This window comes from Acinonyx jubatus, chromosome B4 (genome assembly GCF_027475565.1).
Source record: "Acinonyx jubatus isolate Ajub_Pintada_27869175 chromosome B4, VMU_Ajub_asm_v1.0, whole genome shotgun sequence".
NCBI classification, from domain to species: Eukaryota; Metazoa; Chordata; class Mammalia; order Carnivora; family Felidae; genus Acinonyx; species Acinonyx jubatus.
Window position 1 is genome coordinate 122,783,829 of NC_069387.1, and position 54,605 is coordinate 122,838,433.

At 43.3% G+C, this 54,605-nt stretch overlaps 1 protein-coding gene across 2 annotated transcripts; it reads left to right on the forward strand.

Moving 5' to 3' along the window:
- The first annotated feature begins 8,059 nt into the window (after positions 1–8,059).
- Positions 8,060–46,355, forward strand: CB4H12orf75 (chromosome B4 C12orf75 homolog). Of its 2 annotated transcripts, none has more exons than XM_053226681.1 (5): positions 8,060–8,704; positions 40,294–40,329; positions 41,380–41,459; positions 42,253–42,287; positions 46,141–46,355. In XM_053226681.1, the coding sequence occupies exons 1-4, from the start codon at positions 8,091–8,093 to the stop codon at positions 42,255–42,257; spliced, it is 735 nt and encodes a 244-aa protein (XP_053082656.1). In that variant the 5' UTR covers positions 8,060–8,090; the 3' UTR covers positions 42,258–42,287; positions 46,141–46,355. The 2 variants fall into 2 exon arrangements, with proteins under 2 accessions (XP_053082656.1, XP_026926745.1); XM_027070944.2 differs by having other exon boundaries at positions 8,076–8,704; positions 45,486–46,355.
- The last annotated feature ends 8,250 nt before the right edge of the window (positions 46,356–54,605 follow it).

Sequence of the window (54,605 nt, forward strand, 5' to 3'; positions counted from 1 at the left end):
ATTTAGCCCAAATGTGCTTTGGGGGCATCTTTTTGATTTGGGGATTTTTTTTTTTTTTTTTTTTTTTTTTTTTTTTTTTAGTTCTGTCTTCTTCTCTAGAAGGTCAGCTCCTCGGTGGCATGGATGAATGCTCATATATATTCCTGGGCCAACTTTGGTCCAAACACTGAAGGAGGTGCTAGAGAAGCAACAGTAAAGCCAAACCAGGCCTGGTCTCTGTGCTAACAAATAAAATCTAGTGAGAGTGACAGACATTAAGCCAAGAATCACATGGAAAGCTAACGCTGCAATTGTCACAACTGCTCAGAGGACCCAGAGTCTCTGTAACAGGGACGTTTAACCTCATCGGGGAGGTGAGGCAGGCTTCTCTGAAGAAGTAATTCTTGAGTCAAGCTTGAAGGCCAAGATGAATTAATCAGGCAAGGAGGAGAGAGACTATTCCAGGCAGCAAGAACAGCTAGTGCAAAGGCCCTGTGGTGGCAGGGACAGGAGAAGAACAAGAAAACAAAGAAGGTCGTGAAAAGAGGACAGAAGCAGGAGAGTGGTTAGAGATCAGACCAGGTGAGGCCCTGTAGGCCAGCTTTAGGACTTTTGTTTTTATCGTGAGAGTAGTGGCAAGTTCTTGAAGATTCTCAGGAAGATGGGAGGGGTTGACTTGATTAGACTTACATTCTGTAAAGGATTCTGGTGCAAGGAATGGAGAGGGAGGGGAAGCCAGCCTTGATGCCTGACTAAGGTCTGGCCTGCCCTTCCTTACTTAGCCCTGCAGTCCGAACAGAGAGGCAGGGGTGGAGCAGGCCTGGCCAATCAAATTTTTATACCCTCTTGTATACCTTCTATACCCTCTTGACTGGTTCATGGGTGACCATGGGATGGAAAGCTGGCTTGGTCAGAGTGACTATGGGGAATTCAGTAAGAATTACCACGTGCATTCTTTTTGGCCTTGAACCGAAGCACACACGAAGAGCTGCTATAGCTGTCTTTTCCACCACGATGTGAAGAGTCTGATGCTACCAAGGCCACCAAATGGGACCTGAGGATGGGGCCCAGCTGCAGGGGGGGTGCGAAGCGGAGTCCTGTTGGCTTTCGGTCTCTTGTCAAAGCTCAGTTGAACATGTCCTTGCTTATGTACTTTTCAGTTCCAGAAGCCAATGTCTCCCGTTTTGCTTTTGTCACAGTTCACCCAAAGCGTGAGAGGGCTGACGGCAGTTGGGGAGCATGGAACCCGTCTCCCTGGGGGCACGCCCATCTGCTGCTTTAGGACTGTGGGAGAGACAGGGACTCCTATTTCAACTAGTCCTGCTGAGCAGAAGGGGCATCAGAGTGGTGGGCGGGAGAGAAATGGTCCCATGGCCTGGGAAGATGCATTTTTGGGTGTCTGATAATCTAATCTAGTTAGGAAAGTTTGATGAACATTACCCTTCCCTATGCTGGAAAGGGTACTGTTGTCTGTAGGGATCCTAGTAAAGTTCCTTCAGGAAACTTGGGCGCTGATGGAAAGGGGGAAGGGAGGGAACCAGGGAACAAGAGAGGCCAGAAAGGCCTGGAAGCTGTGGGGTGCAGGAGGGGTGTGGCAGCCACTGAGGCCAATGAGCCTGTGGCCAGGCCCCAGGGAAATCCTTCTCTCCTACCCACGATGGGGAGGTCCCTGCTAAGTACCTCCCAGGGCTGCCTCCCCAGCCAGTAACTCACTGGGCTTCTCAGCCAATTCTCTAGGTTTTCAGAGCCAAAGCCACATCCCAAATCTGATGGTTATTTGAGACCCAAAGGTTAGCCTCCCTTAATCTCTCATTCTCCCAAAGGAAGAATAATATCGGCAAGGGAGGAAGATAGAGAGATGCCATCAGCTCGGTGGGCCTTTCAGGATAAAAGGGGCAGAATGAGTATCATTGAGAGAGTAGAGCAGGAAACAAGAAGGCATGGGTTCAAGTTCTTACTCTTAACTATTAGTTAATAGTGCAATGGTGGGCTAGACCTCTCTGCTAGCATTGGATTCAACGTTCTTAAATCAAATGGTAAGCATGGTATGTAGATTACTGCCTTTAAAAACTACTCAGGAGGGGCGCCTGGGTGGCTCAGTTGGTGGAGTGTCCGACTTCAGCTCAGGTCACGATCTCACGGTTCTTGAGTTCGAGCCCCACGTCGGGCCCTGCGCTGACAGCTCAGAACCTGGGCCCTGCTTCGAATTCTGTGTCTCCCTCTCTGCCCCTCCCCCGCTCGTGCTCTGTCTCTCTCTCTCTCTCTCTCTCTCTCAAAAATAAATACACGTTTAAAAAAAAAATTTAAAAACTACTCAGGAAATGAACTCTCTCTCAAGTTTGGCGAAATCACCTGCTGTGTTAGTCACGATGGGAAGCAGAGATTCCCCACTTCTCTCTCAGCTGGAGGGAGGACAGCTTCTTTCTATCTCTGACCCTACATGGCATTTGGCCATGGCCCGTAACTCAGTGAGGGTGGGGTTGGGTTTGTGACAGCAGCTGTGGTGGATCGAGGCAGTGGCAGCTGCAGTGGTGCTGATGGACAGGCACCGTGCACTGAGGCTATATTGTCCCCAGTGCCCAGAATCCAAGCTTCCTGACTGTTTCCCAGCCTTCGTATTAAGTCTGGGAACCATGCAACAGAACCAACGCCCGAGAGTTTTTATGAGGATTAAATGAGATAATTCATCAAAGTAGTCAGCATTGTGCCTGACTCATGGGAAGAGCTCAAAATGTTCATTATTATTGTTTTCAGAAAGATGATGCAAATTGTCTTGAAAAACCAGCCCTAGGATTAATAATGGCTGTTGGACAAAAAAATGTTTTTATGATTCTGTCCCTCACTTCTCTCCGTTTACACCCACACAAAAACATTTTTACCTGCTTTCATTGTGCAGTAAGGAAACACACTGTGGAGGACACCATCCCTGTCCTCAAGGAGCTAACAGTTTAATTAGAGAGATACAACTTACCTACATTCAGCGTTGTCTGCTAAAACACATCATTTGTGGGCTGAACGATAGCCTGTGCCAGAAGAAAATGTGTTGAAACATGTTCAAATGTTAAGCATGGAGAATGGCGGGGGAAGTCCCTATATTTCAGACCATCACTTTCCACAGCCAGTAACTCTCTCCAAGACCATGGGTACATTTTAAAACTAAATTCATTTGGTAACAAAAGAGTTCTCAATGACTCAAGCATTAATAGATAATGGAAGTTACAAAGTATTTATAACTGAACAACAATGAAATTAATGAAATATGAAAACTTTTGGATGCAACATAAACCATATTGAGGAAAGGAAGGAAGGCAGGAAGGCAGGAAGGAAGGAAAGAAAGGAAGAAAGAAAGAAAGAAAGAAAGAAAGAAAGAAAGAAAGAAAGAAAGGAAGAAAAGAAGGAAGAAAGAAGGAAAGACTTAAATAAGTTTGGTGTTTAACTTAAGAAGTTATAAAAATAGGGGCACCTGGGTGGCTCAGTTGGTTGAGTGTCCAATTTAGGCTCAGGTCGTGATCTCACAGTTTGTGAGTTCGAGTCTCACATTGGGCTCACTGCTGTCAGCACAGAACCCCTTTTGTATCCTCTGTCCCCCTCTAGCTATGCCCCCTCCCCTGCTCATTCGCTTCCTTCCTTCCTTCCTTCCTTCCTTCCTTCCTTCCTTCCTTCCTTCCTTCCTTCCTTTCTTTCTCTTTCTCTCTTTCAAAAATAAACATTAAAAAAAGAAGTTATAAAAATAAGAGTATTCTCAAAGAATTTAGAAAAAAGAAAACAATAAGATAAGGGCTGGAAATAAATGGAAAACAAAACAAAAAGAGATGGCCAAAAAAACTAAAAGTGGACTCTGAAAACTCCAATAAAATGGACAAATGTACAGCTAAACTAGTCAAGAAAGAAAAAGTGCAAGGAACACTATTGGAAGGCAGAAGGGGGCACAACCACACACATAAAAGAGACAAAAAAATCACCGTGGGTAAATAATCAATCAATTTCGTGATCAGCTTCATGGCATTTAAAAGTGTCTAAGGAGCAGACACAGGTGCTACCTCATCTGCGTTACGATCCGTTATGAACCCTGTGCTCTGTTTTTATATGTTAATGGTTTGTCATGATAACACAACCCTAACATCTCAATGGCTTAAACACAATAAAAATTTCTTTCTTGCTCATTCTTTAGGTCCAGCACGAGTGTGGGTGGGGACCTGTTTGATGTAGTGACTTAGGGATCCAGGCTGATGCAGGATGCAACCCTTTCACACGAGCTGCCAGGGTCCTTGAAACTGGAGAATCTAGAACTCTCAGTCAAGAGTGTCTTCCTGTGTGGACGGCTTGGAGATGCACTGTTCAGATCGCCCTTCAAGAGAGAACTTGCTGTGAGGAGCCCCCAGCTTTTGGCACCTTCGGATCTGCTGCTGTGCCCCAGCTGAGGCCAAGCTCTCTCTGGGCAGCTCAAAGCCCAGCCCGGTCCCTAGGGCCTGGCCATCTCTGCCCAACAAGGGGGTCCCCCACAAACAATCTGCATTTGAAGTTCTCCCTGGCCTTGGTCAAGACTTTCTCAGAGCTGCATCGCAGTCTGGGGTTCTTCCTACCTAGTCCTCTTTAGTTATCCCTCTTTTTTTTTTTTTTTAAGTTTATTTATTTTGAGGGAGAGAACATGGGACAAGGGCAGAGAGAGAGAGAGAGAGAGAGAGAGAGAGAATCCCAAGCAGCCTCCGAATTGTCATTGCACAGCCTGACGCGGGGCTCGAACTCATGAATCTCGAGATCACGATCTGAGCCAAAGTCGTACACTTAACCAACTGAGCTGTCCAAGCGCCCCATATACATATCCCTCTTCTTATTTCCCCCATGGGTGTTAGACCCCCAATGCAGCCTGAAGGCTTTCCCTGCCTACTTCTGATCCTGCCCCCTGGATCTTTCAGGTAGTACCCATAACAAATCTCTTCTACACCTGTCTACTAACTCCCAACAGACCAGAAGTCACAGAGCCTCTGACTCATATGTCACTTTTGTTCACACTTTATTGGCCAAAGCTAGTCATATGTCCGTGCCCATCTCCAAGGGGGTAGGGAGCCTAATCTAGAAGAGAACTAATCTAGAAGAGAGAGATAGTACAAAGGGACACATATGTTCTATCTGTGACTACTACTGGTTAAGCAGCTACACTCTTACCCCCCTCCATGCCAGCAGAGCCCCAATTTTGTTCAGGTGTCTATCCTGCACTCCCTGTCATGACTCAGGGATAAATTGTAACTTAACCAGAGCCAATTACAGCCATCCTATTCACCTTCCCAGTGGTTGGATCAGGAAGAGTCATGTGATCCAAATCGTGGCCAAAGAAGTGGGAGAGGAAGCATTCCCAGTGCCTCTCAGCTTGGACTCAAAGGGGGAAAACAAAATCCCCCTTTTGTTGCTGAGTTCTGTTGTGTCCAGTGGCTGAGCTACCCAGAGCTGAGGCAGCTATCTTGCAGCGTGTCCACAGGGAAAAGGAGAGAAACAAAAATAAAATTCGGGTTGCCAAACTTCTTGGTGGGGAACTCTTTATGGAAGAAAAACCATGAAAACAGACTATTTAGCTCCACATTCTCCTGTGTCTTGCTTTCTTTCCCTGGCCAGATCAATTTCAGCCATGCACATCTTCTCTCCTCCTCATACCACGTCGGTTCTTGTCTGAAGAATGAAAACAGCTCAATGGTGTGATTTAACTGGCACAGAGAATGAAGCCAAAATTGACCAGTCAGGAAATGAGACATGTATTAATGCTTTTCTTTCGACTCATTGTTTTTGAAAACATCCAGATGCAATTAACTGTTATTTATAAAAAAATAAAATAAATTCCTAAAAAGGAAAAGGGAGACACTAGGCTTATTCTTTCACTCCACACTAGGCAGAGGATTGACATTTATGGGGCACTTACTATGTGCCTGACACTTTATCAGGAACTTTGCCTATATTGTCTCATCAAACGACTTCGCATCGCCCTTTGAACACAATTTTAACTCCTTACAAAGCCCATCATACCCAGCGTGATCTGGCTTACCTCCCCAACTACCCCTCTCTATCTCTGCTCTAGACCTGTCATGCTGGCCTTTTGTTCTATTTGTGAACCATATTCAGCATGTTCCTGTCTCAGGACTCTTGCACTGGCCATTTCCTCTGCCTGGGATACTCTTTCCTTGGTCTTTACAGGTTTGATTTCTTCTCTTCAATCACACCTCAGCTAAAATACCCCTTCTTTGGAGAGGTCTTCCTTGATGATCCTACCTAAAATAGTACCTCTCTTTCTACCCCCAGTCACCTATTTCAGTGCCCTGCTTTATTTTGTTTCCATCACACTTATAGTATCTGAAATTATCTTTTGTTTGATTCTAATCTGTCTCCTCCCACTGGCTTTTTCTTCTGTGCCTTGTTCACTGTTTCATCTCAAGCATTTAGAAAAGTGGTTAGCACAAAGGAAATACTCAATGGTGTTTGTTGAAAGAATGAATAGATAACACACTCTGTAACCTTATAAGGCAGAGTACATATCATTCACAAGGGTCAATGTCCTCCAACCTGAGACCACCAGGAACATGCTGGTAGTTAGGCAAGTTGGGTTTACTGCTATTGCAGTGAAAGAGAAGCCACACCATAGGCAACCATCTCACTAACAGAATGTTAGGAAAGAATCCCTAGGACTTGGGTTCAAGTTAAATGATTATGGTTGGGATTTGAGAAAGCAGGACTTTTTGGGGCACCCGGGTGGCTCAGTCGGTTGAGCATCTGACTCTTGATCTCAGCTCAGGTCATGATTTCACGGTTTGTGGGATCGAGCCCTCCCTCAGGCGCTGGTCTCACTTCCTCAGAGTTATAGAGTGTCCTGGTCTGATATTGGTGTTCTGTGTAACTGTGCTTAACAGAAGAACACAAAGGCCTGGTGGTGTCAGGCCACTTACTAGATGTCAGCATCTGTTTTTCTCTTTCTTGCAAGTGTCCTAGGGCTGGAGTCCAGTGTCAGCACAGAAATAAACAAGACTGTTTCCTTTGGCTGTTTGATAGTCCTCCCCTCCTCCTCTCCCCACCAATTTTGGGTTTGTATGGGGGTAGCCACTGAACAAAGATGGCGGAGGCCAAGGTAGAGAAACAGTGCTTCTAGAAGTCAGACAACTCAGAAACACCTTTATTTGCCGAAGAATTAGCTACCACCTCAGAAGGTGCCCAAATCTATTTAATTTTCAAATGAGGGATGGTGTATCCTGAATGAGATTACCCCATGTTTACCATTGCCTCAAAGGTCATGTTAATAGTCCACCAGGGTCTTGGTTCTAGTTCAAGGTTTTCTCTAAATACAACTGTATTGTTTTAGAAAAGTGTTTTAACCAGGATCCCAGCATCCTCTGGGCTCCCGTAGCACCCTCTCTATTCCTTTGCTAACATCCCTGCTTATATTGTAATTAATCTGTTTATAATCTGTCTGCCTGGTTAGACTGTCTCCTACATGTTTGTATCACTGGAACTTAATTTTAACTAAGGACTTGGCACAGGCTACGTTCTCTATAAATATTAAATGGATTTAAAATGGAGATTTAATTCCTGGCTTGAATTCATCTCACAAAACATTTATTGTGTCTGTACTACGAGCCAGGAGGACACTATGATAAAACTGATAGTCCTTACCTTCAGGGAATTAGTATTCGATTCTAATAGACTTAAGAACAAGAAGAGCTGGCCTTTATTTAGGATCGGGCACCGGGTTACGCGCCCGAGTGATTACTGCCATCTTAGAACAGCTGATACACTAATGGGTTAAGCAACTTTGATGAGGCCACACAATTATTAAGGGGGCAGAGCAGGGATTGTAAATCAGACAGTCTGACTCCTGTCACACTTGCCCAAATGTTAGGCTGAAAGGTGCCAAGTAAATTCAATTCTGTTATTAAATGAGTGGAGGTCCTTCAGGCTATCAACATTGCAGCAAATGCAATTAAAGTGGAGTAGGTTAGTAGCACCAAGCTAGAAGACTTTATGCTCTTTACCAAAGAGCTGCATTAGCTCTCTGTTTCAGCAGAAATGGATTTCGGTGTTGGCTTCAGATCTGAGTATCACTCAGTCAGTAACATTTATTGGGCGCCCACTGTATGCAAATAGCTGTTTCTGCCACTTCCTTTCCTACCCACATCCTGAAGCAGGGAGGGGAAGTGGGGAAGAAAAGGCAAAGAGGGCGTGGAGGTCGGCAGGTGGGCATCTCCGGTCGCCTCCAGCCTCACCCCACTGCCGGCGCCGGCCACGCCCCCAGCCTCGCCCTAGCCCCCCAAACCCACTTTAAACTCCCGCCCCCTCTTAACGACGACCAATGCCCGGCCGGGGAGCCCGAAGGAGACCGAGGATTGGCCGGCGCGGCGGTTGCCGAGGTGACGGGTGGGTCCGGTGGGGACCCCGACCGCGGCGGGGGCGAGGGGTGCGCGGCGGCTTCCGCCCCCGAGCCGCGCCGGCTCCTGTCGCGCACCCCCTCCCCCCGCGTCCCAGCCCTCACCGCTCGGCTGCGGAAGGGGGCGACCCGGCTCTGCCCCCCTCCCCCCGGCCCGGCGCGCCCCGCGCGCCCCCCGCCGGCCTCCGGCTTGGGGCGCACCGCCCTCCGCCTCCGTCTCCGCCCCCAGGACCCGCGGCCGCCCGCTCCCGAGCGCGGCTTCCCCGGCCAGCGGCGCGATGGGCTGCGGGAACTCCACCGCCACGAGCGCGGGCGCCGGCCGAGGTGAGCGGGGGCGCGGGCCGGGGACTCGGGGGCGGCGGGGAGGTCTGCGGGGCGGGCCGCCCGTGCGGGAGAGGCCGGGGTAGGGGTGGGGGGAGAGGCGGCGGGGCGGGGACCCCGCGAGGCAGGGCGCGCAGCCCCCCTCTCTCCCCGTCCCCATTTTCGGGCCGGGGGGCGCAGGCCGCCCGCTCTCGGAGGGACCCAAGGCAGGGCATTTCCCCACCCCGCGCGGGGGCGGTCTCGGCGGGACGCGTAGAGCTTGCGGGGCGGTCCTGCGGAGGGTGCGCGGGGAGGACGCGCGGCGGGGCTCCCCTGCAGCGGGTAGCCCGGCGCCCTCCGGGGGCAGAGGGCTCCTGCGCGCGGTCCGCAGCCGCTCCCTCCGCGCCCCGCCGCCTCGCGGTCCTCGCCCCCAGCCCCTCGGACCCCTGGCGCTGCGACAGGCAAGTGCGGCAGAGCAATTCAGGACTTTCTCGGTGGTGCTGGTGGCGGCGGGGTGCGAGTGGATCGGGCAGAGCCGCAGACGGGGCTCCGAAAATTCATCCGAGTCTGTCCTGACGCCTAAACCCGGCCGGGCTGCCCGAAGGATGTCTCCGAGAGGCTGCAGTTTCAAGGATGCTTTAAGACAAAGTGTGACAAAGCTTGCATATTCGCAGTGATCGCTTCATGTAGTTTTCACTGGAAAATCTATTGAAACTTCTTTTACTCCGCTTCATTTTGTGGATTGGCAGGCTACAGCTCCCTAGATTTCCCCCGTCAGCCAGGCTTTCTTGTCGAGTGACTTATTCTAAAGCTCAACTCTTCTTCGCATTTAGCCCAGCTAGCGTCTCCCAGTTAAAGAGTCAGGATCTGTTTGGAGAAATGTCTGCTGGCCTGTTTTGGTAGTTCTTCTGGTTAAAGAGCTTATAGTCTCCTCCAGTTGAGATCAGTCAGATGCCACATCCTATCCCCACCGGCAAGTGCAAGCAGCATTCCGATGCGGCAGTGTTTCCTAGCACGCTGGTGTGGGCGCCCTGTCAATAACTTGGTGACCTTGGGCCTGTCACTTCCCTTAACCCAGACCTCCGTGGAAGATGGAGTTTAAAATTCGAGCCCTGTTTGTTTATTTATTTTAAAGTTTATTTTGGCGTTTTGCTTAGTGGGATCAGATGTGGAACGCTGCCCTGTTAACTGGCCAAGTTTGTTTTCTCCTGTTTGTGAGTAATCTCACATGGAATATTCCATTTTCGGAGAAGGCGCTAAAATATGTGGGCTTCTAGTCTCAGAGCTGTGAATTAACCCGGGTGAAGGATTCACTGAAAAGTTGATCTGTTACAGGTGATCTTTATCATCTTGAATTAAATTCTTGTTCTTGGGATATGCAGAGAGCCACCAGGGACCAAATCTTTTCCATTCATGTAACAGTGAGACGGGTTAGTAAGCACCTTGTGCTAACGAGGACAAACAGGATTCTAACCTGAGAGTGGCCAGAATGCTCTGGTTGGAAACCTGGAACAGTGTCAAGGCCACATCCTGCACGATGCGTTGTGTCTCTCAATCCAACGTGCACCGGGACCCCATGCAGCCCACTGCAAGGTTAAGAACAGGGCATCTGGGTGGCCCTGTTGGTTAAGCGTCCGACTCCTGATTTCGGCTCTGGTCATGATCTCACGATTCTGGAGTGTGAGCCCCGCTTCTATCAGTGCAGAGCCTGCTTGGGATTCTCTCTGTCTTCCTCTCTCTCTGCCCTCCTCTCTCTCTGCCCCTCCCCTACTGGAGCATGCACTTTCTCTTTCTCAAAATAAGTAAGTAAACTTAAAAACTAAATAAAAATTAAAAAAAGGTCAACAATTATCCACATTAAAAAAATCATAGGAAGGATTTGTAACATTTTCTTTAAAGTGGAGCTATACAGTCGGTTAGTTCATTTGCGTTTTTATTTATTAATGAACTGCTTGTCAGATTTGGGGCCAGGAGGGAGGAATACTGTTGCTACATCAGAACAACCATAAGGTAATTTGGAAATGGTAATGTAAGAAAATGGGAAAACATGATTCTTTTTACAGATATTTGGTTGACCTTTTCTTTTTTTTCCCTAGGTGCACATCCCTTATTACATAAAAGGAGGTGTAGTTCTATTGAACAGTACGTGCAAAGTGCATGTCTTCTGGTTGGGTAGCTTCTCTTTTGTTTATGAAGAAGAGTTCATGTAAGAGCATGCTGTTCTCTCCTCTGGCTTGCTCTTTGCTAAAAATTACTTTTCGTTCAGGGAAGAACAAGATAGCGAGTGCAGACCGTAAAACATGACAGAGAAGACATGATGAGTAAGGACTTACTGCATCACTTCTTTGATGGATCTGCCCCGTCTTTCACAAGGTCCTCCCCCAAACATTTCCTTGCTAGAGTCCAGCTGGCCAGCTTTGGCATTTGGTCATTGTTATTTTGAAATTTTCTGTCAGCTGGTGGCAGGGCTTGAGTTTCAGAAAGGAAATGCATCAGGATGAACTATGTAAGGTTAAGAAAAATAAAACCACAGTGCAAAGGTATTCGGATATCTTTCAGTTGTGAACTTTGACATCAGCATCCAAAACGCTATTGGCCAAGTTGCAAAGTTGTGGTCCTGAACCCAAGTGGCATGAAATGCATTAAGTAGATGTTGTCCCTGCCCTCTAGGTACTTACCATGCACAACTTCTGAAATATCCTGGGGTCATACAGGTCAATAGCTATCCTTGAGCTTTTCAGCAATCCATCCATCCATCCATCCATCCATCCATCCATCCATCCATCCATCCCATCCACCCATCCATCCATATATACATAATATAAAAGTACAGACAGAAGGTGAGAAGGGTGCTGAACTTGGAGACTGGGGACTAGGGCTCAAGCTTGACTTTGGTTCTGTGCTGGTTGCATTGCTATGGGTATTTCATTTCACTTTTCTGAGTTACAGAGTGAAAGCACTATGTAAGCTGTAATTTATTATAGAGTAGTGGAATATTACCATGTTGAAGGTAAAATGGCTTTCCCTGAGCATTTTTCTACAAGAATGTGGCAAATCTACTTCCAAAGGGTACATTAACACCTAATAATAATACCCTTAAACCTAAAATCTTTATTATAAGCCCTGTTTTACTCTCTAAGTAATTCAGGTAAAACATGATAATTGTTTCTCCTCTCCCTGAGCTATCTGAACAACTGCCTTTCTTGGCTTTCGCCTGGAGAAATTGGTTAATGTGACAAATTGATATTTAGTAGTGTACTTGTGTAAATTTGATTCCGTATGTCCAGTATATGGAGAAACTGATATGCAGTAAAATGATCAAACAGCCGTAAGGAATCAGCCCCTAGATCACTCAGGCCCTATGTAATTTCTCCTAAGGGGATTTCTAACCATAAACTTCTGCACAGTCCACCTGTACGTGCAGAGCGCTGGACTTTACTAGGAGCTTTAAGGCAAAGGCTGAGCAACCAGCAAAGGGTGATTGAATGAAATCAAACTCACGCCCTTGAGAAGTTGATAGTCTAGGTAGGAAGATGAACCATTTGAGAACCTTTGCAAAGCAAAGTATGATAGAATGCACGTTGAACATCCAAGTGCCCAGGAGATGTTGAATAATACAGTTTAATCAGAGGAGGCTTCGGGGAGGAGTTGTGCTGTTGGTCCAAATGGGGTCATGAGAACCATTGCGATTGCACAAGAGCTCTCTCCATCGTAATGTTCTAGTAAGATCACTGTCTCAATGTAGGAGTTTGATTTTCCCCAACCTAGAACTGTGTTAGGTTTCTTGCATAGTCTAGAGTCTAGACCCTAAATGATAGAGCAACATTTGGATTAAATAATCCATTTTAAAAGTGCTGCATTTACTATAAAGCAGGGAGCTCTGATTGTTTCTCTTTGCTCCCCACCCCCACCTCTCTCTCTCAGCAATGAGATTCTCTGTCCTCTTGTTTTTCTTTGAGCATATATATATTTTTAAACTTAAGTGGAGAAAAGAGTAGCCCTGCATTTAGGCTAATGATCTAAACAGGTCAGCCATTCCCTTTTATATAATCATACATATAGATGGCTAAGCGAGTCAGTAATGTAAGCCAGACCGTCTCTTTTTAGGTAAACCAGAAAATCCTTAAATATTTGGATGGTTCCAAATATCTACAATAGTCTACTTCAGTGCAGGCTAAGGCTGTGGAAATTCTTTGCAGCAGAGGACTTATTTCAGATGTTTTCTGCTCATGGTAGTTGATTGAAATTTTTAGTTGTAGTTTTTCTACCAGATATATGTAATTGGTAAGTGTCTGATCATAACTTCGTGGCAGCTTAGTATCAGAAAGTTTCTGTAATGGTTCTTCTGCTCTTTATATAACATTAGTCTGAAGAGGAGGAGTTTAATAATTATTTGCTCTATTTTTATCAGTGTACCCAGGGAGTTAATACAATCCTTTTGAGTCCAGTTATTTAGATTAGTTTTTTCCTCATCCTCAATTAGCCAGATAATTGCATTCTCTTCTTTTGATGTAGCTGTGTGGTCCAGCTTTAGTGTATGTGTATCAGTGGTTCGGTAGTACTGAAATGCTGCCACTGTGCTTAGCGTTAGCGCAGGCCGTATGGGGGAATAACATAAAATTTTGTTGATAGCACCCAGGAAGTCACTTATGTCATAAGTGGCATTTTCTTTTAATGTTTATTTATGTGAGACAGAGTGCAAGCAGGGGAGGGGCGGAGAGAGATGGAGGCACAGAATCTGAAGCAGGCTCCAGGCTCTGAGCTGTCAGCACAGAGCCTGACGCAGGGCTTGAGCCCACAAGCCGTGAGATCATGACCTGAGATGAGGCCGGACGCTTAACCGAGTGAGCCACCCAGGTGCTGCGGGCCTGGCTGGCTTTAGTAGTTCACGTTGGTTATAGGGTGTTGGGAAGGAAGGAAGAGTGGGAAGGAAGGCAGGAAAGCCTTAGAGTTGAGGGGGGCCTCTGGTGCCACAGGGCCCCAGTTCAAATCCTGCTTTTGTCATTTATCAGCTGTGTGACCTTGGGCAACTCACTTAAACTGTACCTTAGTTTTCTCAACTATAAAATGTGGGAGTAATAATAGAACTTACTCAGGGTAAAATGAGTTAATGTAAGCAAAGTCCTTAGAACAGCATCTCGTATATTGTAAGCACTCCCTGCGCTGTTTATTATTAATATAGGGAAAGACTTTGGTAACTGGTGTAGAAGGAAAGAGCGGGCATACAGCAGGGGCATACTTTAAAGCTGCTGCCTGGAGTCAGGGGAGTGAGAAGGGCCTGGAGTGTTGGAGGCATTGATGTCAGAGACCCCTGGGACAGCCAGGCTGAGGATGGGCTGCATGGGACGGAGAAATAAAAATGAACCCAAAGAAATGCCTGGGTCACTGGAAGATTCTGTCGCCTCTAAAGGGAAGGTAGGAAGGTGCGGGTGACTGGTATTCTCCTGGAGGTTGCAGTGAGAAATGATGGTGAATGAGGAGAGATGTAGAAGTACTTCTGTCCAGGCATTTAACCACTCATGCGACAGAATCTGGACATCATCAGGACGTTCCCGCGTCCCGGCTCCCTGGAACTGATGTTGCTGTTGCGTGCAGGGTTTGCAAAGGTGACCTCAGCGAGTTACTCAGTTCTGCCATAAGCCACTTAGCGCTCGATATAGACATGGTTAAATTATGATATAGGAGCGAGATGCCAATCCCTTACCTTATGTCTGTACTTATGTGGCAGCCTTTATTTATTAATTTTTAGCTGCCTAACGTGGAGCTGCTCAACAAGGACAACCTGCAAACAGAGAGGTTTTGTAAGAGCCTCCATATTCATGCACGTAATTTTATATTTCTAGGACACATTGACCTGGATTTTTTTCTCCCTTATTGAAGAGATGACTTACGAATCTAGTTCTTTATTGGCTTCTTGAAAAAATAACATTGCTTTGGATGAACTATGAGCTGTTTTTCAACTTCTTTTGGCCAAACTGAGACTATGACATCGTTTTAGAACTATTATGGGTCAGAAGAGACATCACAAGCTGTCAAAATTAAAGAGAAGTTTGTTTAGTTTTTCTGTAGTTATGTTTATACAGTTCTCAGAGGGCCTTTTCTTTCCTTTTATAAAACAAATAAGGAGTAAGCCATTCCTGCCTATTTTTTATTATTTCCCATAAGAACCATAGTCGTTTATGTTTCTGGTCATTTATGCTGACAGAAGAGTGATTTGTAAATCTTTAGTGCGTTTTTAGAAATACTTCATGTACACAATTTTATTATTTGGCACGTGTGTTTAAATGATCACCACTCAGTTGGAAGAAGGAAGTATGATTTAATATGTAATTTAGCAATTTATTTACTTGTGAATATTTCGTCTGTAACATTTCTATACATAGAACATATTTATAACATAAATTCTATACGGTGCAATAGAACGGTGATGAAAAAAGGCATTGATAGGCTAGTTTGTCCTGGTGTCTGGGTTAGTCGGTTAAGCATCCGACTCTTGATCTCAGCTTAGGTCGTGATCTCCCAGTTCGTGAGATCCAGCTCCTGGATTGTGTGGGGCTCTGCGCTGACAGCATGGAGCCTGCTTGGGATTCTCGCCCTCTCTCTCTCTCTCTCTCTCTCTCTCGCTCTCTCTCTCTCTCTCTCTCTCTGCCCCTCCCCCGCTCACACTATCTCTCTCTCTCTCAAAATAGATGCACATGAAAGAAAAAAAGAAAGTAGAACCTTTCTCTAAAAATTAATTAATTAATTAAATAGGCCAGTTTTTGAAATGTAAAAATGTATGTAGCCTTTCTTTAAAAAAGATCGATCTTTTCTTTATATTAGCATTTGGCACATGGGAGGAAGCTTGTGACAATAACTGTATGAATCTGAACAATGTTGAGAACGTACCCGACTGTACAGCTCACTCTTCATTTGTAAGGCTGTTTAGATTGCGAAGGAACGTCTGTCTATAGGAACCAAGGTATGACATCCGTCTCCCTAAAACTGCTGAACCCATGTTGTGTCTTGTAGCTGGCTTGCTTTATCATTCACGAGGAGTAAGATTGTGTCTGTGTTTCTAGAATGTATGACTGTAACATTAAATTTAATCCCTCCCCCTGCAAACCTTAATTTTGCTATATATTTCTTTTCTTCAAAAAAAATTTTTTTTTAACGTTTATTTTTGAGACAGAGAGAGACAGAGCATGAACAGGGGAGGGGCAGAGAGAGAGGGGGAGACACAGAATCTGAAACAGGCTCCAGGCTCTGAGCTGTCAGCACAGAGCCCGACGCGGGGCTCGAACTCACGGACTGTGAGATCATGACCTGAGCTGAAGTCGGATGCTTAACCGACCAAGCCACCCAGGCGCCCCTATATATTTCTTTTCAAAAGAGAATTTTGGGTTTTAGAGGGAAGGAGGAGGACAGGGGTGAGAGGTGTAGTGGGAGGAATGGTGGCCTCTAAAAAGATATGGCTGTATCCTAATCCCTGGAATGTGTGAATTATCTTACTTGGAAAAAGGGTCTTCGCAAATGTAATTACGGTAAGGATTGTGAGATGAGGAGATCATCCTAGATGGTCTGGCTGGGCCCTAAATCCAGCGATAAGTGTCCTTATAAAAGAGACACAGTGATGTGGGGACGTGGGTGGAGTAGAGTGCACACGCTATGAGGTCACAGACCAAAGAATGCCAAGCAATGCTCACTGCCACCAGATGCTAAGAGGAACATGGAAGTTTGGACCTGTTGATGCCTTAATTTTATGCATCTGGACTCCAGAACTCCAAGAGCAGTATTTTTGTTGTTTTATGCCAGCCCGTCTTCGGTGATTTGTTAACAGCCATACAAAACTAATACAGAAAGTTTTTCTGCAGTTATTTGGGAATGGGATATAACTAGAAAAGAAGGAAATACAGTTTACAAACCATACCTTTTCCCTCCTGATGCAGTCCAGTTTCCCAGTTCTCTGACACCAAGTGGGAGCCCTCAGATGCAGTTCACTTCTGACACTGACCACCTGGAGTCTGTGTCCATCCCCACAGATTTAAGGGCAAGGTGCCGTAAGATGTTCTCAATTCTTTTTTTTTTTTTAAACTTTATTTATTTATTGTGCATGCACGTGTGCAAGGGCACATTGGGGAGGTTAGAGAGTCCCAAGCAGGCTCAGCGAAGAGCCTAATGCCAGGCTCGATCCTGTGAACTGTGGGATTGTGACCAGAGCCCAAATCAAGAGTCAGACGCTTAACTGACAGAGCCACCCAGGCACCCCCAAGATGTACTCACTTCTGACACCAGTCGCAAGTACTGGGTCCCCATTACTCCCACTTCTATCCAACTTGGCAGCAAATTTGGGTGTTCCCACAGCTCTCCTCCTCAGATTTGATAATTTGCTAGAATGGCTTAGAATCCAGGAAGGCACTTTACTCACGGGTTTAAATTTACCAGTTTATTATAAAGGACACAAACGAACAGCCAGATGGAGAGGTACATAGACTCATGTCTGGAAGGGTCCCGAGTATAGGAATCTCTGCCTCCATAGAGTTGGATTGTACCACCCCCCTAGCACATGGATGTGGTCGCCAAGTCAGAAGCTCTCGGAACCTTGTTGTTTAGGGGTTTTTAGAGAGGGTTCATTGCATAGGCCTGATCGATGGAATCATTGGCTATTGGTGATTAACTCAATCTCCAGCTCCTCTCCCCTCCCTGGGGAACAGGGATGAGACCAAAAGTTCCAAGCTTCTAACAAGGCTTGGCTTTCCTGGCGACCAGTCCCCATCTCGAAGCTATCTTGGGTCCTGCCAGGAGTCCCTTCATTAGTATGAAAGAGGCTCCTATTACCCTTATCACTCAGGAAATTCCAAAGGTTTTAGAAGTTTTGTGCCAGGAACAGGGGACAAAGCCCAAATATTTTTCTATGACCCCACAATATCAGATTAAATTTTTTAAGTGTTTGAATAAATTGGGTTTGCTATGCATTTTCAAGTGACTGAGGCTTTCGACTTTGAGACTCATGAATAAAATATTAGTCTTTTGAAGTGTGTAAAGTAAGGTATACACAGTCTTGGTGAAGCGAAGTGATGTTTGAAACAACCAACAATGTTTAATTAACTGTTTCCTACTTTTTTGTCTGTAGGGAAATGTTCTTCCCTATAGACCCAAACCATTTATAATAACTTTTTGTCACTGAAATTGCATATAGTACTTGTCTGAGAGCAAACCTTAGACCCTTTCTCTTTTTTAGGAAGGTACTTAAAATTATCATCCTTTATACAGTTTTGGAAAATAGTCATCAGATCTCTAGTGTATATATTTTGTGATGATTTCATGCCACAGGAAGAATTGTTACCTTTCCTCCGTCTCTGTTTCTTCTGAGGCCATTATATTAATGTGTCAAGGCTATGTTTAAACGGTAAAGAGTCATTTTGGCAGGAAATGAGGTGGTGCTAACAGGAATCAATGTTGTATCCCAGGGGCCAGGAAAGAATTAGGTACCATTATAAATATTTGTTTAGCAAATGATAAATCACATGGACCATAAACACAATTTAAAGCAAATGGGATTTTGCCACTATCTGAATTGTTCTAGGTAATTTTTTTTTTTTTTCTTTGTGGCATAAATTCTCTAGAGATCTCCCTCTGGTTAATTAAAATCAATATATAGGTGAAGTGTGATTACAGTGTTGTGGTGAGGGTAATGATTTTTCTTCTATTTAGTTTTACAGTTTTATACTTTTGCAGAACAAAGATATTTTACATTTTATGTACCTGCATATTCTGATAGTTTTGCCAAGGTTTGCAACAATAACACATTTTTTATTTTTTTTTTTTACTCTGAGAACTTGTGTGTTGGGGAGTCATGTTATACCTGTTCTGGTTCTATAAAATCATTACTACCATGTTCCCTTGCTTCTAAGATGCACATTTTCTTCCCTTAAAACAAAAAATGGAGCACATACTATGATCACGTGGATACCTGTAGTGTTTCTGACTTCTTTGCCCACCCCGCCACTGCACGTATTAAACAGATGGTGCCCTTTAAATGAGGGACATTTGCAAACAGGAAAAATGGTGGGCTGACTTCCTTTGGGAAGGTAATACCAGGCACCTGCATGGGGCCTGCAGCCATCAGGTGAGGTGAATGGAAGGTTCCCCGTGGCTGATTAAGTACTCGTTAGACAACATGTTGCTGTTTTGAAACTAGTTACGCACGCGTTGTGCTTTGTCTTCTCAGCTGCTTTTAATCTGCCCAGTATTAGCAATTGAAGCAGTGATTTAGTGACCTTGGACGGAATGATCAGAGCAAGGACTTTGCGTGGGTCTGTGCCTTCCCATTCCACACTGTTCTTTCCCTGCCGCCCTGGGGCCATCCCCGAGATGGAGTGAGGTGGCTTCTGTCCCCTCTGCTCTCTGTGTGGATTTATCAGAGGGCCCTTCATCTCTCTGCTGAGGACTCATGGTCCACACTATGATCTCTGTTTTCTTCTCTCTGGAAGACTTTGCAGAATCAAAGTTTCCCACCCCTCTGGCTCTCCTGACCACAATAAACCCTCAAAACATTCCCTGTGCTTTTCCATGAAAATGAAAATACGAAAATCAAGATATTATTTTCTCTCTAGACTTTCTTCCAAATTCTTATGCTCGTTTTGACTCTGAAATAAAACATTCATTTACACAGGTTTTTGGTGGCACTAATCCTTTGCTTATTTTTTCTATCAAAACATCCAATGTTCTTAGGTTAAGATGGTTTTTTTTTTAATTTTAGGAATTTTTTTTTTGGTTTTATGACTTCAGATTCCAAACCAACTTTTATTTCTATAATTTTAATGATACTTGTGACATAAAAATGTTACTCTTCTCTAAAGAAAGGAATGAAGTTTGTTACAAAGTTAGGGTTTGGTCAGAACCTGAAAAGAATTTGTTTGAGACACAGTCTTGATTATCTTTATGCTCTGCTTTGAATGTGTAGGATTACAGATCTTAAATTAATATCACCGGGGTACAGTTCGTGCAGTTTTGGCAATAACTTTTCCTGCAGGTTTATTGCTTACTTTGTAGCACATTTTTTATTTTCAAATCTCTATGACTTGGGCAGAAATTATTTTAATTCCCATTTCATAGGTATGGAAATTGAGATATTAATTTCTAATGAAATTGACTGCTAATAATAACACCTTAGCTATTTTTATGTAGCAGACTTTATTCTAGGTGTTGACATGCATCTTTAAAGAAAAATCTTGGGGTGCCTGGGTGACGCAGTCAGTTAAGTTGCCGACTTCGGCTCAGGTCATGATCTCGCAGTTCACGAGTTCGAGCCCTGCATCAGGCTCTGTTCTGACAGCTCAGAGCCTGGAGCCTGTTTCAGATTCTGTGTCTCCCTCTCTCTCTGCTCCTCCCCTGCTTGCACTCTGTCTCTCTGTCTCAATCTCAAAAATAAATAAACATTTAAAATATTAAAAAAAAAATCTCCACAGTAGTGTCAGATAATGAAAGATGAAACTGAAGCTGCAAAATAAAATATGGGCATCTATTTGGGGTCTTAGGGATTGCAATCTGGGAGACAGGAATTTGACCAAAGTTGAAAACATACTCTGAAAAGACAAAGGAGGTTAGAGTTTTTAGAGGAAAGAGAAGGTGTTCATAAATTGTTTTGAAGAAAAGGTGTTTGGTGCTGGCTTAAGTACAGTTAAAGTAATCTATGTGTGATTGGTTGCTAGTGTGAGAAAGCCCGTTTTGGTCCATTATAACATAAGTAGACGCCTTAGCTTTCAGCTGAGTTCAGCAAAAGGATTCTGAGAATTTGGAACAGAATATGTGCATGAGCTGGGCCTGCCTCCTCACTGTCCTCCCTGATCCATTTTTTTTTTTTTAAGTTTTAGTTCTTTATTTTGAGAGAGAGAGAGAGAGAGAGAGAGAGAGAGAGAGAGAGATTGAGAATCCCAAGCAAGCTCCACACTGTCAGCTTGGAGCCCGACACGTGGCTCCATCTCATCAAAGTGAGATCACGACCTGAGCCCAGATCAAGAGTCAGATGCCCGCTCAGCTGACTGAGCCACCCACGTGCCCCCCACCCTGTTCCATTTTAAATGGAACCATAGCTCTTAGCTGTGGTTATTCCATTTTATTCTCTGTTCTACATAAACTTTTGAGAAAGATACTCGTATTACCCTCATTTGACACAGGGAGGGAAGTGAGGTTTTAAGAGATTAAAAAACACTACCTAGTATAGTTGGAACCAAGTTCTGTGTCTCTCAGATGAGGATCCTGGGAGGAGGCAGTATGTAGATGGGGCTGGCCATGTTGGGGAGAGAATCTGTGCTGAATGATAGGAATGGGGTCTAGAAGAGAGGGGTTGTTTTTGGCATGTGGGTGGGAAGTCAAGATGGGACAGAGTTCAGTAGCAAATAGGAGCAGAGTTAGAAATGCATGTAACACCCTTGGGAGCTAGGCTGGTGTCCTTAAGACTCATAGTTTACTGAGGATGTCCCTCCAATTTGTCTTGTGCTTTACTTTGTGACTAGTGCATGGTGTGACTTAAAACAAGGCCATGTGGACACCAGCTTAGAACATGTGTGACTTAGAAATGAAAATATTTCTCAAATCTGTCAGCTTATCTGGAAAATGAAGGGATCGGATTAGGTGATCTGTAAAATCCTGTCTAGAACTGACACCTTAGAGTTTATAGAATTGTTAAAAGTGGGCAGAAGAAATTCAAATTTTAATATTTGAATATAATGATTTTCTTGCTCTCTTTTTTCTTTTTGAAGTGATCTTTTTAAAACATATTTTCAACTTGTCTCTTCTAGAACATCATTTTGGATGGGTATTGGGATTAATATTTTTGTAGCAATTCTATCACAGTAATGCAAACCTTTTTTTCCCCCCTAGGCCCTGCGGGAGCAGCTAAAGATGTGTAAGTAGTTAATATTATGATTTTCTAAACTCTTTTTGAGGAAGACACTGTTTTTCATGATCATGGCTTTTCAATGTATGTAGGTATGCCTGAAAAGACATGGGAATACTGGCTGTATTGTGTAAAAATCAAGAGTTTCATCTGGTGTATAACTAAACTGGTATTTGAAGAATGATACTGTGTTATTAATTACTCCGTTTTAGCCTTTCAGTTACCCTAGCACTGTAACTCAGAACTTCCAGGAAGGGAAACATTTAATTGTGCTTCCTTCCCAACTTACACCAAAATTTCTTCTAATTGAAAGCAAGTGGTTATGGGCGAATTAATTTAGCACATAGCTCCTATGACTATGCTGTAGAGTTAGCCAGTGGGGAGAGGCTGGAGCGAGCATTTATCAAATGCACACTGAATTTTAAAACTAAAATTGAAAATTTTCTTTAAGTTTATTCATTTTGAGAGAGAGAGAGAATGAGCAGGGAGAGGGGCAGAGAGAGAGAGGGAGAGAGAATCCCAAGCAGGCTCTGCACCATCAGCCCAGAGCCTGATGTGGGGCTCAAACTCACGAACTGTGAGATCATGACTTGAGCTGAAATCAAGAGCCAGATGCTTAACGGACTGAGCCACCGGGTGCCTCTGATAATTAGATATTGGAGTGAATGTATGTGACCATTCAACATAGTCAATATTGAGTTGATCCTTTACACCACAGGACATTGATAAAGGGGCGTGTATCTCCCTGGGAGAGGTTTCTGGAGCTCAGGAACCCTTCCAGTGTTTCCATCATGCCCCTTCTCTGCGTCTTAATACCTCTCATCTAGGACAGAAGGGACATTGCCGTAGTGAGTGTTTGTGGTTACTCCGTGGAGAGTGGGATGGACCCCACCCCCCAGCCAGTTTGGATGGTAATACTGATGGAACCACACACACACCAAGGAGGACAGGAAGATTTCTTCCTCTACACACATAATGAGGCTTTCTGGGGGAGAAGAGTAGGCACCCACCTGGCCCATCAGCTTGAGTGAAGGAAGAGGGTGGCGGTGAGTGGCTTTGGTTTTTATTGGGGTTGGGAGTGGGGCTGGTGGAAGGGCTCGTGTGCAGGGGGAGCCACCTGCCTGATTTTGTTGTCCTCACTGGCACTAAGGAAGTAACATCCCTGCTTTCTCATCCACTCGCACTGGTGTGAGGCGAAATGGGGAGTGGTCAGACTTGAAAGCTGTCAGTGGTCAGACATCAAAAATAGAGTCAGATTTTTTTCTGTTTAATTATAGGGAAGATTCAGAGAAGATTCGAATGGGATTGTTTTTCAAGAGGTTTTTCAAGAGTTAAATATGTATCTTATGTGGGACTTCAGGTACCCAAGAAGGAGTCTACATTGCTTCAAACTCCTGATTGCAGCGTTTGAGTTTATTCCCACAACTTTTAGCCACAACAGCTTCGGCATCCTGACCTTATTCCTGTCATTGCTTTATCTTGGTCTCCCTCAGCCCCTCCCTTCCGTTTCTATACATTGTTGCCAGATTCATTTCCTCAGGCACTCCCCTGCCCTTGTAGGACCTCCGCTCAAAAATTTGCAATTATTCTCCATTGCCTGCTGGATTGAGCCCAGAATCCTTTGGGAACAGGAAGGCCATTTATGTTTTAGCCTTTATTTGACAGACTCTGCATGAGGTGGAAGGAATCACTGCTGTTGGGGTGAGCAAGGCCAAGGATGGGAAGTGAGCTGAGTCCTGCTCTGTGAGGCCTCTGTCAGGGGCCCCCTGACCTCCTGTGTTCTGCCTCTGATCTTTGTGTTTTGCTGTTCCCTCTGCCTGGAATGGCATTTTTCTCAATTCTGTTATAAAAAAATGCTATCTCTTCTTCAGGGCTTATGTCTTGTTTGTGGGAAGAATTTCTTAGATCTCTCAACTGTATAGAGTGTCTTTTTCTTCTCAAATGTTATAGCATTTTGGACCTTTCTAATGACACATTGAATTGGGCTTATATTGTAGCTATTTATCTTGTCCTCCTCGGGCAGTGAGGGAAGTGAAATGTCTTACCCATCTGGAACGTCTCCCATAGTTATTAGTATTGTGTTTTGAAGGTGGTGTTCAGTGAACAGTTGCCGAATGAATGCCGTCATTTCTGTTCCAGGAGAGAGATTGACAGCTTGACTTTTTCTTTCTTTAAGAGGCATGGAAATTTCTAATAAAATTTAGTGATGCTTTTGTCAACAGAATTAACTATTCTAGGATATGAGATGGGTAATTTAATTACTTTTTGAAACCCTAACTTCTCCAGATCTAAAATTTCTGTGACTATATATATATATACTTCATTGTATGTCCTAGAAAGATGTAATTTTAGTTAATGATTGACTCTTTTAGAAATTAATGTAGCAAACTGGAAAAAGTTAACGACTATTATAGTATTACTTTTTCTCGCACAAAAGGTATATTTAAAAGTGTTCTTTTGTTTTTTTTTTAACTAGAAGGTAAATATTTATAAATCTTGACTATGAATGAACAAGGAGCTACGAAATAAAGACACTTAAAACTTTTTTTTTTTAAAGCATGGGGCTTGAACTCACAACCCTGAGATCAAGACCTGAACTGAGATTAAGAATCAGACTCCTAACCGACTGAGCCACCCAACAATTTAAACTTTTTAATATGAAGATTTAATTAAAAAAATTAATATTTATTTTTGAGAGAGAGAGAGAGAGTGAACAGGAGAGGGACAGGGAGAGAGGGAGGGAGACACAGATTCTGAAGCAGGCTCCAGGCTCTGAGCTGTCAGCAAAGAGCCTGACACGGGGCTCGAATTTATGAACCGTGATATCATGACCTGAGTTGAAGTTGGCTGAGGCACCTAGGCACCCCAAAGATTTAATTTTTTTAGGTTTATTTATTTACTTTGAGATTGAGAACATGAGTAGGGGAGGGGCAGAGAGAGGGAGAGGGAGAGAGAGAATCCCAAGTAGGCTCCACAATGTCAGTGTAGAGCCTGATTTGGGGCTTGAACTCATGAACCATGAGTTCGTGACCTGAGCTGAAATCGAGAGCCGGACGCTTAATTGACTGAGCCACCCAGGTGACTCATGAAGATTTAATTTTTTAATCTAGAGAGACTGATCCCAAACCAAAAGAAGTGGCCAAAATTATGTAATGGGTGCTAAGAGTACAGAACTTCATGTAGGGCAACCATCATATTAGTGTGCAGAGAACATAAAAGTCTTTTGGGGGGATTATGGTTTAGTTTTAGAAGTGAGAAATACTATAATCACTCTCTTAGTATAACAAAAAAAACCATTCTCTAGGGAAGGTTTGCCTTTTCTTTCCTGTTTGCCTCTTTTCTGTAGACAAGAAGCCAGGATATAGTAACAAATAAAATGATACTTCTGCCTTTTAGTAGGTTATTGTCTCTTGGGGATCAAAATAGAGTGATAGGTGCTAATTATTAAAATAGTCAGAATTTAATGCTGGTCTGGGTCTTGAGGGATGAATAGGAGTTCGTGTGGAGAAGAGAAGAATGGCAGTCCAAGCAGAGGAGCATGACAAGAAGCACATGGGTGCAAGAGAGCCTCAGCTCTTCTGTGAGGGGCCCGTCAGTTTGTTCTGGAGCCTGGAGAGGATGCTCAGCAGAGATGTAAGACGAGGCCGATGGCCTGAGCTGGCTTGTGAAGGGCCTTTGGTGCCAGGCCAGTAATTGCATTTGATGTTATATGCATTCAGGAGCCATTAGAATTTCAAGGTGGGGAATTCAAAGATTGTGTTTGAGCTTTTAGGGTGATAACTCCCAAGACAGGGCAGTTTGTGAGCTGGGGGAAGAGTGGACGCATGGGGAGTTAAGGGGGTAAGGGAGTTAAGAGGGAGGCAGACGGAGGGGCAGACAGCAAGCAGTAGCCCTGGGAAAGAGAAGAGCTGCTCTGAGTTCAAAGTACTCTTGGAATAGGATTAAGGTTTGTTGACTGACAGAGTGGAGAAGGAAAGGAAGGGCAAATCTGAGGATCGTGTTGTGGTTTCAAACTTGAGCCACGGGAAGGGATGGCTAACAATCCAAATAGGTAGATGGGCTAAAGGGGGAAGGGAAGCCATTGGATGTGGCGTGGTGGCCACACGGGTCACCTGGGGGACTGTAGTTTCCACTGAGTGATGTGAGTAGTAATTGGGTCAAGGTGGAAATGGGCGAGGAGCGGGGAAATGGTGTGTGGTCTTTCGTTTTAAAATGTTTGCCAGTAAGGGAGGGAAGGCTGGTGTTAGGTTAAGAGAGGGTGATGAATGGAAGCGTTGAATTACTGTATTGTGCACCTGAAGCTAATATACACTGAATGTTAGCTAACTGGAATTTAAATAAAAACTTTAAAAAAGGTAAAAAAAAAAAAAAAAGAGGAAGCATATTTTTAAAAAGTGTATTTCCATTAAAAAAATTTTTTTTAACTCACAGAGCATGAGCAGGGGAGGGGCAGAGAGAGAGAGGGAGACACAGAATCTGAAACAGGCTCCAGGCTCCGAGCTGTTAGCACAGAGCCCGACGGGGGCTCGAACTCACAAACTGCGAGATCATGAACTGAGCTGAAGTCGGTTTAACTGACTGAGCTACCCAGGCGCCCCAAAAGTGTATTTCTGTTATAAAAGGAAGACCTAGAAAATTTGGAAAGTGCAGAAAAATACTTTTTTTAAAAAGAAAATAATTAGCTATTATCCTACCACCAGAAACAGCCATCATGAACATTTTACACAATTTTCTTCCATTTCTTCATTTTTCTATTTCTGCTCGGTTGTGTGTGTGGATGGAAGTTTGTTTTGCTTTTTGTTTATTTTCTAAGTGCCCATGGACGGAAGGGTGGAAACCAGCGGACTGAGATGTGCTGAGGGTGGTTTGGGGAGGGTGTCATCTCTGATAAGAGGGACCATCTGATGGAAGTGAATCCCAGAAGAGGTGGAAGGGCTAAACAACTTAGAGAGAAAGTTAACCTTAGTAACTTGAGATGTGGAGGGAAGCCTGGGTGAGGATATACAGGCATACCCTCTTTTTATTGCATTTTTGCTTTACTGTGCTTTGCAGATACTGCATTTTTTACAAATTGAAGGTTTGTGTCATCCCCGAGTCAAACAAATCTGTGGGAGCCTTTTTTTTTTTTTTTTTTTTTTTTTGGCAACAGCATTTGCAACTTCGTGTCTGTGTCACATTTGGTAATTCTCAATATTTCAGCCTTTTCAATGTCATATTTGTTATTGTGATCTGTGATTATGGCTAACAATAATGTACTTTTTGATTAAAGTCTGTACATTGTTTTTGTAGACATAATGTTATTGTACACTTAATAAACTACAATATAGTGCAAACATAACTTTTATATGCACTGGGAAACCAAAACATTCATTTGACCTGCTTTATTGTGATACTTGTTTTATGGCCATGGTCTGGAACCTAGCCTGCAATATCTCTGAAATATGCTTGTAGAGAAATGTAATCACCATAGCACAGATGCATGCGTATCAGTGAGTGAGGCTTTCTTTTTCTCTCTCCCTCTGTCTCTTAAAAATTAAATCACAGTGCTGTAACATGCAAAACAAAATAGATGTGGATTCCATGTGATGACAGTTGGCTGCTTTCACAAACCTGCAAAAATCAACCATGCTTTTTGCCTTATTTCAGTGAATTTTCTTAGCTATTTGGCACAAATAGGTTGTGTTGGGATATTTTTGGTTGGAAATGGCAGAAGCCCAGCTTAAACTAGCCTAAACAAACAAACAAGAAGGAATTTATTGGCATGTGTAATGGAAAAGCTCCAGGGGTTTGGCCCTAGTCACAGCTGGATCCAGGTGATCAAATGACAGGAAGAAACTCATCTCTGCTTTCCTGTTTTAGGCTCCATTCTTAGGAAGCTTTCCCAAGTAGCGATGGAGATGGCCAACTTTTTATCTTATCAGATTAATAATTCCTGTGGAGGGGCGCCTGGGTGCCTCAGTCGGTTGAACGTCTGACTATTGATCTCAGCTCAAGGCATGATCTCAGGGTCATGAGTTCAAGCCCTGTGTTGGTTTCTGTGCTGGGTAGTGAGATACTTAAAATAATAATAATAATAATAATAATAATTATTATTATTATTCCTGTGGAAAAAGAGCTTTTCTTTCCCAGTAGTATGGTTAAAAATCCTAGGGCTAGGACTCTCCCTGCCAGTGCATGGGTCATGTTCCTCTCTCAGAATCAACCCTTGAGCCAGGGAAATGTTGGCTTCTCATTGGCCAGGCCTGGGTCATGTGTCTACCACTGGAGCCAATCAGCATCATTAGCTCCACCTGACCATATAGGTCAAAGAGTGGGAGAGTGGTGGTCCTCACACTACAGACAAATTGGGATGCTGTTACCCAAATGGGGCAAACATACGCAAAGTACATTCTGCACTAGGTCAATTTCCATCTCTTTATTCAAATTTTAAGCGATATTTATAAGAATATTACAAACATATTTTAGTAAGAAACAGTATTAAAGAAGATGACACTAATTTAATGTTTGCTACTGAAAATAAAAGATCATAGCCACTCAGCTTAAATGAGGTATTTCAAATACTTTTTTTGCTTAGAACTTGTATGGTGACCTTTCATGAGGATTCCGTTCTTGACAAAGCAATTTCATTGCTCTGGAAGGTAGCAGCTACAGAGGAGAATATCTCAGAATGAGTTAACAGAAAATACATTGAAGCGCTGCTTTTTAAATTAAAATGAGATTATGACTCTTTCATCTCGAGTGTCCTTGGAATCCTTTATGAATTTCTCATGTCTAATGCACCTGTGTCAGCTGAACACTCTCTACTCCTAGTTACAAACCTGAGTGTATTGGTGAAGAAGCAGGAGGTTGAGGTGCATGGTGTGGAAGTGACAATGAAAAAGCATGCATTTTGGAGGCAGAGAGACCCGCGTTTATTTATTTTTATTTTTTATTTTTAACTGTATTTATTTTGAGAGAGAGAATCCCAACCAGGCTCTGCTCTCTCAGTGCAGAGCCTGAAGTAGAGCTTGATCCCACGAATGATGTGAGATCATGACCTTGGCCAAAATCAAGAGTTGGACGCTTAACTGACTGAGCTACCCGGGTGGCGGTGTCCTCCGTAATCTTAGCCGTAAAATTGGGATGATGGTAAGTGTACAGGGCAACCATCTTCATCATTATCGTCATCATTGTTCTCAGTTCCTAGAGCTTATCTTTATTGAGGACTGTATGCCATATAGTGATTTCCAGCATCTATGTTATCCCATTCTGTACCCGTGATGATCTGATGGAGACAGTAATGCTGCTTCATTTTACAAATGAGGATATAGGGCCCAGAGAGGTTAAGTAACTGCTCAAGGGTTGTGATGGTTATTGGTACAGTATATTTAGTATCCCAGGATGATACTTGGCATTATGCTTTGCTGCTGCCTATACATGGGAGTTAGAAGTGTTTGATGTTTTAAGTGTCACTGAAAAGACTTGGCAGAGGCTCTGCACAACAACTGCAGAGCTGCAGTTCAGAACCACGCAGTCCCGCTGTCTGCCTGTCGGTACACGGTTCGATTCTCCTTAGGTAGGGCAGTGCAGTAGGAACAGGAAGACAGAGAGCAGATGGGTGGGTTCATCCCGGGACACAGAGCTTGGTGTGACCAGCAAGGGTTGATGAAATGCTTGGCTGCAAGGCACATGCTGGAGAGGGGGAGCCTAAGGGGCTGATGAATGGGGAGAGTGGGCGGATGGCTGGACTGGAGGCTTCTTGGGGATGCGGGGAGAGGGGAAGATCGGAATAATGATTTTTCCCCCCTCTAGGGAGTGAGATTGTCTACTGTAAAATGTCAGAGGTGAAGTAATTCCAGGAACTAAGCTCTTCAGAGCAGTCATGGAGGGAGTTATTAGAGTAGCAACAAAAGTTGTTGGAATAGGGGAAGTCAGCAAAATGTGAAGCAAAGGTCGATTGGGTGATTTTCATGGAATTTAAAATACTCCAAGATAATGATGGTTCAGAAGAAAACCTCTGGGTCAGGGCCAAAATCTTTAGTGTATTTGGGGCTGCCGTAGCAGGGTTCCAGTGTCCAGAGGAGAGTGTTTGAAGGAAGGTGACATTGGCCCTATCGGAAAGAGCTCTGCGGGGAGGTTGGGAGCCTGCTGGCTTCATCTCCTGTTTGGAGACACTGGGAGATTTTGAGAAAAGTGATACCATCAGGGAAAAGCAAGTTTTCTTAAGATAAGGAGGTGGAGAGAACATTCCTGTCTTTAACAAATGATGCTTCTACAGCCATTGCCAAAATGATCCCAAGCACTGTGTGTTTCTTAGAAGGAGAGCAGAAGGAGGGGAGGGGAATTGCAATTTGGCTTTCAATCCATTGCCCTTATACAAAGAATGAATGTTATTCATGTTTTCCAGTAATACATTCTGGACGAAAGAACAGGACCAATATTGGCCAAGGGGGTCATACAAGAAGAGAGATTTAAAGATAACTCTTCAAAGAAGTTTTGAAATCTTGAAGAAATGAATGAGATTACATATATTCCAAAATACGTAATTAAGTGTTTGGTAGAATTGATTGGAATCACACTTAAAAAGCAGGAGTCATCAAAAGAACGTATTATAAAGAAAATTAAATGATTCTACTTTATCCAGGGAGCTGTAGTGCCAGCGGGAAGTCAACATTGTCAGTTAATAAACCTATTCCAGAATATTATCATGAATGGCAACTAAAGATAGACAATTAGAGCTACGCACATGGTCTCCAGAGGTTTCCATATTAAATCTGATTGTTTACAAATCAAAATAAGTTTGGCCTCTTTAGCAACCCTGCAAATATGGAAAAAGAAGAGACTGCAGGCTGTTTTTTCTACTTGTTAGATTATCGCTAATAAGAAGCTCTATATTTAGAACATTTTTCTTGATAAGTAAAAATATAAATCATTTCCTTGCCACACAACTGTGTTCGTTCTGGAAGGCTAGGGAAATGAGAACTTTGTGAATTTTAAGGCAAGCTGTGGCAAGGCTGAAACAGTAGATGATAATTGGAGTGGCTCGCTTGCTGGCTAATATTTATCTGTATTTGTTCTTGAAAGTGAACATCATGTATCCATGCCATGGTTCCATTTATTTTATCTTCGGAACCTTTTTTTTTTTTTTAGGTCACTTGGGATAGCTATTCTACACAACCCAGAAACCAAGCACATGATAGTGACGAAAATATTTTGACTACCAGGTATTACTGAGGATGAAAAAGTAGTGGTTTTTATTTGATAGAGTGACTCTGAATAAGGTTTCTCTTCATTAAAGTGATAGTTATTGATCGGGTTGAAATCACAGTAGAATAAACTAAAAGATTGAAGTGTTCTATGCAGATAGTTGGTTTTAAATAGGCGGCCGCAAATATGTTCATGCAAAAAAGGACAGGCAGAAGGGAGCCAGCCTGCCCCAAACAGTGACCACAGACACGTAGCTGGTTTTGAGGCAGCTCATTTTCTGGAATCTTGACTTTAAAAAAGTCAGAGCTTATTTATGTTTAGGGGGAAATCCAGTCTCTCTGGTTTATTTAGGAAAGGTCCTCAAAGCTGGTATGAAGCAGATGGGGTGTGCCATTACCTAGAGAATGTAGATCCATATAGACACTGATTCTGAGAAGGGTAGGAGGGACCCTGTGCTGGCTTTAGCAGGTTCACAGGAAGTAGGCTAGAAGTATATGATGGAAATGCTGAGATAGAAGAAAGCAGTTTTGAAACTGTGAGCTCAGTTGTGGTGGTTGCCGTTGGTCGGTTGGGTTGTTTTTTTTTTTTTTTTTTTTCTTCTTCTTCTTTTTCTGCCATGCCTGTGGGAGGGTCTTGGGCTGGGTCAATTTTGGTGAGATAGAAATCAGTAACCAGTCTACTAGTCTGCAAGGGTGTGTCATTTTTAAACTAACGGAGGAGTTATCTTTTCAACAATCCCCAAAGTGGGGCAAATGTGTTCACCTGTGCTCCACCCTCAGTAACCCTGGTCTTTGCAAACATGGTGGTTGATGCTGTGACCGAGAATCTGAGTCAGAGCCTGTGAGCCTGAGTCCCAAGGGGTGGCTTTACCCTCGACACATTCTTTGCCTGCGAACATCTATCTATTCTTTGATAAAGGAAGCTGAACTTTTTGTTAACAGACGGAGAGCCATTTTTAATTAAATGCCCGATGTATTGCTTAAACCTGGCCCAAAATTGTTATGTTCCATATGTTTGTAAGAAATGTTCTTGTGGTTTAAAAGGTTTTCCTCCTAAAATGGGGTGTCAGCTTATGATTAAAAATGATTTCATTATTACATTTCTTCAAATATGACGTCACTTTCCACACATTTTCAAATGCTGTCTATGATTAGAAATAAAGCATTGTCCTGATACTAGAGGAAGCCATTTAGCAGCAGGCTTTCAGTTATGCCCCCTCTGGAGAAAACAAGCATATCCCGCAAGTGCACTCTGTATAGTAGTGGCTCACACGTAAGCAGAAAATGGAGTGCCTTCTTGTTAAAATTAATGGAAGGCTGTTAGTACTACTTTGTTCCTTTGCTCTTTGCACGACGGAAGTAAGTCTTCCTTCTAAGGCCGTCGTAGGCATGACTGCAAAATGGACCATGTTTGTACCCGAACCCCTTCCTGCAGGTTCTGTTCCTTGAATCTCTCTCCTGTGCCTCTCCCTTCACTGACACTGAGTGGGGCACACGTCCCTGCTAACAGAGGACTTGAAGTTGTAACTTTAGCCGTAAATTAAACTGCGTTTAAATCTTGGCCTTTCCAGACCCTTAAACGTATTCAAATACGTGTTTGCTTACACCACTAAGTAAAAAAAAGCCAGCCTATGTGCCTCTCTACACGTTTCCTTCCCTCCCTTTACTCTTGACTGAGTTGGGGAAACCAGGAATCAAGAGGGCCCTGACTTTCTTTTTTTTTTTTTTAATTGTTTTAAAATGTTTATTTATTTTTGACAGAGAGAGAGAGAGAGAGGGAGGGAGAGCGAACGAGCATGAGTGGGGGAGGGGCAGAGAGAGAGGGAGACACAGAATCCGAAACAGGCTCCAGGCTCTGAGCTGTCAGCCCAGAGCCCAAGGCGGGGCTCGAACTCACAGACCTCGAGATCATGACCTGAGCTGAAGTTGGATGCTCAACTGACTGAGCCACCCAGGTGCCCCGAGGGCCCTGACTTTCTTGCCTTGTGCATTAGGGCAAATGGCAGGGGTGGGGGGGGGTAGCGCCTGGGTGGCTCAGTTGGTTGAGTGTCTGACTCTTGATTTCAGCTCAGGTCATGATCTCCTGGTTGTGGGATTGAGCCCCACGTTGGGCTTCACGCTGAGTATGGAGCCTGCTTGACATTCTCTCTCCCTCTGTCTCTGCCCCTCTCCCCAAGCTCTCTAAACAAACAAACAAACAAACATTAAAAAAAAGACAGTCTGCCTGCCTCTTCACACTTTTCCTTCCCCCTCTACTCTTTATTGAGTTGGGGAAACAAGAAATGAAGAGGGCTGTGACTTTCTTGCTGTGTTGTGTTAGGCCATTGAAACGGTGTCAGATGGAAGGGCTTTTTCTGTTACTGTTTTAGATTCAGTTCCACGTTGAAGGAGTACTTCATAGCTTTTCAGTTTCCAGTTCTAATAGAGACAGCTGTTTGAGCCTCTTCTGTTTCTTACTTCTCTGGTTAGAGCACTAGATTGGCCTACATTAGAATTGACGTGAAACAAAGCTGACTTTTCTTTCCCCATCTTTGCCAGACAGAAACTTCTGGTTTTCCTGTCAGTGCCTTTGGGAAAGGAATAGCCTGGCTACGTGGGGAGGTGTGGAATAGGGTCCCCTCATCTGGGGAGGTGGTTTGGTTAGGTACTGCTTGTCCTCAAGACCTACTCCGTCCACCCCTTCTTTTCCTCTAGACACACAGATAGAGTCAGAGCTCCATGTGCTCCCAAGGGACAGACACAAAGTCTGACCTGACTTTGTGTCTTATAGGAAAGAGCTTATACTACAAAGTAATTGCAGGATTGTGTAGTTTATATTACCAGGAACTGAAGGAATGTGTGTGGAAATGGATCTAACAGTGTGAGACCAAGGTGGAAGGAATATATATGGGGCTGGTATTGTATTTAACAGAGATTTTGTATTGAATAATTCAGGTGCATGGTGGGGACTCTAACAGTTTATTAACCTGGTTGGCGAGACTCTGCATCATTGAGCTTACTCTATTCAGGGGCAGAGTAGGTCACAACTTCCCTGGGATCTGGAGAGGAAGGAATCCAAAGGCTTAAGGAAATTGGGATATTGGTGTGAATTTCTCAAGTATGACCTGCTCCCCACTGCAGAGGACACCGCCCCCCATCCCCACTAAGCTTTGAGTAAATTGGGGAATGCATAGTGAGAGGGTGTACCCAATAAGCACTAAGGGGGTGGTCCTCTGCAAGGTGGCTGTGCCCCTGAGATGGGCTCTTTATCTCATGTGGTATGACAGAATCCCAGAGGACAGGATCGCATGTCTACCAAGTGGTAGTGGAACTTAACCACAAGGTGGGCACACTTACCATAATAGATAGCAGGGTTGGGATGACGGGGCACAGGGGCTCATCCTGGAGGGAACTCTGATGATAGCTGGTGGATAACAGCCTGTCTAGGGATAAATTAGAAGGATTGCCTTCTAAAGGGTCATTTTCTCCCTCTCTGTATTTTTTTATAAGAGGAAAACTTCTGGTCTATGAGCCAGAAACCTAATTTGAGTCATTACAGTGGAAAGGCATAGCCACTTAACCCAGTTTCCCAAACCAAGTCAGACTCCCAGTGATTGAGGCCATGTTCTCTTGAGGGAACTTTTGTCACTGCCACCTGTATATACTGTAGGTATTTCTCCACACCTTCTCAAGGGACCTTTGTCTGTTTACTAGAGTAGCTGTGTCCAGAGCAAAAGGAAGTACCTGGACCTTTTAGAGCTTTCTAGATACTGACTCTAAATTGATGTTAATTCCTGAGGACCCAAAAATGCCACTGTAGCCCAGAAGTCCATGTGTGGGCTTATGATGGGAAACTTGGCTAATGTTCAAATTATAGTGTGCCCAGTAGCCTGGAGACCCATGCTCTGGTTTTTTTCCTTAGTTCTTGAATTCATAATCAGAGGAGACATATTTGGCAACTGGGAGAAGCCACCCATTGGCTCCTTGACCTGCAAAGTAATGACTGTCATGGCAGGAAGGGCCAAGTGGAAGCCCATGGAATTTTCCTTCCCTACTAGAATAATAAACAAAAAGGGATACAGCATCTCTAGGGGGAACTGCAGAAATTAGTGCCAGCACCAAAGACTTGATAAAATGATGGCACGGAGATACTTCTCACATCCCCATTTAACTTGCCTGTTTGGTCTGTCCAGGAGGGAGGTTTATTTTAGAGAGTGACTTTGATTATTGCAAACTTCGTGAAGGGGCAATTTCAGCTGCCATTCAAGGTGTGGTGTCCTTATGGAAAATAGTTAGTGTAGCCTCTAGCCCCTGTTATGCAGCCTTTGGTGTGGCAAATCCCTTCTCTCTGCACCAGTTTGCAAGGAGTACAGAAGCAGTTTGCTTTTACCTGGCAAGGCCAACAGTATACATCACAGTCTTGCCTCTGTTCCATAGATCCCCCTGCTTCCCCTCATCCTCTGTTCTGCAATATCCTGATCTTACTGGTATCCTTCAGCACATCCTAATGGTCCCGTGCATTGACCTGGATAAACAGCAAGTCACAAGTGCTTTTGACGCTTCAGTAAGACATTTCAATTCAGGAGGTGGGAGATAAACCCCTCTTGCCTCCAAGTAATGTATGGGTTAGCATCCACACAGAGAAAAGGAAACCACATTAACTATATTAACAGAAAGAATTCACTATGAGGAGTTGGTTAAGCGGGTCTTGGAGGATAGGGAAAGCTGACTGACTGATCAGGGGCGGGAATAGCAGGAAGTGGCTACCACTTCTCAGGCTGGAGTGACGAAGGAAGGAGGTTGGGGACGTCATAATCTGGGAGTTGGAGGAGGAGGAGTCTGTGGGTTGGGACCCAGGCTTCTGAGGCGGTGGGGGTGGGGGTGGGGTGCGCACTGCCAGGTCGGTGCTGTCACATCTGAATGTTGTAATCCGGGGCCTGTTCTGGAGACTGGAGCCAGCTGCTGGGCTGATGCAGACAGGGACAGAGCACAGCTGGAAAGAGCAGCCCTTTTTCCCTCCTTTGCATTTATGTCTCTTTTTTATGTCCCTCTAGCATTCCCTTTGGTGGAACCTAATAGGGAGACTGGCGGCGGAGGAGAGTATTTTGTCAGAGTCCCAGCCCCACAGCCCAGGGTGTGGGGAGGGGCAGGTTTTGGAAGCGAGAGGTCACAGCTGACAGGAGACAGAGTCCTGCACAGGTGCCCGAGCAGGAGCAGAATTTGTCTTGAAATGCCATATAGTTGTCTCCAGATCACTCTTGACCTCTTGGTAATCTGTGCTGGTTTTCCCTCCCTCTCCTTGACCCCAGCCTGTGGCTCCATGGAGGGGAAAGGAGTCAGTAAAAATTACCTTTCACTTTTTGTTTGTAGGTGATTTGGTTATGGTAGCTGGTCCCTTACCTCTTATAACTCCGTGTTTGGGTCTCCTAGTAGAAACCTCATCCTCAAGGATTCTTCCCTGTTTCTGGTACATTTCCCAGTTTTCAGTGCCTCTGCTTGTAGCTGTCTGGGCGTTGACTCTTGAACTGTGTTTCAGAACTATTCTTTGGGAGTGGATTACCATGATGGGGGATTTAGCCTGGTTGATGTATGTGTCCTTGCTCCTTTTCTAAGGGAACAAGATTATGGGTAGGCTGAGTTTGTAGAGATATTGGGACCAGTTAGCACCTGAGGAGGGCGGGGCTTAAGTGCAGCAAAGCAGTTTATCCTCTTTTCCAGTTTGTCTGCCATGAATTGGCCTAGGTTTCACTCTGTTGATGTTTTCTAGCAGGGAACAATTCAGGCTTCAGGCTCTTCTCCCTAAGGTTCGAGGCTGGAGCCGTCTCATTCTGTGCCCTTACCTCTCTGCTTTAGTGCCGGCAGCGTATAGGGTAGTGCTGAGGACCTTCTAGACCATCTGTCCATGGCTTGCTGTTCACACAAAGCTGGGGGAGGTGTGGCTCCCTCCACTTCCTTCACCGGTTGGGGGGCCAGATTTAGTACTTGAGCCACATTCACAGCTGCAGGCCTCACAGTAGCTACTGCCCTCCTACTTAAACTGTAGTGACCAGAAAAGAAAAATAATCAAGTCCTCAGTGGAAAATAGAAGTTCCTCCATGGTGGGGGTGGGGTGGGGGTGGGGGACGCTCTGGCCTGAGCACGGTTCCCAGCCTGGTGTTCTGGATCAGTGGGACTGACAGACGACCACAGACTATTTTCATGACTTCGGAAACCAAACAGAAATCTGCATGTGTCCGAAAGGAGATGGCACAGGCTTACCAAAATGTAAAACTGATTTGCCTTTGAGTCAGAGACACAGGCTGCCCCTGGGTCATCCCGTGCTCATCAGAAGCTCTTTTGGGCACCTGTACGTCTGAGAAAATATCTGCCAATGAATTATTAAGGCGGGTTGATAACAAAATCTTTCCAAATTTTGTTTTATAAGGAGACAAAACCCAGTGATTCCTTAAAATGGTGTACATGTGGGTGGGGCAGCCCAGATATTTAAGCAGCAAGGGCATTCTTCAAAACTTAAGAATTTCCCCAAGGATTAGAATTCTGAAAGCTTGGTAAGTGCTTAGCAGTATATAGTAAGTTCAACCCCAAGTTTTGGACTGCTCCAAGATAATGTCCACTTCTCTTCAGTAAGAAATGACCTTTCAGTAATCTCTGCTGCTGCTTGATGGACCATTTCTTCTTCTAATGCAGTTGGGTCAGGACCACATTATGCCAGCTGGTAGGATGCTGTCCACTTGGCCACGGGCAGGGCAGCATTTGGTTCCCAGGCATCTGACCACACTGGCTCAGACCTGTCAGTTCACAAGGAGATTGGACTTAGACCAACCACCATTTTCTGATTTAACCTCAGTCTGGATCTGGCTGTTCAGATGAATAGATTCTAACATAACTGTCCATCAGGACAATTTTTAAACTTGTATAAAAATGAGTTGTATAGCAATTCAGCAAGTTCTGTGAGGATTGACTGCCCCTGGAGCAGTTAGAAGTTTCTCCGAATGCTAACAAAATGTTGACTAAGACTCTTTTACTGTCTTACTTTTTCCTCTTTCCTTAAACAGAGTGATAAAAATTGGAGAGATCCAGCTTGGTAGATGGGGGTGTTTCTCTGATATACCCGCATATGGGCTCACAGTTTCTGAAACAGGAGTCGGAATCACACAAACTGAGATTTGAATTCTGGCTCTGTTACCTGGCTCTGTAACCTTGGTCATGCTACTCACTCAGCCTTTCAGAGCCTCAGGTTTTCATGTTGAAAACGTGGCTAAAAGCCACCGTGTGATGAGGAAGCCATGTAATAGCACGAGCAGAATGCCTGCACAGTTCCACAGGAGGCTGTGAGAGCCCGGTGATGCTCAAAAGCTTTTGCAAGAGCGGTGTGGAGGCAGGTCCCAGGTCGGGAGTGGCCACCTGCTGTTTTGTCACTGGCAGCATTCTGACTTTTCCATCTTCCTATTTGAGAGACAAGTGATGAATTAGAACATGGAGCACAGTTTTTGGTGTCAGGCGGGGTCTAAATGTCAGTCTTCCTTGTTGGTCTCGCATATTTATTAATTGGCTCACATATTTATTAATGACACGGCTCTGTGAACCTGCTTCCCCAGGTCCAAACTTGCAGAGCTGTTGTGAGGTGCCCTGTGAGATGCCTGTGAAGTGCCCTGCCCTGTGTCTGACACACAGGAGAGACTCAGCGATGCCGCCATTTTTACCCATGTGGTCTTTGTATTGTAGAATAATTGTGTGTGGAAGGAACAGATGAAGGAGCGGCCTCGCACGTGGGGGCATATATACAAAGGCAGGCATTGTAGCGCATTTGAAGGCTTAAAAGTGTGGGTATCTAATAAGTCTTTATAAATGGTATGTTTAATGACTTAGTAATTTGTGTGAAGCTTAATTTATCACCCAATATCTGTGGCAGCTGCATTATCATTTCCTGCAAGTTAGATGTACAAGGTTGTTGATTAATTTTATAATGGAGAGCACAGAGTGGGTTTCAGGATATTGAATACTTTATAAGAGACAGTAGATTAAAAATAATTTACTATTTTCTTATATTTGGGGGAGCTAAAATATATTTTAAAACTTTTAGTGTATCCTTAAGCAGAATCAGGCAAGGGGAGAAAGAATTAAGAAAGAATTATCCAGAGTTGGATATGAAAAAAAATATATATATCTGTGCCAGAAAATGAGACATTGTATTTGTCCAAACCTACCAGTAGCTTCAGAAACAACATCATGATGGGATTAGCCATTTGGGACCAAGGTAAACAGTTCTAATAATCTCGAACCAGTTAGTCACCATCATTGCCCTATTATGTATACTAACGGGTTATAAATCCATTTTAATTAAAAGTGGTGAACAACACCTTGTATACCACTTCCCTAAAGCTTAACACCATTTCTAATACAGTATGACTTTGACACCTTTGAATTAAAAAACGATCCAGCTTTAGCAAGAAATGAATGAAATTGACGGTTATCTGGCAAATTTAGGTTATGTGCTCAATCTGGATAAATTAGATCTCAAGATGGATTTTGCACTCCATCGGAGTAGTAGCTGTGGGCGTGGCCAGTGTTCAACGGACGATTTCCAAATCTACACCTCCCTTCTGCAGAGGCTTGAGACTTACTGGAGGTTGCAATGAAGCAAAATCTCTTGTACATATTCATTTGAAGCATTCCCAACTTTTAAATGGATGAAACCACGATCAGACAATCCCTAAAATTAGAAGACTCGGTGGTTCATTCTTTCTTGTTGAAATCCTAAAGCCCTTTAGGATTACATGTTGGATTCAGCCAGATACATTTGAATCTTGGTTTTTTGCCTTTAAGAAAAGTAACTTATGTATGCTAACTAGTGCTTGAGGGAAAGCTTCCCTATCCTCTTAGAAATATGCCAAGGAGTATCAGTAGAATATGGATTCCTCTCATGCAAGGAAAGATGCTGTACATTTTAAAATTGTGATCCCCTCTAAAAGTCACCTTTTAAACATTTCTTCCTTCTCTGTGCAGTAGATCACATGTAAAATGGCCCGTTTTATATAGAAGGAAGTCAAACTAACATAACACCCTTCTGCACTAAAGAAATCTCTCATACCTAGAGAGAATTGTACCACCGAGTGGCATGAGAATCACAAAATCACAGTACCCTAGGACTGGAGGGTGGGCACCTTGGGCATCTGGTCGGCCACTTAATTTACAGATGAGATGCAGGCTGGCAACTTGCCCACAGCCCGTCTGTGCTGGTGGCACACCCATGACAAGAGACCAGGCTTCCTGAGGCTGTGTTAGTGTGCTCTTTCCAATCTTGGTTGCCGTCCATTTGTCCTTTTGTTAGCAGTTGGACTTTTTGGCATTTGCTGGATTTGCACATTTTGTTAAGTAGAAAATGACATTTTTTTTTTAGTGCATGAATGATTGAGGTGGAAACAAGAGTGTTATAGAAATACTTGATGGGAGAACTTAAATAAGCAAAATTGACTTTATGTCCGTAGCCCTCTTCTTTTTATAACCAAAAAATAAAGTCTGTGGCAATGTGACCAAATGGCTCATAGCAAATATTTTTGACCTTTCAGAACAGAAGAATCGATAACGGAAGATGACAAGAGGAGGTATGTTTGATATTGAATCTGGCTTTAATTAAGTGAATAATTCTGGCTGTCTTTCATGGATTAATTTAACTCATGGATGTAATTTAACACTGTAGTGCATTGCCAATAGCATTGGTTACACCCAGAAAACTTTTGGCACAGAGAATACAGGTAGGAGCATGTGATCTGAAAAAGAACTTGCCCAGAGTTTATAAGTCTTGCTTTTTTTTTTAAATTTCTTTTTTAATGTTTATTTTGAGAGAGATAGAGTGTAAGTGGGGAGGGGCAGATAGAGTGGGAGACACAGAATCTGAAGCAGGCTCCAGGCTCCGAGCCGTCAGTACAGAGCCCGATGTGGGGCTCGATCTCACAAACAGCAAGATCATGACCTGAGCCGAAGTCGGACACCTAACCAACCGAGCCACCCAGGTGCCCCACGGGCCTTGCTTTCAAGCATGCTCGATTTTTGTCTTTTACACATGGCCTGTCATAGCTGTTTTCCATTCTGTGGCCTTTGGACGTGCTATTTCTCCCTAACTGATGACTTCCTTCATTGTCGCAGCAATGAAGGAGGTGTTCACCTCCACCCTCCCTCTCCTCCTCTGGTTGGCTGCACTCTACTCTCATTTCTCGTTAGCTCTCTCTCCCCTCCTTTTATGTTTATATGTACCTACAGGGAATTATTTCTGTGTGTCCATAGCAACTACCACATTGACCACTCCAAATTCTTGATGACTGTTGACTCATTAACTACCATGTCACTCTATGGATATTTATTACTGTACTAAATTACAAAAATCCCAACTTCTTTTTTTCTTTTCCATTCCAAGTTAAATATCAAAAAAATTCCATTGACATAGCTTTCTTTTCTCATGTAGAGCTTCTTTTTAACATAGAAAACATTGTATTTCCAAGGGCAGTTATATTCTAAATTCTACTTTTGAAAAGTCATGAGTTATTTTAATAATTCTCTAATTGTTGGCAGTATCCCAAGCTTCTATCACTTTTCTGCAAATATTGAGCTCCCTTAATATTGGTCTGATTTTTCTGTATCTGCTTCTTATCACAAAGAAACTATGGAGGGGTATATGTTGGTCTCCCATCTGAAGCTGTCAATATGGTATCCAATCAAACAAAGACTGTACGAAAAAGTAAGTAAAATTGTGATATTTACTTTCTCTAAATATCTGCTCATTTTGTGGGGGAAAATATGAAATTTATGTTTCAGCTTGCCCAGCTCAACCTACGTATTACTTAGTTGCAGTTAACCATGTAGAAAAGCCATTATCTGTTCATTGTAATCATTGGTTGACATTGGCACCCACATCGTGAGAGTAATTCCAGGGCAGAATTTAGCGTCTATTTGTGTTTTTTTTTTTTCCCACGGATAGTTTAAATTTATTGTTAACCTCAGTGACGATTGGTGTGACAGTGATAGCAAATGATTCAGTAAGTTTACGGAGTTCTTCTAGAACATAAAGGTAAGTTCTTGTAATATATTCCTTTTATATGCTGATGGCAGTCTGATGATCGGATGAAAAAACAACTGCCTATTGTATAAGTAAATGAAGCGAGGTCCCTTTTTCTGTTTTAATAAGTAGTAATGGTGGGGCTAATGATGTCTTTTTCATGATAGCGTGCATAACAGCAGCCTCACAGCTAGCTTGTTAAATGTGTGGCTTGTGGTGAAGAGTGCTCATTATCGGCCACCGTACAGTTGTCTGGGGCATCGTTTGAAAGGATTGTTAATATGTATAATTTGCACACAGGCTATGTTACCTTATTTGTAACATACTATAGTTGTTTGTTTCTCATTGTTATTTCTCTGCTTTATGATCTGGACTAGCACATACATATATGTCACTAGTATTCATCATTTTATAGGAAACTAGAATATGTTCTTTATAATCTGGTCATTTAACTTTTCTTAATTTTCTCTTTAAGATTAGAAGAAAATATCATGACTCAATGATCAAGAGGTACTGTATGTTTTCTAAGTAATTGTACATATTTAGCCTTGATGAGTGATATTGCTATGTATATACGGATGAATAGATATTATTGCTATGTATTTCTAAGAAATCTTGAACTTCAAGATTAGGTAGGCGGGGTCACATCTTGGGGTTAACTCTAGGAAATGGAGCATGTGATATTGTAGAGGGGTCTTTGATAATTAGATCAATTTTCTTTGCAGTTAATTTTATTTTTCATTTCTTTTTGTTTCAAATGCAACTTAATTCATTTAGTAAGAACAAGCTAAGTGTTTACCTAAAACACAGAGGTGTCACTTTTCGTTACCAAAAACTGAGGGGCTGAGACTTTGGAAATGACAGATAGGGAGAGACCAGAGAGGCTGGGACTGGGAATTAGATCAGGATCAATATTAAGTGTTCGGCAGTAGCCAGGGTTCATACAGAGCAGAGATGTAGAGATGGGCAGTCCTCAGTATACAGAGATTCCCTTATGCAGGTGGGAAGAGTAAAACCATAGACCAAGTTTACAGGTTGGGTATTACAAAACACGTCCAGTATGCACAGAAGCAACCACTGTGTAAAAGATGAGGCATTGTGGACCTGCTATCCTGGCAGAGAGCCTAGAGTTAGAGTTATCATAAGACAAGCAAGAACAAGGACAGGAAAAAAGTTTTCCTTTATTCACTATGTGTGCCGGTCTCTAAAAGATCCCCAGTAGCATTTCCATAGAGGCAGAAAGTCTCACTCCACCTGTCCCATGACACATATGATGCTTAGATCCCTGCTGCCTCTCAGTCTTGCTGAATGACATCCAGCCTCTTGAACATCCTGTGATCAGGAATGCCCTCTCTCCTGAGACAGCCCATTCTCTTTGGGAGTAAGACAACCTTGGATTTGAATTCAGGCTCTTTCACTTATTAGATGGGCAAGTTACTTTCCCCTCGTAGCCTCTGTTTTATAATCTGTAAAATGGCACTAATGCTTAGCTTGAAGGGTGTTGTTAGGATTCAGTATGAAATAAATGGTAGTTTCTGCAATCGTTGTCATCATTAGCATCATCATCATCATCTTCCATCATACTATTTTTTGTAACCAGAATCCAGCCTTTGGCAGACCCAAAGCAAAACTGATTTGAGACTGAACCAACTTCTTGCTCATGGCCAGTTACTGGAGTTGGTGTTTGAGACGGGGAGGGATCACAGAATAAGCTTACAGGTGCAGACAAATAAGCTTTCCCACTGGGGGACAGGGACCCAGAAACCGTAATCAGTTTCTCCCTGACAAGATATACAACAATCTTGGGTAGACACTTCTTCAAAGACTTTCTCCTCAAGGCAAAAGCATCATGGAGCTTTATTCCCTAGTGCCCATGACCACGTCATAGAGTGTTGAGTTTCTTTTTGGGAATTGGCTGGAGATTTTCTATTTCTAGTATTTTTTAATATTTATTTATTTTTGAGGGAGAGAGAGAGTGAGCACAAGCAGGGGAGGGCCAGAGAGAGAGGGAGACACAGAATCCGAAGCAGGCTCCAGGCTCTGAGCTGTCAGCCCAGAGCCCAATGCAGGGCTTGAACTCATGAACCACGAGATCATGACCTCAGCTGAAGTCAGATGCATAACCAACTGAGCCACCCAGGCGCCTCTGTTTCTAGAATTTCTAATAGAGTTCTAACCCTCTAGATTCCCTGCTAGTTTTCCCCTGTGCAGAAATGCTTTTGTTATTTGCTTCGAGTAGAAAAGATAATCTAATTGCAAGCAAGCATATGTTATTCTCCTCAAAATGGGTTGTATTTCAAAAAGTACAGGAATAGAGTGGAAAGAGGTGTCTTGAGATGTGTATCAGGAGACTCAGGAGCTCTGTTACTAATGCATGACCTTAGAGGAAGCCCTTACCTTCTCTCAGGTTTTCTCAATATCTGTTTTCTCATGGGACAGCTGGACAAGATAGATGGTGGTTCGACTTTGTGTATATGAAATTCCCTGATAACAATTTAACAATCTTGCTGGTAAACCAGCCCACGACTTCTAAAATACCTCTTTACTGCTCATGACTGTAAACACATACTATTTTATTGCCATCCCACTCTCTTTGAATTGCCTGAGAAGTTTTCTAAGTTGAAAGGCTCTCCTTTTTCCGTAGTTGCTAAGCATCACTTCCCTGTGATATGTCTGAGCTCATGGCTCTCTGGGCTTAAGTTATTGTTCAGAAACCCCGAGAAGACTGTCCTTTGCAGAGAAAAATACTTCTTGGAAAGGATCGGAGACTTTTTAGACCTAGCATGTACAGAATCTCTCGAAATAACGCCACTCGGTGACCAGAGCTCAAAGTTAATTTGGTTACTTTTTGAAACAAACTGCGTAATGATTTCAGAATCTCCTGCAAGACTTCTGTCTTGCTACAAAAGTATAGTTTCTTCTACAGATGACTCTTGGGTGAAAGTTGTGCCCATCTAGATGTGTGGAGTACTCCCAGCCCAGACAAGCTTGAGTGATGCTCTCAGATGCCCATGGAGGGCCTGGCTGAAGCAGATTCCCTTGGGAGAGCTGGAGATAGTGTGGATGGCTACACCTCTGCCAGCAGGGTTTGGCCAAGTAGGAAAGAAACGATGTTATGGCTGAGCGGTCTGTGTCTTTAATTTGGGTGATGTTGATGTGCAGCTGGTCTGGGCATTGTCATATCATATATATATATGTGTGTGTGTGTGTGTGTGTGTGTATTTTTTTAATGTTTATTTTTGAGAGACACTGAGTGAGAGCAGGGGAGGGGCAGAGAGAGAGGGAGACAGAATCTGAAGCAGGTTCCAGGCTCCAAGCTGTCAGCACGGAGCCCGACGCGGGGCTCGAACTCACGAACCGAGAGATCATGACCTGAGCCGAAGTCAGACACTTAAACTACTGAGCCACCCAGGCGCCGCTTATCGTGTCATATTTTAATTCTAAGCCCGTAAGTCTCTTTCCCCACTGCTCTTTGTCTCTTTATATATGTGTCATCAGTGCTTCGCACTGTGCTGGCCACATATTTAGACTTAAATAAGTATTGAGTGAATCTTGAATGTGTGTTTTACTGAAAGGAAGAATAAGTAAGTAATTTAGCTGAAATTATCAGCTAAAAAACCAGCTTAAAGCTGATATTTGTTTTCCCTGAGTTGTACTTTTTTTAAGCTCGCTAACTCTTTCCCCCTTTGACGTTTGTTGTCTTCACAGCTTGCTCGTTAAGATTTGGAAGGAATTGCACCCCATGGGACATCATAATGTGCACAGAAATTCCCGAGGAAATTCTAAATAGTCACCTGCTTCGCCTCCCCTCCCCACCCAGATTCCTAAGTCTGTAGTTGAAACATGGGTACATGTTGAATGTCGTGGTGCTAGACAGGAAGTGGGTGAACAGTACATGGGCAGATGGGACTTTCTGGGGTCCACCTGTGGAAGACAAGCTGACACAAGCTGGTGCCTGGAGCCAGCCTGCTATGCCTGGCAGCATCGTCACCTTGGCCACTCGACACAGCTCATGAAGATCATGTCTTTTCACTGATACTTTTTTGATAGTTTTTATATAACAAAATCCTTATTCTAGTTATGACTTCAGATACTAAGGCACTATACGTGAACTCCCTAAAGTAATATATTTGTGTGTTACCTTTCACTATTTTTAGGTCACGTTAATTTTTAGCTGTAATAATGGTTAAGTTGATTCTTACTGTTACCTCTTTCCCTTTTTTACCTTTTGGTTTTCAGCTTTATGTAAGCGTCAGAGAATTTCTTCAGTTGGGAACGGTGTGTCTTATGTTGCAATATTTAAAAATAAGCCACTGAAATTTGCATGCCCCACGCGTGTTTCGATTAACTTTGTTTTCTTTAGCCGAAGGCTCATGTCACCCTGGATCCTTCGTATCCATCGATTCTCCCGTTCTCATCATGTTAATTCTATACTCTCTTCGAGGATTTGTGACTGATGGTTCGTGGGGTGTATGGAAAGTTCTTTATTTGAGGATGTGTGGCCGCTTAGTATTGCAATGTAGATTACTCAGTTTACCGATGTATTTCAACAATTAAAACATTTTTAATCCCTCTTCACCTGGATTTCTTAATTGTTTTTTAAAAGATCACTTTCAAAGAAGTCACACATGGCCTTGTGATATATAGATACTGTATCAGTGTATAAAGCTAACAATGTATATAACCCAGTTGCCTTGAAGAATCAGAATTTTTCATAAGGAAGACATTGTCTCACATATCTGGTCTGTGACAACCACTGGGATGTCAAATTGATAAATATATATCGAAAGTGCTTTTCTGAGCAGGTGGCCAGAGCGGAGTCTTGGATCTTGCTTCGAGTGGTTGCTGGCTGCATCTGGGGTGTCATGAGCCATGGGACCTAGCTCTGAGGAAAGAGTAAATCTGGGAGATCTGTGTGGTCCTAATAGCTGTTGTCAATATTTTATCAGGACAGTTTATTGGGAGGAGGTTCAAGATGGCAACGTAGAAAGATCCTGAACTCATCTCCTCCCACGTGCACAGCAGACTACATCTGCACGTGAAGCAGCTCCCTCTGCAAAGGACCTGAAAGCTAGCTGAACCGCGCCTCCACAACAAAGGATAGAAGCGCCACACGGAATGGGGAGGAGGGGCACAGTCATGCTCTTGCAAGCAGCTCCACCCTAGGCACAGAGACCAGCAGCTGGGAAGGGTCTCACTGATACAGAGCTTGTCCCTGAGGAGGGAGGGGTTTTGCTCCACATCAGGTAACCCAGCCCTTGGGAACTGCGTCAGAGAGATGAACCCTCAAAGCACCTGGCCTTGAAAACCAACAGGGCTGACTTCCAGGAGAACCAGAGGGCTTTAGGGAATGAAAAATCCCCTCTCTTAAAGGGCTTACACACAGACCCACTCATCCCAGGACCCAGCACAAAAGTAAGTGTAAAAGATGCTTAGATCATATGCGTAGGGGACTCATTTGTTAATCTTGCAGCATCTGCCAGAGAGACGGGAATCTGTTGGGAGTCTCTGGGGACAGACGTGCTGGCAGACACCATTTTTGCATTCTACTTCTGCCTTGTTGGGACTAGTGCTGACGGTCGCCATTTTTGTACCCCACCCCCCAAGCCTGCTAGCTCTGGTGGAAGTGTCCTGCCTGCAGGTACGGCAGCCAAAGCCCACCCAGCTCCAGCTGAGTGCCCTGCCCCCATGGCCCACTGTGCCAGCCACAGGGCATGTGCAGCCCACACAAGGGTCACGGAGCACCTGGCTTTGGTGGGAACGGGCAATTGTGTTTCTAGACCCGTTGGACAATCAGTCCTTGATGGGTTGCCACCCCCCAGGGCACTGCACAAGCAGAGGACTGAAACCTACCTCCAGGGTTCATGTGAAAAAGGAGATTTTCTTGTCCTGGAGCCTCAGTCCGAGGGGCAGGCTTCTAGGCTTCTGGTTTGCCACATATTCTTAGGCTACAGAGGTGCCCCCAGGGAAGATGGGCAGGAAGATAACCGTATTGGAGCTCTCCCTTGGCCTCCTAACAGCTGGCTGATAATCTCCCAGAAAGCCATGAGTTTTGCAGTTGTGCCCCTGGGGATGCCTCCAGATTTCCTGGTCTGGAAAGTCTGCAGGGTTTAGGATTGCAGACCCACAAGACTGTATATGTGATATACCTTGAAAGGTGCTCCCTGTGGATCTAGATGGCTTACTCTTACGTAAAAGAACTAGGAAAAGAACAAATGAAACCCAAAGAAAGGAAATAATAAGGTGGAGATAAATGAAATAGAGACTAAAAGGATAGTAGAAGAGATCAGTGAAGTGAAGAGTTGGTTCTTTGGAACTGTAGATGAGCTAACATATAGGCTAACATACCTAAAATCAAAAATGAAAGAGAAGTTACAACTGATACTATGGAAATACAAGGATCGTAATAGACTACTACAAACAAACTACTTCTATATAGTAGTTTAGTATACTACAAACGTACTACTATATGCCAGCAAACTGGACAATCTGGAAGAAGTGGATAAATTCCTAGAAATATACAATCTTCCATGACTGAATCTTGAGAAAACAGAAAAATCTGAATAAGCCAATGGCCAGTAAAGAGATTGAATCAGTAACCAAAACTTCCCAACAAACAAAAGGACCAAGTGGCTTCACTGGTGAATTCTATTAAACATTCAAAGATGTAATACCTATTCTTCTCAGACAAGGACCCCACAGTGTAGAACGTTACAGGCCAGCACAATAATCCTGATGAACATAGATGCAAAAGTCCTCAACGAAACAAATACTAGCAAACCAAATTCAGCAATACATTAAAAGGATCACACACCATGATCAAGGTTGGTCTATCCCAGAGATGCAAGGATGATCAACATCCACAAATTAGTCCATATGATACACCAATTTAACATTTGTATGTCAGAATAAGCTGTTGTGTGGAAAGAAGCCTGAATGAGAGGCAGGGAGACTCCAAAGCAAACACAGAGAACTGCCTAAGTTCCTAAGGACATGATAGTCCTGGGGCCATTGTGCCACGGGGAGTGTGAGTTGGCTTCTGTGAAACAAATTCGTGGCCCTGTGATCGGTTCTTCCCTTCGCTTTGGCTTAGGTTGCTGTCTGTCCCTGGATGCCAAGACACATTCTCACTTTTCCATTTACACTGCTTACCACCCTGGTCTCGTCTCACACGAACCTAGAATTGTATGAAAGCCTGTTGAACTTTTAACATGATAAAAGAACACTGAAGGTAAGAGTAAGACATGGTCATAATATCCATCCCCCTGTCCCCTAATGGCATTTCGGTGGAACAGCAGCAGTTTATCCCATTAAGGATAACAGATTAACTTTGTGAAAACGTTTAATTTTGACATAATTTTAGCTTTATAGAGGAGTGTAAAGTTGGCAAGGACAATTCCCATATGCTTCCCCTAATGCTAACGTCTTACACAGATTTGTCAAAACTAAGAAATTAAATATTGGTACAATCTACAGACTTTAGTGGGATTCTGTTAGTTTGGGCATAAAGGTCCTTCCTCTTGTTCCAGGATCCAATCCGAGGTTCCATTGCATTCCATTATATTAGGTCCTCCTGGCTCCTTAGTCTCCCCATTCTGGCAGTTCTCTCAGTCTTGCCTTGTTTTTTCATGACCTTTACACTTTTGGGGCCTCCTGATAGATATTTTGTAGCATGTCTCGCAATTTGGATTTGTCTGTGTTCTTATGGTTAGACTGCGGTTTTAGATTTTGGGGTAGAATACCACACAGGTGATGCCCCCCCCCCCCCCCCCCCATCACACATCGTATCTCATGATTTCACCACAGCTTGTTGCTGGTGATAATGACCATCATCACTTGGTTGGTTAGGGGGGCATCTGTCAGGTTTTTCCACTGTAAGGTTTCTAATTTTTCTTTTCCAAACTCTGGTCCTTATAAAATGAGTTACCATGTTTAGAACATACTCAAAGGAAAGGAGAATAAAGCTCTACCTCCTGGAGGAAGGAATATCGAGGAATTTTTAGACATTTGTTAACAAGCACTACAGTAGTAAGTATTTTGGGGGAGATACTTGGAGACTCTGAAAATGTCCTGTTTCTTCTTAAAGGTTTGCCCACTAATTGTAGCATTCACTCTCAGATGTTGCCTGTAGCATTTATTACTATAGTGTTTCAGTGCTGGTTTTCTACTTTCCTCATTCCGTCAGATGTATTATTTGGAATTCTTCTCTAAGGAATATTTGTCTGTTCTCCCCTATTTACTTATTTGGTTAATCACTTATTTATATCAGTATTGATGGATATTTATTTTGTTCTTTAGATTATAATCTGATACTGTCACTATTTTATTGCTCAAATTCTTTGAGCTTTGACCATTGGTAGTTCTTCAGGTTGGTTCTTTTTTTTTTTTTTTTTTTTTTTAATGTTTATTTATTTTGAGAAAGGGGTAGGGGCAGAGAGAGAGGGAGAGAGAGAGAATCCCAAGCAGGCTCTGCACTGTCAGGGCAGATTCCAACACAGGGCTGAGCCACCCAGGCACCCCCAGATTGGTTCTTGACATGGCTTATTTCCCCCCCACCCCCCTGCCTTAGGTTGACTTTTGGTAGCAAGCTGGCCTACAAAATAAAAATCCAAGTCAAAAGTTAAAGCATACTCCTAAAACTTCATCAATTTTATTATAAATGAATAGTGATTTCCATATTATGACAAGTCTTAACATTTTTCTTCAACTAGACATTACTTAAATTTAGAACCTTGTGATTCTCACATGCTAATAATACTTGCCACCCACTTACCTCTGTCTTAAGGCGAATGATTATAATATTTATTAAGGACTGCAAGAATCTTGAGTGAAAGACTTAAAGTAGGAGATCTATTAACATTAAGATCTTTCAAAAGAAAAGTGAGAGATTAGTGAAGCCTTAAAAATGCCTGAAAGCTAAGAGGTAACATCTTTTCAAACAATATATCCTGGTTGTTTGCAAGATTATTATTTAAAAATACTAACAGAGAGATGAGTTTCAGAAATTTTCTGATTAATAGATTAGAGAAGGCTTTCTTAAGAAACTTTCTGAGCTAGGGCACATTTACTCCTAGACTTAGTTAAGAAAGACGACTAGAGTTTAGTTTTGGAAGAAACTGAATCTGGGATGTAGAAGTCTGGTTTTGGCAGGTACAACTAACTTCTGAGGTGTTACTGAAGAATGGCTGGCCTGATAAATTGAGTTCTCAAAAGTGACCTGGAGTAAGGCTTGGGGGGAGAGAGGCAGAATGATAGAAGATGCTAAGTTAGCATGACGGGCAAGCTGTCTCTGCCTGTTTGAATTGGTAAGAGCTTGAAGAAGAAGCGAAAAGGTTCAGTTTTGCAAATGAGAGCTTTGTGTAGTCATATGGTATCCATGTCCAAGGTTGTGAGGAATTTCAGGGGTGAAAAGTTCTGTAAGAGACTCATTCCCAGGAAGACATTTGCTTATTTGCTTATTTTTACATAATGCATGCGATGACTTCAAACAGTACAAAGTGATGTGCTTTTCCATAGATTGTGTTCTAGTACCCAGTTCTGATTTTCAGTTGCTCATCAGCCGTCATCGGTCAAGTTCTCGCTGTGCCCCAGGTGGGTATTAGTTGTTAACAGTATGGTTGAAAGTCCCTGCATGCTAGGCTCTTTAGACTAGTGAGGATATACCCGGTAACCTGCAATGTACACAGAGCCATGCCCAGTGCTGGCATGGATTACTCTGGGAGCACAGAACAGGGGCAGCTAAGTCAGAAAAGATTAGAAAAGATTCCCCAGAGGGCAGTCCTCTGCAGAACCACATGAGAGAGGGTAAGCTGGCCAGCCAGAGGTGGGAGAAGAAAGAGGCTTCAGGCGCAGAACCTCAGGCACAAAGAAGGCACTGAGGGTCCTTGGCATATCCTGGGAGCTGCTAGGAGTTCATCTTGGCTGGATGGGAGCTGATGGTAATGGGGTGAGAGGGGCGATAAGGTGAGCTTGTGAGGCACTTCATAAGCCACACTAGAACTTCTAAAAGCTGTGGGAAGGCACTGAGGGAGAGAAGCAGTGGTGGAGCTTGTGTTCTGGGTCCTTCCATTTACCTGTTGTGTGGGGGCCGTCGGAAGGTTTCGTCCTGCTGTCTATCCCAGCTCCAGGTTTGTGGTCTCTCTGTGGGAGGCATGAATGATATTATTAGGTCTAGATGGTGAAGGTGGGGCTTTCCTATTTAATCTGTCATACAACACACTTGGAGTTTTCAGATACAGTGCAATTTGTGGAAAGGTTTGAGGCAACCAAGAGTTTGATAAGGTTCGCCCCTTACACGAGACCATACCTTCAAGACTGGGAGAGATGACTGTTTATCTAATGCATAGACACCAACATGGAGAATCAAGGAAAATGAAGAAACATAGGAATATGTTCCAAATGAAAGGTTCCATCACGAATATCAGAAACATTGCATTAAGGCAGGGTCATGCCCCTCCCAGCACCAAGTATGACCAGGTACTTAGTAATTAGGTGTTTGAGAATGTTGAAATCATCCTGTTGTTTCTTTTATTTCTTCCATATTTATTTTTTCCATATCTTTTTCCACAAAACCATTCTATTAAATGAAGACAAGCTTCTTTGTCCAGTGGAGACTTTACACTTAGGTAACTTAGCACTCGACTGCGTATTTTGCTTATTCTCTACATATGTAATATTGAAGTACTCAGACTCCTTAGAAGGCAGGTATATTCGTGTATATTTGTATTCAATTGTATATTCTTTTCCATTCTTAGAATTGGGTCCCCTAGACCCACTATGAAGAAATGGCCTTATGTTGGTAGGGAAAGCAAAATAATTCGTGGCTCTCTCCCACACAAGAAGCAACTATGGTGTCTTTTCTACAGTAGTCATACCTTTGAGACAATTTTAAGGTCTTTGGCAAGTCATTTGGGTTTTCTTGCACCTTGGCAAATTGCAGTGAATGGTACAAAATCTATTCTAGTTCTCTTCTAAGATTGTTAGCAGAATTCATTGATTGATTGATTCATTTATCCAACAATAATTTCCTGAGTGTCTACTCTGCCTGTCATTGTTTCAGGCATTGGAGATGCAGCGGTGAACAAATCCTATAACATCGCTTATGTTTTACAAAGGAGACACACACTAAATACACACACACACACACACACACACACACACACACACACACACATTATAGTTTGTGAGAGTAATAAGTTCTATGGGGAAGACTAAACCAGAGAAGAGGGAATAAAGAGTTAGTTGGGAAGGTGGGAATTATAACTTTAATGTTTTCTTTTGAGAGAGGGAGAGAAAGAGAATGAGCAGAGGAGGGCAGAGAGAGAGAGAGAAAGAGAGAGGGACAGAGGATTGGAAGCAGGCTCTGCATTGACAGCAGCAAACTCGATGTAGGGCTCGAACTCATAAACCATGAGATCGTGACCTGAGCCAAAGTTGAACACTCAACTGACTGAGCCACCACTCAGGTACCTCATGGGAATTGTAACTTTAATCTTAAATAGAGTGATCAGGGAATTTTTCACTGTAAATATGATGCTTGAATCAAAGACCTGAAGAAGTAGCTATTACCCATGTGGTATCCAGAGAACGAGCATTTTAAATTTTTTTTTTCAACGTTTATTTATTTTTGGGACAGAGAGAGACAGAGCATGAACGGGGGAGGGGCAGAGAGAGAGGGAGACACAGAATCGGAAACAGGCTCCAGGCTCCGAGCCATCAGCCCAGAGCCCGACGCGGGGCTCGAACTCACGGACCGCGAGATCGTGACCTGGCTGAAGGATGCTTAACCGACTGTGCCACCCAGGCGCCCCAGGACGAGCATTTTAAAGAGAAGAGAGGGACAAGTTAAAATACCTCATGCAGGCATGTGTCTTCAGTGTTTGAAAAGGGCAAAGAATTCAGTGTGGCTGGGCAAAAATCGCAAATGGGAGAGAAATAGGGGAGGCTAGAGGGCTGCTAGGGAAGAGATTTTGGAGGAAGATTAGGTCTGTTGTTGACCAATGGCTTTGTAAGTTACTCATATATTTTAGAATAAAAATTGTATATATTTAAGATATACAACACAATTTGATATAAATACAGTCAAGCTAATTAACACATTACCTCCTTCATATAGTTCCTTCTTTGTGTGTGATGAGATCACTCAAGATCTCTCTTGGCCTATTTCCAGTATTTAATGCAATATTATTAAGTATAGTCATTATGCTGTACATTAGATCTCTAGACTTACTCATCCTACATAACTAACTTTATACTCTTGACTAACGTCTCCTCATTTCCTCCATTCTCCCAGCCCCTGGCAGCCATCATTCTACTCTCTGCTTTTATGAGTACAATCTTTTTTTTTTTTAGATTACACCATAAGTGAGATCATATAGTATCTATCTTTCTCTGTCTGTATTACTTTACTTAGCAAAATGTCTTCTAGATTCATCCATGTAGGTATCAATGGCAGGATTTCCTTTTTCATGGCTGAATAATATTCCATTATATCTATATATCTATATATCTATATCTATATATAACATACAATAATATAAAAATATAACAGCATAATATATATCTATAATGGAATATTATATAAACTATATATATTATTACATATCTTCTTTCTTCTTTATGCTCTCATCTGTTGATGGACACTTGGATTGTTTCTATGTCTTGGCTACTGTAAGTAATGCTGCAATGAGCATCTCATTGAGATACTGATTCCATTTCCTTTGGATATATACCTGGAAGCAGGAATTACTGGTAGTTCTGTATTTAATTTTTTGAGGGAACTCCATATTTTCCCATAATGTCTATGATAATTTACATTCCCATCAATAG

Excerpts from the sequence above, each read along its gene's own strand:
- CB4H12orf75 (XM_053226681.1), top strand. The coding sequence starts at position 8,091 with ATGCAAATAGCTGTTTCTGCCACTTCCTTTCCTACCCACATCCTGAAG. Across the intron at positions 8,705-40,293 it reads GAGCGCGGGCGCCGGCCGAG|AACAGAAGAATCGATAACGG; the intron begins GTGAGCGGGGGC and ends TTGACCTTTCAG. Across the intron at positions 40,330-41,379 it reads ACGGAAGATGACAAGAGGAG|AAACTATGGAGGGGTATATG; the intron begins GTATGTTTGATA and ends CTTATCACAAAG.